At 38.1% G+C, this 72,089-nt stretch overlaps 1 long non-coding RNA gene across 1 annotated transcript; it reads left to right on the top strand.

Annotated features, from left to right (window-relative positions):
• The first annotated feature begins 20,458 nt into the window (after positions 1-20,458).
• Positions 20,459-67,687, top strand: LOC143695790 (uncharacterized). The gene is made up of 3 exons (XR_013185330.1): positions 20,459-20,540; positions 42,920-43,060; positions 67,646-67,687. It is a non-coding gene; the product is annotated as an uncharacterized LOC143695790 (long non-coding RNA).
• The last annotated feature ends 4,402 nt before the right edge of the window (positions 67,688-72,089 follow it).

The following is a 72,089-nucleotide window of genomic DNA, read 5'->3' as shown; positions in this document are numbered from 1 at the left end:
AGCTATTAGAAAGCAGGGAAGCCAGATTCATCTCAATTAGCTCTAAGTTTCGGAGAAAGATGGGTGTTTTTATAGAACTCAGATATAAGTGGCTTCATTATTCTTGAAGAACTTTTTTTCTCACCTGAAAAAGAAGGGATACAGTAGATACAGTCAGTGCCTTATTTCTTAGTTGTTATGTGCAGTTACTCCAAAGTCAAATATTCCACCCCTTTCCAATTTGCAAATATAAAATAAGAAAGTAGGTAATACTGGATATTTTTGTTTTGGTGTTTCCCATTATTTTTCTCAGAAGACTGCAGTCTTATTTTGTGATAGTATGTGAAGATATAAATTAGGTGCCTTCCAAGTAAAATCATATTCTATACAGTGAATCAGTAGCTGATTTGTTCAAAGGAAAAAAGTCCTGAGATGCAACACGAGAATAAAGGAGGTTCAGGTGTCTGACCCTGGCATTGTTTCAGGTAGGGAGAGGTGAGAACTTACCTTTCTAAGAGGTACTTCCTCCCTTGAGTTTTCCTCTATGACTTCCTTACTTTGCGACTTAATGTACCCATGATCCTTTTCTAGCACCTGCCCACCTCCCAGTTTTCTTCTTCAGCTGTAGATTTCCACAGTTTTGCTGTAGCAATAGACTTTTACCACTTAAGTGTGAGTAGCCTAAAAATTAAATGATTTATCTGAACATTTACAAACTCCATTTGATCTTGAATAAAATGGACTTGTGTCAGTAGAAAGCCAAATTAGGGTTTGTTTTTTTTGTGTTTTTTTTTTTTTTTTGTTTTTTTTTTTTTTTTGTTTTGTTTTTTTTTTATGAAGAACAAGCATGGTTTCTGTCTTGGTTTTTCTCTCTTCAAATAGTTTGATTAGTGCATTTTTAATATGGAAGTTTCTGAGAATGGCACAAACCAAACCATGAATAAAACCTGTAGGCTGACAGAATAACTTTCAAAATTAAATGTATTAATTTGTGGAGGAACATGTCCCTATCACATTGAAAGTGTCCTTGCTCACAGCCAAAAATATGTTCTGACATATTTTTCCAGTAAGAGTAAGAAAGTAATCCCCTTTTTAAATCAAACCAAGACTGGCACTTTGTTGAAAGCTGTTAAGTGATTTAAAATATAAATTCCCCTATCCAAAAAAATACCTTATCAGGGTTCAAATTCCAATGTTTATTCTACGTGTCATTATCCATTAATGTATTTCCTTCTAGAAGCAGAACAGTGAACCCCTGATGTCACATAAGGCAGAAATGTAGCCAGAAGTCATCTCAGAGCTTTAATGTGCTGTGTGAACACTGGAGAAGGTTTAGTGTCTTTTTTTAAAATCACCTAATCATTTTTTAGCCAAGTAATAGACAAGGTGTGGTTTATCTTATATATTTTATATGAGCAAATAAATCTAGAAATTGGCAGGGGGGAAAATAATCTGTCAGGTCCAATGTACTTCTAAAATATACCATTTAATTCTTATCTTTACTTGATTCCTCACTCTCATTGGTAGCAATGTGATTTTTGGGTAACCAATGCTAGAGCATCATTTTCAGTTTATCAGTGCACACAAGAGATGATACTAGATATATTCAATTCTGAAGTTGTTGAATTGAGTCAGTCTGGTGCTATAGTCAGGTACCTCTGTGTTTGTTCTTTATTAATCTCGTTTTCAGTTTGATACAGAGCTTTTTTGGTGTTTCACACATGTGTTGTCAGAGTAGCAGGTATTTCTTTTAAAGCTCCATTTATGTAAAGTGCAACTAATGTAGTTTTCTTCAGATAAAAACTTGGAGTCCTGTAAGTGTGATTCTCTGTCATCTCAGACCATGAAATCAGTGCATCTTTGTGTGTTAGTCTTTTAAGATTTTAAGTCTTGGATATTTCCCATGCTTTATGTTGATTGAAATTCTATTCACATAAATGTGGAACACCAGCAAATCTAAGTAGTGATGTACTAAACATTTGCATGGCAGATTATATTTGGTGACACCAGATCATTTTCAGAAAAATAAATACTAAAATCATCTATAGCTCCTCAGAAGTCCAGATATTTGCAAAACCCATTACACAGTGCTCAGTGATACTGTACTTGTTTCTTCATAGCAAGAACATTTGGTGCAATAGCATTTAATTTGTTCCCTTTCCTCTCCTCCTCTCCAAAACAAGGCTGCTCTCCTTGAGGATGGCAGGCCCTTGAGAGGTGACAAAAGTTCCCTGTTGTGACTGCAGCTCAGGAGGCCCTCAACAAAACAGCATTTTGGAAGTTACCTTCACAATGCAAACTGTTAATTCGTGAAAAGTCAGGCACAGGTTACAAAATCAAATCGCTCTATAGTCTTCCAGAAATTCCTCAGTATCTAAATCCTGAATATCTGTTGCTGAGATGAGAGTTGAACAACTTTTTTCAGATGCAAAAGCAGGGGCAACAAATGCCTCTCTCAAAGGCAAGGTTATTTGAGGAGGTTGTTGGGAAGGATGCACTCTGACCTCTAACAAACATTTTCCCATCAGAAGTTCTAATGTGTTCCCTGGGATGTTCAGAGCAGACAGAAGGAATATTATGCTGAATCAAATGGTTCACGTTATCCATCTACTCTAATATATTTACTCCAAGGCTATGCAGATAGCAAGGCCATTTCTATGGACCTTACAGGAATTTTTCTGATTTCTTTTTTATCAGGTGCCCATAACCAAGGATAAAATGTGATGATTCCAGAAGACAGTTTGAATTTGCAGCTTTTGGAAAGGAATCAAGTACTAGGAAACCTCCCTCATTTGTCCCTGCTCACTCCCATTTTAAAAAATTGGTTGTTTTTCCTTGGCTTTTTTTGTTTGCTTGGGTTGTTTTGCTGATGGCTTATGGCTTATTGTTGGTTTTAGTTTTTGGTGGTTTGTTGCTTCTTTTTGGTGGTGGTGGTGGTTCTTGTTTTTGTTGTTGTTTTGGGTTTTTTTGGTGAGTGTTATTTGGAGTTGCCAGTGGGGTTAATTCCTTGGCTGTTCTGTCAAATGCTAGCTTCTAGTACAGATATTTGTATATATATGAACAACTGTTTTTTAATAACCTGCCAAGAAGCTATAATCTTCCATTGCAATCCCTCGGGATTTAATTAGAATGGTTTTCCACAGCCTGACATGTTTATGGGGCATAGGTAAAGAGACAGTTCATAAAGCTGTCAATTTTCTGAGAAATTAAAGAAAAATTGGGCTGCTTAGTGCCTTGGCAATTCCATGCTGCTGATACTAGCATTGCAAACAATGAAATCAAAGGCAATGTAACAAGATACTGATGCATTAGAGATGGGGAGGGTTTAAAATTATATACAAAGGCATTTGTCAATTTGAATTTGAATGCATAAGAGGAGAAATATGGAAAACAAAATATGAACTCCAGTAGCTGCACAGGTTTAAACAGTGCAAAGTTGAACAATGGCATCTTCATTGCTTTAACAGTAGCTGTAACTTTCCTGGGGCAAGAAATGAAAACTGTGAACGGAAGTAAGTCTGGACTATGAAAACCCTTCCTACAGATTTCTGTGTTCTTTGCTGACTGGAGTCTCAGGATGCTTGTTCATATAACAAAAGGGTCTGAGCAGTTCTTAGGGGTACAGTTCACAGTATGTTCTCATAGCTGATGTAATCCAGGTCTCTTTGAGACTCTGTTATGCACTGGCCATTGAAAACAACCTAACTGCCAAATTCTGTCCTTTTTAGTAACTTTTCAATCAAACTATTAGGGTGTATCTGCATCCAGCCACCCTCTTTAATGTAAAATAGCAACTTTTCCCCCTTCTTCATGGTTCTCGTGTGAGATTGTTTGTTAAAAAGGAATTAGAGGTGCCATCTCTGCTTGTCCTGCGAGTTCCCTGTAACTTCACTATAGAGTTAAATTGGTATTAAGAGCAGTGAGCAATCAGAGTTTGGAATGCAGGGTGAGGTGTTGTTGAGGAAGCTCTGTAGTTGAGTTGGCATTTAAACAGAATTTAATTAGGATAGTTCATGTCTGTGTTTAGTATCAAGCATGAACTTCTATAAGACTCTTTAATATGACTGAATATAAGGTCAGATACCTGTTTCATCTTTGCTGTTCAATTGGAATAGCTTTGGCTAAGTTCTGGGACTTACATTTTAGGAATAAATATGGACAGGCTGTGGAGTGTTGAAAAGAAGGCTAACAGGTAGTGCACAAAATAAAAGGATCATGGTGTAGAACTCACCAAGTAAAACCTTTTTAAAATGGTATTTCTCTTGCTTTCCATAAAAAGAAATTTGCAGTGACAGAAAGCAGTTTTCTGATGTATCAAGGACACATCTACAGGTCCAGCAAAGTCATGACAGGAAACAGTTTGTTCATTTATCAACAAAAATGACTCACATTAGGAAGGACTTCTAGCTGTAACTAAGCTAATCCCTGGAATGACAGGTTATGCAGTCTTTGCCAGTGGAGACTTTCAAGGAGGTTGGACAAATTCTTGTTTGTATCTTCTACCTGCTGTAGTGCAAAACAGAGAACTGTTCAGTTCTGGTGTTTTGCATTGCACTTTCTGCGGATTGGTGCATGGGCAATGTCCCAAACAAATAAATTGTCACATCTTCAGTAAATCAAGAATCACTGCATAGCAGTTACTGCACTCTGCTACCACAGATGAAGCACTTGAAAACCCAGGTGTTGCAAAAGAGGTGTTTAAGGGCCAGTAAGGGAATGAAATTCATTTGTTTTCTCCAGATCTTGGACTTTGTTTGAAAGTGCTCAGGTATAAAGAGTGCAAAGCTCAATAGTAGTTCTCTTCAGGTCATATGGACTAGGCTCCATATTTCTCCTCAAAGTAAGCAGAAGAGTGTGACATTTCAGACTCATGGTGCCTTGGCCTACTGTTACCTTGTGTCCTCTCTCTTTATCTCTGTGCACATTTTCATCTGTTACACCACGGCAAGACAGGTGAGTGTCTTTCATGTCTGGAGTTTGTTCATACAATGCAATGCAGTGTGTAATGCAACGAGATCCTGCACTGCAGTCTCTGGGCACCATTTCAGTAGCAACCACCATCGATGATGTCAGCATTTACTGTGGATTCATGTTTAATTTTACTATGCTATTTCTCAAGCCATGTTGTTTCCTTTTAATTTTGTCCTACTCTGTGTCTCTATGGTTTTGCTCTCATTTACTTCTCTTCGTTAATATTCCTATTACTTTTTAAAATTTATTTTCCTTCCTGCCCATGTTTCTTCTCTGTCCAGCTTTTTAAGTTATAGTCATTACTCCTATAAAATATATTGTAGGAGCCAGCAGACACAGAGTTTGTGTGATGTGCCTCTTATAACCATAAAACACCTTAGGGAGAATACTTTCTCAGCCCAAAACATCATATTTTTCCTTCTTGCAAGATTATTTAACTTCCTGTCTTTTTCTCATTTCTTTTTAGATTCCTACCATACTTACTAGGCTGGTGGTTTTTTTTCAAGCAACTATAAAATAAAAGTCACTAAGCCATTGGATCTAGGGTCTTTTTTATATATATTTCTACAGGTACATGATAAAAAAGGGAAAATAAAAGTTTATGAGCAGAGACACTGAAAAAGAAAGGAATGGAAGTCAAGGAGAGTCTGTGCTATAGGTCAGCAAAGAACACAGAGATTGAGTGCAGATCAAAGAAAGTTAAAAATTATTTGACAGCATTTGATTTAGAACAGCCATGCTGAGAAGTCTCCTGTAATAATTTATCCTACCTTTCAGTTGTAGATTGCTGAGCTGTCTTGAAAGAATTCAGAGACTGTGGAATGCAGCCACTCTTTTCATTTATGATTTGAGAAGATGGGAAGCAATGTAATGTGTCAATGTGAGATCAAGATGTCACCTTCCATCAGGATGGCTCTCAATGATTTTCTGTAAAAGGCTGTGAACTGAATATTCATGAAAAAGAAGGAGTTTATCCTATGATTTATGAGGCTGGTTGAAGAAAGCTTAGAATAAAACATCAGCATGTAGAATTTTACCTCCTCCTGAGTTTATTTCATTTTGTAGAAACTCTCTCACATTATGAGTGCTTTTGCTGTGGTGGAGAGGTACAATAAAAATGGAGTGCAACAGGCTGTACTTAAGGTTAGTGTGATCCAGGACCTGCTGTGTTCTATGCCTTAGAGACTTGCTTCTCATCTCAAGTGTATGTTAGAACTCTGACATTCCATTGAGTACAACCCTGTTCCTCCTGGATTGGGCCCCATAATTCATTGCAGAGGCAAAGAATATAAATCATAAATGAATGCATAGAGGAAGACAAGCTAAAATGGCACTCATCAAGATTGAACTGTACTGTCTCAACTACAAAAATGTTTTAGGAAAATTTTACTGGGATCCTAAAAAATTCTAATGGGAACTTCTGCTTTTAGTTCTGGAGGGCTGCCTTGACATCTGTAGCATCTGCTGCAGTGCAATGACCCTACTCCTGCTGAATTCATGTGTCAGACCATATCCTCTAAACTCATGAGGCTGGTTTAAAACTGAGAAAAGTTCATTCAGTGTTCTAAGATTTGGGGCTTTCGGCCCCAAATTACACCCAACGGTACATGTTTATGAGGCAAAGCAATATCAAGGTGTGTCATCAAAAAGAGTAAAGCAGAGTACCCAAACATGCTGGAGCTGTTCCTACTCTCACCACACTTGGTGGTGGCCACCAGCCAAACAACAATAACTACACAGAGAGTGAACTTGGGGAGTGTATTTTTCTGCCAGTAAATGCCTAATAATAATAATAATAATAATAATAATAATAATAAATGCTCTGAATTGTTCTATGACAATTCCCCTTTGGTTTAGACAGCAGTCAAATTAGGGTTTCTGTTTTCACTGAATTATGTTCTACTGATTGGCAGTAGAACATAATTCAAATATAGAGGGTTTCTGCTGCTTATCACAGGAAATCATATAAAATATGCCATGACAGAACTTTAGCATTTTCTTCTTTTTCTATAATGTTCCTTTATAAGGAAAATTACCTCTAGGAATTTAATTCATGAGCACAAATTAGATGCCAATAATATATTTTAAGGGATGTAATTTAGTTTTTAGCTAGAACTCACAGAAGCTTCATCTAGAAAAAAAACCCCATGCATTTTAAACAAATAAGTAAACAAACACAATGATGCTGACTACTCATGCCTGACCAATATATTTCTTCTGGGAGAAGGAAGTCTGAGTTAGAAGTTTCCAGAAAAGGTTGATTAATGTCAACTTCTGGTCTTACATTTTTTTCAGTGTGGATAATGTTTAGCACAACTTCAAGCAGATAAATGAAGGTATGAAAGCAACTTTTGGGTACACACAGTATGCTGGCACTTCTAGTATATGGTAAAAGGAAAATAAATTATAGCAAGAACCATGGCATGATGTGTTTTCTGTAATTGTGCTGCTATTTAATGACTAGATGACCACTATCTGTATAAGAGACTCCTTGAACAGTGAGCTCAAATATACAGGTCTGCATCATCCACATCTATTTTTATTCAGCTGTATCTGATCCTCAGTCTCTGGTTTGTCTTTAAGCTTTCATATGACTTCATTAGCAAGTTTCTAATACTTATTCCATTCCATTTTAAGACTATATGTAATTTATTATTACCACATACCACTTCTAATTCTGTCTTGCTTTTTATTAGAGTTTTTTGTCTATTTACTGCCTACAACATCCTCTGTCTTACTTTTGGGTCTTTTTCCCTTGAAAGTGCCTGTCTGCATGGTTTCAATGAGCTCCCACTTTAAAGCTTTACTAAATTTTGTGAAATTTAAGCAATAAATATGTCGGAGCTGCTCACTCTTTTACTATGTGTATGATCCATTCTCACTTACTCTAACTGGATGCCTACTGCACAGGTGAGTTTAATTTCTTACTGCAACAAGAAATCTGGAATGATTGGGTAGCCTATGACCAGTCATGGTGGTTTTCACTAAGGCCAGCTGATAAATAACTTTATTTAAAGAACTTTCTCATGGCAACCAGCAATAAGGGTCTAAACTATATGGTTTTAATCATTCTTTGGAGGGAGTGGTAATCTTTAATAATGTCAGACCATGAAAACTGAGATTCCTGTCAGGAAAATGAAGAAACTAAAGCTTATTTTTTTAATCTAGGAGGTACAAATTTCAGTGGGACTGAACAAAATATGTTAGTTTAAGCAGAAATACAAGATTTTCAATAGGCTTGTATAAGCCTGTCTGAGCTATCCCCAATTTTGTTTCTTTGAATTAAGACTACTTTGATTAAAATGTTCATATTAAATTCAGCACCTCACTGAATTTTTTCTAGCTTTGTGGAAAAGTCTTTTAAGGCTTTTAATATAGGATGTTTCCACTATTTCTATTTGAAATCAGAGTACATGTAAAATGTGTATATTATTAGAGTAAATGCTGTAACACTGCAGCACTAGATCAAAGGATTCACCAGTTACAATGTAAATTTTACCATCTTCACTTTAAATGTCACTTCAAATGCAATATCCATCACTGATGCTTGTGGCTTTGTGTTTTCTAAATTGCTGTCTTGAAAGATCTACTTAACATCTAATTACCAACAGTTTGCATTAAGGTTTGTAACAAGGAAACAAGGCCTGTTAATGTGGGGTTCACTTCAGTTCACTGTCTTCTGTAGACCTGATGTAAGCTGATATTCCTTTGACACCTTTAGTTGTACAGTGAAGAATGTGGGTGCTTATTTCCTTTATTCAGAGATACATTCAAGCAGCACTTCAGGGAAGTTAAGTTCCTTATGGATATATGTAAATTGTGATTATTTTGGTATGGGTTCAGTCTATGCAGTAAAGACAGAGTTCTGTGTTTCAGTCCAGTTTTTCAAATACTGCATTTTGAAGTGTGACTTATGATCCCTGGTTTATGTATTTTTTCCCCCACAGATTCTGTGTCTATAGCACAGGCAGCTAGTGAAGTGGGAATTCCAGTTTCCCAGATAACCAAAAATCTTAGAATCATAGAATTACAAAATGTTTTGGATTGGAAAGGACCTTAAAGATCATCTAGTTACGATCCTCCCTGCCATGACCTTTTACTAGACCAGGGAGGAGCTCAGAGCCCTGTTCTCCTGCTTTGATGGGTCCTGAAATATTAGGATATGACTGTATTTGTATTTATATTTGTATTTAGACACCTGTCTCTAAATTCAGAAAGAAGTTATCCTCTTGAATGATGCAGATAATTAACTCCCTATAATCTGTATTACTTGTCCTTCTGGAATTGCTAGAACTGCAAGTGGATATCTGTGTTTTTTGCATTATCTGAGTTGAGCTCTACTCTGCGTTTTAGAGAGTATTTTCCTAATGGAAGGATTTTGAGTTACTGATTATTTGCTCATTATTTTTGGTTGCATTTTTGCAAGCCATGGTTGCCTTGACTTTACCAATTGGTGCTTCTCTGATTTTGCCTCCCCCAAAAATCTGATTGTGATCTAACTGAAGTGATCTGCAAGTGTGTTTTCTTATGTCAGACAATATGTGCAAAGTCCAGTAGGTATGAAATTCAGAGATCCGCTGTGGTCACTGTCACTGTGGTGTGCTGTCTTGCACAGAATGTTGGCCTGTTGGGCTGTTCCCATAAATCCCAATAAGAAGGAGAAATTGAAGGAGAAGTCGTAACCCCAGTGGCAATTACCTATGTACTCTGAGTGGGCCATAGGAAGCCAGCCCTGGTTGACACCCTCCCCTTCCTTTGACACCTCTTTTAACTGGGGACTTGACACTGTGACTTCACGCAGCATTGATGCTCACCTTTGCTGTGCACCTTCCAATTCCATCACCGTTTAAATAATTTTTGTCACAAAATCTTTCTAATGATGTCATTGCTTCCAGCAAGATACAAATTACCTTACCATTGTTTTGGCTCACACTGTCATTGTGGAACCAGTGGAATCTCAGGTTCTAGCCCTGTGTGTGCTTCTAAAGTTGTCTTTTGGTAGTTTTGGACCAATACATCTGTCAGTCTCAGATGCAAAATACAGGCATTTTCCCTGTGATTTTTTCCTCAGGGTTACCTGCACAATACATAGTTCACACATTCAGCACTTTTAGGGAAAAGCTGGTACTAAGAAAGGCCAGAAGTGGGAGAATTTCTGTTTTCCTAAAAACTGGATCATATTTCCTGTGCAGAAGATTGCTTAGTGAAAGCAGCCACCCAAGGCTCAGAAACTGAGATAATTTGGTGATTTTTAAATGTCCTGTCCAGCTGCATGCAGCAGGGAGGCACCATTTCACCTGCTGCACATACCTGTAGCTACCAGGGGCTCAAAGGAGAGAGGGCAATTTTATGCTTAGCACTTGGCTGTGGCTTAAATTCTGGTGGCATGTCAACAGCCACAGCAGGCCATGGGACTCTCAGATGAGGAAAGGATTTTAAGATCTAAAGCTGAAAGTTAGGTGTATTTGTGAAGGGGAATGCAATCAAAGGGTACATTTTTTTCAGTGCATCAGAGGAAGGGGCTCTAAACGCCCTCTCCCGAGGAATTCAGCTGCATATCAGTGAAGGTAAAGTGGATATAAGAAAAATGCCATGTGTATGGAGAGCATTAGGAAAGGTCATATATTTCGAGAAAGAATATTGTTTACAAGGAGTGTTAATAGGTTTCAAGGGAAATGTTAATTTTTTTTCCTGGCTGAAATAGCTACTGTAAGTTTTTAATGGTTAATCATTCATTCTTGAATTTTTATATTAAGCATTTCATATTACTTTATTGACTTAACTTTTATGCTCTTCTTCATTTTGACAGTAAAGAATGACCAGGCAATACTCTTTGAAAATTGGAGACCATTTGCAGCTGCTCTCTGCTGAGGAAAGTGAATAATAGGGTGCCCTCAAGGAATTTCAAAGGTATCACTCAACAGAAACTTTTGTGTCTGAAGAAAACTAGATCATTTTATCATGGTAGGCATACTGATATGTTTGCTTTAATAAAATGCCATATTTCTGCCTTTAATCTCTTGTCAACCAGCTATTAAAACCCCAAAGTGTATGCGTGCAGCACATGTAAACACTTGTAGTTTCGAGTTTGTCACACAACATGCAAACAAAGCCTGTAATTTTTGTTTAGTGAGCAATCTGTAATAAACTTACTGAGTAATGGCAATAAGGCTCTTTTTCTCACCCCTTTCTCAAGCCAACAAATCAATTTTGGTTTAATTCAATAATCCACGCAATTTTTAAAAAGCATTATCTAAATCCTGCGGAGTCCTCCGAAGTGGCCGGATGATGAAATAATGACAGCTGTTTTCCATGTAAATAGTGAGGAGCACCTGAAATAATAGCAGTGTTGGAAGATGATTACTTATGAGAACTGACATTATGTGCCTCGAGCCTCCGGAATTTTGCACCTGCACTGAACAGTTCCCCTTGTCTTTCAGCATGGCAATTCTGTGCTGTTAACTCACTCATCATTTCTTGCCTGTTAAGGCAAAGCTTGAATCGGTGCCCACAGTAATAGAAGCTTGCTTTGGGAGCAAAAGACGTTGTTTGTGACCCAGGTCTTGTGGTCCTTGCATCATGTTAATTCAGAAATTCCTCAACATTTTTGTGGATAAGGATACCTTAGCAAGTTTGGGAATCATTTCAAATCACAGTAGAAGACTAAAAGATAGTATTTTCTGAACAATAACCAATAAATATCTTGATAACAGTTATACTGTTTGTGAAATAGATTAAAAAAATTATTACATTAACAGATATCCATATCCTTTCTGTCAATCCTTGTGTACTCAAGTATTTCAGAAGGTGGTATACATGAAAGAAGCCTGTTTATTGATAAAACACTGACTCAAAAATGCAATTATAAAGATTGATAAAAAATGATGCGTTTCAGATTGTCAGCAGTCATGTATCACATCAGTGAACCACAAGTATTGGGAAGTGTTGGTGGTTGAGAGGGAAGAACAGAGCCTCACACGCTGTTGCTGCACGTGCTTGTGTCTGAGGGACAGACCCCAGCGCTTGTATGGGAACCAATTGGGAGTGAAGATTGCATTTCCCTGAGCTCACTGGAAAGGGAGCTATAGTTCCTCTAAGCCAGTAGCAACACTGTCAACTGCCTGTTTGTACCCATCCTTTTCCCCATTACATTATCTCTTGTCAGTGTTTCTTTCAATAGAATAGTGCTCAACTTTCTTATTTCTACTTCTGGGTAAGTTTTTCAGTACCACTGCTAAGTTTTGTGCCCTTTCTTTATCTCCTGTGTTTTATTTAAGATGGAGTTTATCATAATGAAGTTGGTGTTAGAAGTAAAGAAATGTAATAAATTTCAAAAGTTACTATTTCATTGTTGGTATTCCATAAATGGAACTTGTAGTAAGTTTTCATGTAGGCAGGTGGTCAAGAGAAATACACCTTCATACAGTTGTGCAAATTGCTTTCCTTTTATTGTTACAGTGTTCTAGGTTTTCCCTTAGTTTTCACTGCAGTAGCTACTTATACATGTGTGAAACTAAGAATTTTTTTTTCCTTTCAGAGAAAGTTAATATTCCTTTTCTGTGTTGAATTTCAAATACATGGTGTCCTGGGTTTTTTGTGTCGTTTTAAGTCTCCTATTAATCTTCTTTATTTTTGGCTAGCTCATATAATTTAGCACATTTTCCCACCTCTCTATCGCCTTATTTTATCCTGTCATGTATTTTCTTTTTTTAGTTTGTTTGACCCATGTTCTACTTCTTCCTAAACTGTAAACTGGTAACTAGTTTCTAAATCATAGGAAGATGTTCCTGTTATCTATTGTTTTCATTTAACTTTTTCTTTAGGTGTGATACTTCTCCAAACATTTTTCTATTTAATAAAAAAATGGTAATTTTTGACCCTGCTTGACCAATCCTGATGCTTTGAAAACTCATAGGCTTACATCATGGAATTTATGTTCAACTGCCTCTTTTATAGATCTTCCTGGGATTTTTTTGTCAGCCTGTTAACTGAGTTATTCTCATATTCAGGATTGCCACTAGCACTTTTTCATTCACATTTCATATTAAAAAAAATATTGATAAAATGATTAGTATAAGTTAACCATTGCCCAATAAGAACTAATAAATTATTAAACAGGTCGATGCTGTGTATAATCATAGCTTGGTACCTTGCTTATTTATACTATGCTAACTGCTAAGTATTTTTAATCTTTTCTAAGGTATTAGTATCCTCTACCACATTCTTGCTAGTTACTTGAACAATTGTAATTCACTTAAGAGCTTTTGCTTTGATTTAGAGCTGAGTGTGTGGACATCTTCAGACCAATCCTGAAGTTGGAATCTCTCTCTCAACATTTGGTTCCATGTTGGCAATCTCTGACTTATGATGTAAATGATTTTTTTCTCCCCATTGTTTCCTCTTGTGGCATAACCTTTGACAACACTTCCATATTGATAAATTGTGGGTCACCCACTCCTGTGACATGTCTGCAAGGGACCTGGCTCTTGTAGTCTGGTACATCTTTTTAGTCCCTGATTCCTGTGGTCTCAGCATTAAATATTTTTGCCTGAGTCTGATGGTGTCTGATGGGAATTGTATCAAGACTATGTCTGTAGGGTTTGCAGTGTTCTTCAGCTCCCCCAGGAAGTTATAGGATATTCTTTTCACTAGGATGTTTGCTGGAAAAGGCTTTTTTGTAGTAATAGAAGTCTCCTCCAGTGTCAAAACAAAGAAATGCTACTATTAAATGTTGGAACAGGGTGGGCTGTTTGATCAAGGTGCCCCCTTGCTTTCTTGTGTTGTCTTATGCTTAGTATTTGTGCTAGTTATTTATCTTAACCAGTACACCTGGTGGTGTTTCTGGGTCCTGAGACAAGATGTGTGTTTCAGACAATGCTCTGTATCTTTTCAAAGTCTAAAAACGATTCAGTGTGCAGTTCTTAGGTTTCTTTCACTGATATGCCATGGGTGTGAATAGATGGGATTACTGCTTAACGCTGAAAAGTGAAAAAGGGAAGCTGAGGTGTACAAGTATGAATTAATCAGGAAATTATTATTGTGTTGTAACACAAGTGTAGTCTGTTACAACCATTAAGTTTCTCTACTGAATTTATTGCTGACAAATTTCTTTGTGTAGTCTGGATTTACTACTTACAAAATATGATTGCAGGAAGAAGCTGTGCTTCTTTTCTGCATTTTGTAATGGGATTTTTTGTCAATTCATTTGAGTGTGACAGGAGGTCTGACAGACAACTGATGAACCATAGCAGTTCTTGGGAAAGAGTGCAGGATGCTGCCTTTAAAAACGGACTGTTAAACATGTGAACATAATTTTTCAACATTCTAAAAGCATGCATCAAATATGTCTTGAATTACATATTTTTTGCTGCATGGAGTCAGACTACAAACAGGCAGGCAGTAATTAGGATGGAGCTGCAAGAAAAATTCGTTTCATGGTTATTCTTAGGCTTAGACTTCTTTTTTCATTACTGGTAACAAAAAGTAGATTATTTAAAGCCTTCTTGTGTGCACGTATCTGGTTTAGAGTACAGTAGCTCAGCCAAGATCAGGCAAAATAGAAAATGGAAATGTGGCTTTGCAGGAAGTTCTGACCATGATAACACTGGGCATTTGTTAGCAGTAGTTTGAGTCTTGGTTTTCACTGCAGTCCTTGAGAGTATTCAGGGATGTGCAATATCCTCTCCCTCACATTTGTTTGTCTTGGGGATGTTAAGCTAAACAGGCATCATGCACACTTCCTGGGACATGTGAAAGGCCAGTCTCCTATTTCTGCAGAAGAGAACTCTTGTAATAAAGGAATACCTACAGTACTAGAGTTGTGTGGGAGTCTTTTTGTTTGAGTTCTTTTTTATCATAATCTTTGGCAAGGCAAATGTGGTTCTTTTATCAAGAGGTGCTCTTCCACTAAAAAAAACACAGTTTGTGTCCTTTGCTTGCTTTGGGTCACCTCAACAGGGCAGGCAAAATTTTATGCAAGTAAAAATGCACAAAGTGTTCTGTGCTAATCTGTATGGCACACTGGAAGAACAGGATCAGCTCCTCAGTCTGCCATCATCTTTTCATGCATATTTGGGAAAAATGCGTGTCTGCTTCCTCTACAATCTGTAAACACTTTAGGACATATCTTTATCTATGGGACAGAGTGCAATGAAGCCCAGATTTTAGCTTTGTCCTCTGGAAACTATTTTCAAAATGGCTTTGTGGCATCTCTCTAGACCCACATTTCAGTGCCAAGAATTAAAGATAAAAATGAATGTTGTGGTCTCATTTCAGTCCTGTTTCTATCCAGGCTCATCTAACACATGCCTGTATTTGGAAAGCAAGGACTTCTGTGGTCAGAATAGAGCTGGACTGTTTTTGGGAAGTATGTACAGAATTACAAAAGCTAAACCTGTTATTTTCCTCTTGCTCAAACTGAAAACATAAACACTAAAGACTCAAGCTACTTGTGAGGCACCATGGTCATGCTTTCTGATGGAGAATAAAAGATGTCCTTCAATCTGATTAGATAAGGTAGTCTTTGTTCCTCTTGATGAAATAGGAGTGGAATGCAGGAGTCCAGGAAGGGGCTGAAATCTTATGGTGTTAGAAGGTGCACAATCTCTAATTAAGTTGGGGTTTGTATATGTCAGGTGCCTGCAAACCTGGTGCTCATGGGGTAACAATGAAGCTGAGCTGTTTGGCAGCAAAAGCAGCAATCATGGCAAATCAACAATATACACCCCATAGCAAGATTTCCATTTTTCCCCAGATATAGGACGAAACAGTTCAGAGACCTCCTTCTGTAAATACCTTCCTGGTATTCCTGCAGGGCAGAGATTTAACATGCAGGGTGAAGTAGGGCAGAGAGACAGAGCTGTGTGTCATCGGTGCACTGAAACTCCTCTCTGTGCACACATGCAATTGTCCCAAGGAGCCCTCAGCACTGTGGTCTTCCTGTTCTGCTGAGAGCTGGTTTTTACAGGATCACCTTGAAGCTGCCATTGAAAAGTAGAGTAATTCTCTCTGCTATTGGTGGTTTGCATGTCAAGTAACCAAGAGTAAATTCTTGTGTAGGTGGAAGTATTCTTGACAAGAGTAAGGCTTTGGAAATCTCTAAAGGAAAAACCAAACCATGGGAGGTTTCTGTCTGATGTGAAGTGTTCTGAATGTTCTAATATGCTCAATGCTTTCAAAGATTCATGAAATCAACAGCCAGACAAAAAAATCCACTCTCAGAATGAAATTTCTAAGTATGGTAGATGCAAGATGGTTCTGATAGGATCTACCTCCAACTCATATTTCACTTGGGCTTTTTCTTTTTGTTTGCAGAGAATGGCAGGATGAGTTGACTGTTTTTTTGTTTCTGATGGCCCTGTTAATACTTTTCACTAACAAGGAAAGGGGAAGGGAATAATTCTCTGCAATAATATTGACTTCTTATCTTGGGTGATCTTGGGTAAGTCACTGGACTATTGTGTGCTCAGCTTCCTCAAGAAGAGAACAATACTATTTCTGTAGCTTGCACAGGTGTTATGACTGTTGCTGTGAATAAAGGATATTTTGTTTTTCATGGCTTGAACCAGCACAGAATGTTTTCATTTCTCTCTAAAAAAAAAAAGGAAGAATGTTTCTAATCAGTCAAAGTGCTTTGGCCAGCATATATTGAATTGTTCCATCAGGCTGTATAAATGTGATGTTTGAGGTTTTTGATTTTTTTCTTTGTTTGTTTTTAAATATTGAATTTTTTTAAGTCATAGGTGAATTTTTAAATGCAAACTGTCCTTCTGGGAAAACCAATTCTCTCTAGAAAATATTGAAGCAGAATGTTTTTTACATTTCAGACAGTGAAGTCCTTAGCATTTCTGAAATAGCTCTGTCAGAAAAAAACCTCCAGCTACTCTTTGACATATTCAATTACTTCCTGTTCCAACTCCCATATTTTTTTCAGCCAAACTATGTGTGAGTTTATTGTAACAGTAAAATTCTTTGAAAGATGAACTTGCAGACCAAGGTGCATAAAAGAAAACTGAAGTGACTTTAAAGAATTCTTGCAGCCTTTGGACTCCAGTCTGATTTACAGATATTTGTATTTGTGTGTCTTCTCTCCTGGGGCTTCCCAAGGAATTAAAAGAGTGACAAAATTTCTTCCATGTTAAATTCCAGTACTGAAATATTTTTCTAGAGTTCTGGCATTGGCGAATGTTATTATTCCAATGTTTATTTAGGGCACCTAAGAAGGCAACTGTTGAGCCCTTTTCTGTAATGTTTGACTGTGGCTTTGCAGAGACTGCCTGTTCTGTCCCTTAGTGAAGGTCACCACCTGGGCACAGCCCCATTCCCCAGCAGTGTCTGTGCCACCAGCTCTTCTAAATGCTTTGATTTGGAGTCACAGTTTGACTGTAGTCAGCTATTTAAACAAAAATTCCCATCTTCTTGATCAAAGCATGGGTGCTAATAACAGCTGGTAGTTTGCTTGATAAGAATTTCTTAGTGCTTGCATGATTTTCTGGATGCCTTGAAGACACCTTTTCCAAATTTCAAGCTCAAATTTTTATGTAGAAGTAAGCACGCTTACTTCATCAGGTCCTACAAAAGCCAAACACCAAAACCTCATTCAGAAATTCATGGCTTGTCTACCCTCTTTCTTCCTGTAAAGGGACTGAAGAAATATTTCTTTTATGTTAACTAGCTATCTGCTGAAACTTGTTATAACAAGACAGAAAGCAAACTTCCCTTTTTGGTCAGCAGTCCTGTGATTGCACATTTATTACCAAACTATAGTTTGTAAATAGGAAAAAAAATCCCAGACTGCTTAAAACATAATTATTAATGTAACAAAGCAAGGCAAGAACAGCATCCAAAGAATTCATGTTTGAAGTCACAGATAATCCTGTAATTGCTACTTCTTGGTAAAATTCTGAGTATGTGAGAGGGAGCCTTTATTTTCAAAATGGCACATTCACATCAAAGACATTTTCCTTGTCTTTCATACAGCTTTCCTTCAAGTAAAGAAACACCCACACAGAAAAGGAAAAAAAGTTGTGTTGTGCTCGCAAGTCCGTTCATTTCTGCTCAAAGTAAATGCTGGTTTTTGGCAGCCTACAGATGGAAATGTGTTTAACCCTATGAAGGTGAATTGCTGCCACAGTAAGAACTGGAAGTGGATGTCAGCACAAGGGAATTATTATCTGCTTTTTTGTGACTGGCTCTTTCCTGAAGGGTTTTGGACTAGCCATCGCCAAGCTTAGAGCAATGTTTGTTTCCTCAGTTGCTGATCTTCATAAAAGCATCATGCAAGGAAAATTTGCCTTTGTGGGGATGAAAACATATTGCAGGTTTCAGTATTAAAACTGGAATCCTGACTCCCACTTGCATGGAGGCTGCTAGCAGAGCTGTCTGGTCAGCTTTCCTGAGAGTAGTGACCTCACTATTTTGAGGTAGAAGATGTTAAGAATCTGCTGTTAGGATTTTTCTCCCACTGTGATTAGCTAGGACTTGAACATCACTTGTACCAAAATTAGTGTCTTAGAAATTAAGCACCCCCATTTTAATAGAAATCCATGTACCAACACTCACACATAATAATAGAGGATATATCTGGGGAAATATATTTGATTTATTTTTTATCCTCCTATAGTCCTATAGTCCTGTATACTGCAGGGTATGCAACTGCATTTTCATCTCCACAAAATTTTACAAAACATTTATAAGTGTTCGGTTTATCAGAATTTCCCTGGGACTTTTCTTGAAGTGATTGGCAGGAGATGGAGGAAATTTGGTGTGTCCTGAGTCATAATTGTGCCCACTTGTACCTTATGTTAACTCTTATATGGTGGGCTAACCCAGGTGCCCACCAGAGCTGCACTATCACTCTGCTCCTCAGCTGGACAGGGAGAGAAAATATATCAAAAGGCTCCTGGACTGAGATAAGGGCAGGGAGAGAGCACTCACCAATTAGCATCACAGGAAAAATAAACTTGATCTAGGAAAAATTAGTTTTATTTATTGCCAATCAAGGGGAAAATTAGTTTAATTTATTGCCAAACAAGTCAGAGTAGGATAATGAGAATTAAACACTAAATCTTAAAAACACCTTCCCCTACCCTTCCCTGCTTTCCAGGTTCAGCTTCACTCCAAAATTCTCTACCTCCTCCCCACAGTGGTGTAGGGGGATGTGGAACTGAGGCTATGATCAGTTCATCACACGTCTCTACCATTCCTTCCTCCACAGAGAGAGGGCTCCTCACATTCCTCCCTGGCTCTGGTATGGGGTCATTTCCATTGGACACAGTTCTCCATGAATTTCTGCAAGGTGAGCCCTTCTCACAGGCTGCAGTTCTTCATCTGCTGCCCCTTCTGTGGGATGCAATCCTTCATGAACAGCCTGATCCAGTGTGGGTCTCCACGAGGTCACAAGTCCTGCCAGCAAACTGCTCCAGGGTGGAGCAGCAGACCCACTCCCCTCTCCACAGGGCTGAGGATCCTGCCAGGAGCCTTCTCCAGCATGTGCTTCCCACAGGGTCACAGCCCCCTTTGTGCACATCCAACTGGTCCTCTATGGGCTGCAGGTGGATCTCTGCTCCACTGTGAATCTCTTGGGGCAGCAGCAGTGGAATCTCTGCTCTGGCACCTGGAGCACCTCCTCCCTCTCCTCCTTCACTGACCTTGGTGTCTGCAAGCCTGTTTCTCTCATATATTCTCACTCCTCTCTCCAGCTGCAGTTGCTGTTGTGTGATAACTTTTTCTTCTCAAGCATACTATCCCAAAATTGCTACCACTATTGCTCAGCCTTGGTCAGTGATGGGTCTGTCTTGGATCTGGCTGGCAATGGCTTTGTCAGACATGGGGGAAGCTCCTGGCAGCTTCTCTCAGAAACCACCCCTGGAGCTCTGCTGCTACCAAAACCTGGCCCCAAAAATCCAAAGCAACAAGTCATTGCTGTCTCTGCTAAAAAGCCTTTTCTGAATTCCTGACAAAGGTCCATCAGAACCATGCTAGTGACCTCTCTTCTTGCAGTTCATGTTGAATATAAATATTTTGTATACTGATATTTGTTTCTTCTACTGCCCACCTTCTTTTGTCTTGAAACGGTAAGATTGTTTCAGTGTGGATTACCTCTTGTTTGGTGTGTGTCTTCACATAACTGGCTTGGTGTCCCTACTACTAAAGTACAGGTGGCAGTAAATGACATGTTTTAATCCCAAAGGTAGTGCCCATTTAACTTTGAAAGGCATCTGGGTTTTTTGCCTGTGCTGAGCACAGATACTAGCATTTTGTGGCCTTGAAGGAGTTATTCTCCTGTTTTCCAACAGGTGCTAAAAACCACAGAGCTGTTATGGAGCATTGGGATATAGGTGAAGTGTTTGGTCAGTTGTTTCCCTGACTGGCTAAAACATGTTGCCAGACTATTATTTTCATTAATCATTTCTAGAGAAAAGGGAAAAATAAGTTCCCTATGGGCAGGTTTGGAGAAGCCCCTTCTGGTTCTCCTGCAGCACCATCAAGTGATTGGAAGCAAGAGCTGCTCAGACATGATGGAGACAATGAAGCTGAACCTCTCCTAGAAAAATCACAGGCCACAGGGAGCTGCAAAACCTTCAAGGACAGTAAGTAACTAAATAAACCCAGCTGATTTTGTATATCTGATCTGGGTATAAGGACACTATGTTAGGTTACTTAAAAGCAAGCAATATAACTGGCATAACTCATCCTGTTAAAATCAAGAGGCATTTTATCGTGGGTTTCTAATGGCAGTGGCACTTAGCCAGAGCTGGGGGCTACAGAACAGGATCCTACTAAGTAGTGTATCAGAAGACCAACATTTATTAGTAGTGCTTTTCTTGTGGTTATAAACCTTGTTGCCAACAACAAGGTTTGTTGCCTTGTTCCCAAACAAGGGGACAAGGAGTTCTTTGCACAGCATTTCTGCAACTCTTTCTTCCCAAGCTTTTCAGGCTGTCATGTGTGCCATCAGAGTGCACTGCTGGGTAGACAGCAAAAACCTCTTCCAAGGACAAATGTATGCTTGTGAAAAATTGAGTGTGACCCTGTGCTTCAAACACACAGTCCTGTTGTCATAGATATCATCATGAGGAAAATGCAGGGATTTAGAAAGGGAACAGAGGGAAATATTTATTTTGCTGTAAAAAGTGACCTTGGAAATGTGCATATCAATTAAGCAGCATCTGCCAAGAAGTTTTTCTACAAATAGAAAACTAAAGAGCTTGCATAAAAGTACTTTTGTCTTTCTGAAAGAAATGGCTGGATGCCCACATGAATACTGTATCTTCACCAAAAATGTGTATTTTTAAAAATCTCTTATCAGATATACTGGGATGAAATTAGTCTTGAGAAAAAATGCTATTGAGAGCCAAAGGAAATTGGAAATAAGAAACTCCACAGTTGCAAATGCCAGTTTAGTTCTTTTCACATGAGCCTGCTGAGAAAGAACAGAACTCTTGTGCCTCTTAAATGTTTTAGTAACTCTTCCAATATCCAGCTCTGAGAGGAACGGGGCTGTGGGCATTCACTGCATGTCAAGTGCAAGAGAGAAACAAAGGGTCTGAAGGATCAGAGCTCATTCTGGATAAACTAAGCCAGAGCTTAGGCAACCATAGCCCTGACTCTTGACAGAATGAGCTTATATGTTCTGAATAATTAGGTGTACTTACCTGCAGTGGTTTGGTTTTGCATGCTTTTTTGTTACACCTCTGTTAAGCTTTCTGATAGAAATAAATTTCAGAAATTTTGTTCTGGAGAGTTAAAAAAGGGGGGGAATGGGACAGATAGTCTTGAGACTGGTGGCTGACCCTGGGAAATGGAAAAGGGAGGGAGAGAGATTAAAGTGAATCGTGATGTTTCAGTTGGGTTACGTGATTTTTGGTCTATCCGTTTTAAGCAAAGCAAATGATTACTAAAGGCCAAACTGTATTGTAAATTACACAACCAGAAAGTCCTAGCTTTACATACATACCTTCTTTTTTTTACCTTTTTTTTCCCCTTCGAATGCATTGCTCTTAAATTGTTTCTCAGGAAAGGAGGAGGAAATAGGCTGCTTTTATTAAACATCTACTTGGGTTAACATTGTCTCAATTCTGACAAATGCTAACTACTTATCCTTGAACCTGTGATTGCTGAGCACAGGTTGATGGCTTGTGACCACAGCACACAATTTGATAGATTAAACTCTGTCAATCACCCCAGTAACTAGGCCAAAAAATTCCACCTTATTTTCACACTCATAGCTTTGCCTAATTTCTTTTTATGTGAAGGAGCAGTGAAAGCTGGAAGACATGTTAGATGGACTCTGTTGATTTTCCTAGTATTTCAGTTTTAGCCTCAATATCCTGGAAAAAACAACTCTATGTCAATAGTTTCAGTTTGTTCCTATTTTTAAAACTGAAATCATCTTTACCAAGCAGAATTAATCATAAGCTGCCTTCTGCTTGTAGTTGATAACTGTTCCTGTAACATTCTCCTAATATGTACCTGATCAGATTAAAGATCTGGCAAAAAATTAGTTCTGCATCTAAATGGTTTTTTGAATGCTTCCAGGGATGGTGATTCCACCACTTCCTTTGGCAATCTGTCCCAATGTCTGACAACCCTTCCAATGAAGAAATTTTTTCCTAATATTCAATCCAAACCCCTGCTGATTCAACTTCAGGCCATTTCCTCTCATCCTATCACTTGTAACTTGGGAGAAGACTCTGACTCTCACCTGGCTACACCCTCCTTTCAGGTTGTTGTAGAGATCAATAAGTTTCCCCCTGAGCCTCCTTTTCTCCAGGCTAAACATCCCCAGCTTCTTCAGCCACTCCTCATTTGACTTGTTCTCCAAACCCTTTACCAGCTTTATTGCTCTTCTCTGGATGTGCTCCAGCACTTCAGTGTCTTTGTCATAGAGAGGGGCCCAAAACTGAGCATAAGATTTGAAATGCAGCCTCACCCATGCCAAGTGCAGAAGGAAAATCCCTGCCCTGGTCCTTCTGGCCACACTGCTCCTGATGGTGGATGGCAGTTTGACTCTCTCCAAGCATACACTGTTAGAGCCATAGGTAATTCCCTGATTCCCTGGAATGAAAAATCCGTTTGCAAACTCTGGTCTCTTCTCACAGCCTGAAGGAGTCTTTGTTGGTGCAAGCAGTTCTTTGTTGGAGCTGGCAGCAATATGATGGCATTATAAACCAATGATCAGCAAAGAAAATTTTTATTTGCCTCATTTCCCAAGAGGAAAATCCACAGTTAAAGGCTAAAAACGTGTCAATACTTTATGATGCCTAAATCTGCATCATTTTACAAATAACTTATTGCAAAAGGAAAAATGTTTCTTTGCTGTAACAGAAAACTAGTGGAATGAGATTAAGTTTTCTTTGAAGATAACTGAGCCATGAAAGTTAGAGCATTTCCATGGCAATGGCTTACATACAGTGCAGGTACTGTTGTGCACCAAAAATTGGTGCTACCTGGCTTTGTCTGCCAAGTCCAGCAACTTCCTGGTTTGCAAGTTGCACTGTTGAAGTCTGCAAGTTGAAGTACCTAGTTTGCTTTCTACCTGCTTGCTTTTTCAAGTGGAGCTTCAGGTTTGCAAGCAAACAAAAAAACCCTTTTCTTTTTTGCTCCTTTTCTTTATGCTGGGCATTTTTCTGTCAAGGTGTCCTAGCTGGGTGATAAGAAAGGCAGTAGGAATACCATGCATTTAATTGCATTTAATCAGGCATGAGAGAGCATGCAGGAAGAGCTTTAGCTGACCTTTGTGTGTAGGACATAGTTAAATATGGATGTCACCTTCTCAAAAACAAAGGAAGCCAAGACAAAATACTTCTGGCCCTGAGTCCTGGTCATTAGCTCAAAACATGAGAGTTTGGCTGAGAAAACTAAGAGGGGCTTGTGGAGATTTTAGATGGATGTCAATGGCCTTTTTGAGGAGTGGAAAAAGATCTTTGTGACATTGACACTCATTCCTATCTCACAGGTCTTGTTATGATTAGGCAATTCATTTAACACAAATAAGCTGTGGAATGGTTTATGGAGTAAATTTGACTTGAGTTCCTAAATTCATTGGAAACCTGGTAGCATGAGTTACTTTTCTAACCTCACGTTGTAAATTTTCAGCAAATTTTGTTCAAGCAACTAATTTACTAATAAAACTAGAAAAATGCTTGATTCTGTAAACAGAATTCAGTTTTTGCCTGCAGAACTGCTTTTATTTCAAAATCCATGTTCTTTCAAGCCCCTCTTCCTCGCTCCTCATTTTAGAATTGTTTGGAAGTGTTTCCATGTGTGGTATGATAGCGTGTGTTTGCCAGAAAACTTGATAGCTAAATTCCTGGCAATTCTGTCTATTCGTCTTCCAAGACAGGATGATTTCTCACCACAGAATGCTGCTGTGTCTTCTCATGTTTTAGAAAATGACCCATATGATAGCATGAATATCTCCAGTCTAGCTCAACTGACTGGTGCAAGTCCTATTAAAAATTTGATTACACCAACATAGACTACCTGGTGAGCAGTGCATGTTTACCACTTTCCTGGGATATTTTTCTGCTGGTATTGTTGTACCACAATCCCTCTACAGATATTTAGGTACATTTCCATCATGGTGCTGCAGTCAAAACAGTAACCACAACTTAGTTCAGTGCTTAAATCTGTCTCTATCTCCTGTCTTCCTGTTTCTGTTTCGATGTGCTTTAATATGTGAGGTTAAAATAAAAATCTTTCTGGAATAGATGGCAAATAATTGGCTTCAGCTTTTCTCCTCTTCCCTTTCCCCATTCAACCCACCTGGGCCTATGTTTATTGAACTCCATACATTGTCAAGACAGTATTTGTAAATGGAATTTAACTGTAGGTGAGCAGTACAAATGTAATAATATTACACAACTCTTGTTTAATTTTGAAAGCTCCATCCTCTGCAACAGCGCTTATAATGGACGGTTCAAGCTGAATTATCCATTATTGCTCCCAAAGTTTACAATTAAACTATCGATCAAAGCTGGCAGAAAATTCTCAAGCAGTCTGGGTGTGTACCAGGCTTGTTTTAGATGCAGGCTGAGGGAGAGAAAGCCAGAAGCAGCCTTCAGCTAATCCTCTTAGTGCTAACTGTCCTGGATGCAGCAGTGATTATGTATCGTGCTTATACAGTTTTAATAGTGCAGGTCCTATGCAATTTGCGACCTCTATTTCTGCCTGGAAAGATTGGAGCTTAACAGGTTTGGATCCACAGGGAACCAGCTTCGGCTTTTAGGCTTCTTCAGACACTGCAGAATGCATCTTTTCTGGGGAATTCCACAATAAAATGACTGTTATTTATCATTACAAACCTCTTTATCATTTAGTCAATAAAAGGCCTCTCTCTCTCACTTTTTTTTTTCCATGGTGTGCTCAGAGTCAGAAATCTGTATTAGTCTCCCCTGGCCTGAAGGCAAGAGATGTCAAATGCTAAATCATGATCTGCCCTGGCTTTCTGGCTAAATTGTGTATGAAGGCCTGAGGCAAAAAGGTGCACATGCTCATTATTTGAAACAGAATGATTTTTTCCCCTTTCTTTCCTTTTTTTTAAAAAACATATTGAGACATATATGGTAACACACATACAGTAAGCTTCTGAAAAGTATCAAACCTGAAACAAACGAGCCAGAGCTAAATATCTCAAATATATATGCTTGCAGATTGGGAAATAGGAAAGGGGTTGTCAGGAAAAATCAGATGATCTTCCCCTTTTGAACTTTTTGTTAGTGGTGAAGAAAAAAGTGTTAGGAGTTGACAGCAAGGTGACAGATGTGGTATATAATGCATCTGGTGAATTCACCCTTCTTTTTTTGGAGGGGGGAGAAGAAGTTTGAAATGAATCTTAGTTTGATATTGGTCAGGAAACCCTTATGGAAACATATTTTAAAGCCTATGATTGTTTTGCAAACTGTTTTGTGTGTTTTTTCATCTACTTATTTGTTTGCAGTTTGTGATAGATTATCTTCCTTACAGGGCATTTTTACTACCCCAGGTTGACAAAGAGACTTTTGTGAAGAGCTTTTAGGACAGTCATCCCTTGGGCAAATTTTTGTGTGAACATATTTGCATATATTTGCCAAAGTCCTTCAATTCTGTAAGTAGTCTCTGAGGGATTTATATGCATACCAAAATGTAGTTGGAAAACTTATTTAAAGGGTCATGCTTATCTGTGAAGCAAATTTAAATTTGTTATTTATTTATTTATTTATTTTGACACTAGGGAAATGTTCAAAATTGTTGTTTTCCAGTATTTGTTCAGCAGAAGGTGACAAGGAGCTTCTATAAAAGCATATAAAATTTCACTATTTCCACACTGTGGACTGGAGTTTCAAAAGCTGCAATGAAATCTGGGGAGCTCCTCTGGAGAATCTAAACAATGTATGTATTATTTTTAGTGCTCAATATTTTCTGTGTTCAACAAAACATTCTACATAGTTATGCTGACCACCTGCTCTCAGTGTGAGCATGAAAGTAACCACAACTTGGAGAAGAAAAAAGGCTCATGTGTAACAGGGATATTCTGTTCAGCCAGCAAAATTTTTGACATTGCAATTTCAATTTACATTCTAAAAGACAGTTTATTCAAGTGCTTCATTGCTAGTCACAAATTATGGGAAAGAGCTGAGGCCGCTTGAATTCAGATATTCTATTTCTGAAGGGTTCAGGGAAATTATGTGATTGGATCAAAGTTTTCAGGGAAGACTCCTCAATGGGATGACATGTCACTAGCTGACACCTCCACCTAAAAAGCAAACTCTGTGAGCTCAATGTCTTTTGAGCCATTCAATTTCCAGTTCTCAGTAGAGGGCTTTAGTTTTAGATATATCTTAAATGCAAATTGGTTTGGTTTAAAATGTCACTGATTTATTAGAACTGTTCTAATATGCAATTTTTTAGTTATCACTGAAATGGTCTGCATTGTCAGTGTGATTTTTCCCAATTTAAAATAATGCATTTTGAGAGCCCTTATATCCTGGTCTTTGTAGTCAGATAAAAAATGAGGCTGCTCTGTACACATCACTGGTTCTGTATTTCTTCCAGAGAAAATGATGTCCTCTTGAAATTACTTGAGCTCTTCCCCAGCTGTCACAAATATGAGAGTGAAATTAAGAAGAGGACTAACATAGTCCCTGCTAGTTTGTAAAGTTCAATTAAAACCATCTTTAGGAATTTAACATGCAGAAATCATGCCTGATATTGATCAGAACATAAGCAAGTGAAATTAGTTGATGTTTTCATGTTTGTCATATTAAAAACAAAACCAAAAACAACAGACCAATATAAAACAGACATTCCACACATGAACTTTTCAGCAATTTCACTTTTTCCTTCAGGTTATGGTAGAGCTTACTAGAAAAGAAAAGTCCTTATTAAGCACAACACTTCAAAAACAATAAGGGTCTCATGTAAGTTTTAACAGAATCTGCTTGCTTCTTCTATTTAAGCATGAAACAGTTCTGTGTTCCTTCCTTCTGCATGTAATCTTCCACGTTTTGCAAAATTTGCCTTCTCTGCTGCCTTTTTGTTTCCAAGATATCATATCCTTCTTTTCTACATACATCCCAAGTTCTTCAGTAGAATTCTTCTGGAACATCATGGAAATGCAGAATTTAAGAATTATATTTGTCTCCTAAATTTTATTGCAGAATTCTCGTGGTTGTCCACTTTGCTTGATTTTTTTTACTTCTATTTTTTTTCTGTTATTTTTCTTTAAAACTGAATCCAGTGGGACCATATATAAGTGCAACATGTCCTAATTTCTTTTGCACTGTGGTTGTCTCCCAAAATAACTCCACTGAAAGCATAACAGTTTTACCAAAATAAAGTGGTGAATTAGACCCATAAGTTCTTTATTCATTACACAGGAGCAGAAAATACTTGGGACTGACAGACTTTTAATTGTTGCCTCCTTTCAACTTAATCACCATGCCTAACTTTCTTTAAAAGCATTTTAAAATTTACTAACAGAGGAAAAAAATAGTAGTGCACTTCCAAGATGAGACCTTATATTGACACCCTTTGTCATACTGTGGGATTTTATGCCTAGTTAGAAATCATAAAAATTAGATTTGCAATGTAAAACCTAAACAGCACAGACTGTATCTGTAAGAAGTGAGAATCACAATTATATAGTCTGAACTCCCTATGTGATTCTGAAGTCATATATTTCATTAGAAAGTACAATTATAACTGTTTTCTCCTTTTATTTTCCTTCACCTTGACAATGTGCAGGAAGCTAATCTCACTGTCTGTGTCCTCCAAACTGACAATGCTTTCAAGAAAAGGCATACTTCAATGAATGAAACTGTTTACATACTTTTAATGATGTGTTTGTTTTAATTTAGTTGTAAGTTCATCCTTCTCTAGGATCCATCTGAATCCTATCCTCCAGCTATATTCAGGCTTCCTGTTTTAAGGTCATTCCTTATACAGAAAATTGTCATTATATTGGATATAAATACAAGGAGGGATTTTAAAATGTTCCTGACCTTAGTATAGGTTTTCTTATTTACAAAGTCAGCTTCTGTGTACTTCCCATGTGGGATCTCTGGATAAAATTTTTGTTAATATCCTTCTACAACTCAGAGCAATAGCTGGAGTAAAACACAATATGTCAACTTATTTTCTCATGGATTTTCTTTGTTCATCTGAAAAATAGATTTATTCTAGCTTCTTAATTTATAGTTCCATAGCATGTGCATGTTAAAGTCCCATATATGAAATGAATAAAGAAACTTCACCCTGTCTTTTATCTCAGCAAAACTCCATCAGTTGCAAATAGAAGCAGCATTTCTGTGGGAACATTTTGAGATTTAATTTTTTTAACCATAGTCTCTGCAGCATTTGATACCACCCTGTCAGTTCCATGACTGGGATACTCAGGACTTGAATCAGTCAAGTGCTAAATGTCCATCACTGTTGTCCTGTCAGACATGGCTGTGTTTGCATGGCTGATCACACTCCAGACCCTCTGTATTCTTGATTTGTGGGAGCATGCTGGAATCTAGTTGTAAGCAGAGCTTTAGAGCAGTGTGAGCTTGGGAAATGGGACGGACCTGGGTGCTCAGCACAATGCAACACGTTGCACAGATGACAGCCTGAGAACTGTGTTCATCACCTGGCAAAATGTCAGTGATCAGTCTGGGGTTGCTTATGCTCTAACTGTTATTTAAGGCCACTTGCTCTGGTGGAGTTCTGCTTGCCTCCACTTGTGCCATCTACTCTAAAACAGGAATCAAGATAACAAAGCCTTAGCTTGTTGTAAGGACAGCAGAAGGCTTGGAGGGTGGGAATCTGGCTTGGTTTTTCTTGTGAAGGGCTGTTGAAACTTCTTTGTCTCAGCCTGAGAAGAGGAGAGGCCTGACGGGTGGAAGAAGGGAGAAGGAAAAGATGGTAAGCTGGTTTGGTACCAGGACAGGAGGCAGCAGGAAGGCATTTTTTAAAAGCATCTGTGGCACTTTTTTTTTTGGTAGTGTGGGTGCAGTTTGTCCTTTAAACTCTTCATGTTCCATCTTTTATTTTCATAATCCTAAATTATATGTTGTCTGAGACTACTAAATTATATGTTGACTGAGACTGTCTCTTTCCTTTATTTCTAAGGCACATAGCAAGCGTGGCCATTCTCTCTGTTGTAGCCTGCCAGGTACTGCTGGAGGATTACAAAGAGTGAGCAGCAAAAAGAAGAATGGACAGTTATTGACACTGTGTTTATAGGGCCACTGGCAGACTTGCATCCTGCCACCTGGGTGCTTGAATTGGATTTTAAAATCAAACATTATTTTCTGTAAGGAAGCATTTATTTTCAGAGTCCTTGGCACACAGTGGCCTGAATACTGCAGTCATAATTCTGGCAAAACTCCCAACAGACATCTAAGTTACTTTTTCCTTGATTCAGGTCTGCAGGACTCTGCTTTTCAGTACAAACATGTCATATGTCTGTGGTCTAATTCCCAGAAGTTCTGAGCAGACCCATTGTATGTTGCCAACAAAGGGAATGGAGAGAGACAGCTTGAAATGTAGTTAATGAAATTATTCATGTTGCTTTTATAATTACATTTATAACTGCATCATCATAATGTGATGTGTTGATTAGTATCCGGAGCAGTTAATATAATTAAACTGAGCATAGGGAATTCGCAAAGTTAGAGAAACACCATGGTGCTCTTTCTGGCACAGTTCTGTTCACAGCTGTTTGATGGATTGAGAGGTGACCACAGTGTGAGAACTGATGGAGAGGCAGTGGCTCCCTTCCTTTGCATGCCTCTTGTGTCTGTAAAGGGAGTTTGCCACTCCAGCATCGGTGTGGTGGGTGTTTGGGACTGGCATTACCTGGGTGCCTGATCTTGCAGCCAGAAACCCCAACATCTGCTCTTTTCCATACATGTCTGCAAAGTTTGCCATGAGCTGCTGCCAGAGATTTGCATTCAGCAGCACACTGCATCTGCAATGCACTGTAATACTTGGTCTATCAAAGTTTTACACGTGAGCAAAAATCCCACATCACTCAAAAAGGGAAACCAGTGCATTGTCTCTGGTCTAGACTTCAGCTGTTTGACCATGAGCAAATGCATTAAGTTTCCTTTTGTCAAATGCCAAGTTACAGTTGAGTTGGGAAATTTTAGCAGGGCTATATAGCATGTGTAAAGGACTTTGAATGTGGAGCTTAAATAGTTACGGTCATTATAGAGTATTGACAAGTATTGGGTGTGAACAATATTTATGTTCAATGAAGTTCCATGACAAAGACAAGAATCACATGAGTCTCTGCTAGTCCAGCCAAAAAACCAGTTTCTGCTAGGGAAAAGAAGTGGAAATATATCTTTAGGCTGGAGATTAAAAGAGGAGATCTGGTTTTGGAGATTTTCTTGTTTGTATATTCTAAGACCATTGACTCAGTAACTTATCCACTTATGGGTAGTACCAGATGATTCAGAGCCATAAAATCCAATGGCATGTTGTTTAGCAAAGGACAACAAGGAAAAAGACACAATCTAAAGGCTTAGTTTTACTTTCTAATGCTTTCCGTCTTGCCATATTATTTACAATCTCTTTTCAGATGTATTGTAAGGTAGTTGCAGTGTACAAAACGTTTTTATGGTTCTGGAGAGAGTTCAAGGAAATGGGGCAAACTAATCAAGCATCTAATCTGCATTTTATGTGAGTGCTTGAAAATACTTCACAAATATAATAACTGTCTTGTAATAATCCTCATAGATTTTGATAAAAAAATATGTTTGAAGGCACTTTGTATATGCATGTTAGCTGTTTCCTGGCTGTATTCTGAACCACATTAAGATTGCAGTGTCAAAGTCTTGACACCTCCATGATTTAGCTTCAAGTTTTTGAACTCATGGCTGTTTCAATTTTCTGATGTTCATGGTAAATTTGCATTCTTTTTCTGGAATATTCCTTCATATTCTCATTCGGAAAATGTCTGCTATGTAATATTTATAACACAAGCAGAGACAGTTGTGCTAGTCTGCCAGCTTTATTGCACTGACTTGACCCTCTCATTGCTAGATGTCAGTATAAAAGTATACTTACTATTACACTTTATTGCATCAACAAAGACAAAGATAATAAATTAATATTTTGACTGAGTTGTCTCTACATTTATGGGAAGATCTACTCTACAGTCTGTATACTTCACTTCAAAAATGCATCTGTATTAATCTGTGGTAATGGCACAGAATAAAATTTATTCTACAATTTTGAGAAACTATGGTTTAATTAAATTGATCTACTGAGTGCTTGAAGGTAGCATGTATGAAATTTATATATAGAGTACACTGTAAGATTCAGTTGTTATCATTAAAAGAATATTATTGCATAAGATAAATGTGATCCACTTATGTCTTTGATTTCTTCTAGTATCATTTTTCTTTCAAAAATGAAATCTGTTATTTTGAGGGAATCTTTCCTACTGTTTAGCAGATTAATGATCGTTCATGACATTATCGGTTCTGCATGCAGTATATAACTTTTGTATGGATTCCTGTACTAATATTGTACATCACTGGTGACTGACAGTAACAACTCATCCACCTAAATTTGCAGCCTGATTCCAGATATCACACCTGACAGCATTCTAATTTCTAAGTGCTCATTTTTCATCTAAATTACTTTTTCTCCATACAAATCTTTGCAAAAGACTATGAACAACACAATCCCTGCCACTTACAGGATATCATCTTCTCATATTTTAACCTTTTTTTTTTCCTGGGCTACTTGCAACATTGGCAGTTTTTCACATTTAGCTGGGATGCTTTCAAAGAGGATGGTATACACCATATCAAAAATATGTTTTTGTTTGGATGTTCTTTTGGGTGGGTTAGGATGGGGATTTTTGGGGTTTTTTTAGTGGGTGGTGGTGAAACTGGATCAGAAGTTTCTTGAAAAGTTTTAAAATAAAGTTTTAAAAAAGTTTTAAAATAAAGTTATGATAAAAGTTTTTTAGGTGATTTTCCTATAGACTTTAAGAAAAATAAATTGTGTTTAGTACTATAAAAAGCACATAGTGCTCTGGTAGGCAAGAAAAGGTTGTGAGGAAATTAAATATTTTTGAACTTTTATGAGAGATCTCCAGAGTGAAAGCAAATCTTGCATAGTTTGCTTCCTCTGTCTGTAGAAGTTACTTCCAATGTGTCAAATGTGAGATCTGTAGTGGCCCTGCTCACTGAAGTGAATGGAAAGTTTAGTTCAAAGCCTCCCTGGACAATTTTCAGACTTTCCTGGTTTTGCTGAGTTCAAAGACAGCAAGTACCATGTAGGGCCGTGGTCCAACAGGGTGGGCTGTGCCTGTCTTCTCAGTTATACTGGCAAATAACACTAATTTGAAATGTTCATATGGAAATTCCAAGTAGCTAATTATTACAAATAATTTTAAAAAATCAGGAGGCTGAATCAAATTGGCTTTTGAATTACTGTTTTTTCAAATTGGAATAATAAAAAACATTTTAAGTATGGGACTTTTATGGAGTGTCATGGTAACTATGAGTATGTTTCTTCTTTGTGGTTTTATCTCCAGATATCCAGATTTCTTCCAGTCTTATCGATTTTTGCTGCTAACATCCACTCATCAGCCACTTCATTAACATGTTTAATCTCTGCTTGTTTTAAAAATCCCTTTATTTTATGTGTTAATTTGTGTATTTTTTCCTGTGTCTTCTGAATTTATTTTCCTCCTCTTGTCCTAAACTGGTCCCTTTTTTTCTGTGCAGTTGTCTTCCATCTTAATTCTGCTTTGTTACAGTATTCCAGCTTCAGTATTCAGTTCAGCTTTCTTTTTTTTTTCCCTCTGTCATTGCTCTGCATCTGTAAAAGTTGGCAGGTATTCCAGGGTTCATTGCTAGAAAATTCTTAGTTATCTTTCTCTAATTTAAGTCATAAGATCAGTCAGCTTTTACTGCTTATGCCTTGTTTTCCTGTGTGGCTGTTGCTCATATGTGTCTCTAACTGAGTTTTTTCTTATGTCTTGCCTGCAAATCTTCAGGGATTATTTTCTTTTCCTGATTCTATTCTATTTAGATAGACAGTGTACTATATAGTAGCAAATAAGAAAGAAAAAGGGGGAAAAGAAAAGGTATTTATATTCTTCTCCTGTTATCAGAGGTAAATGGAACCAAATCTTAAATCTTAAGGCTTTTGCTGTCCAGCCTGCAGTGTCTTGCATACTTTTTATACATTTCTACGTTTTCTTCATGCCTAGGAAGGGATTAAATATGTAGTTTCTGCAATTTTCCCACTGTCCCATGTAGCTGAGAGCTATATTGCTAAGCTTTCTTCATGGCTGCTATTTCAGAATTTAAATTTGGATACTGTAACTGTAGCAGTATTTTGTGGCTTTGCCATTAGCTTCTCGTTTTTATAGATGGGAATCCTAAATGCTATGTGTGATGCAAAAAGGTATGATTTGCCATTATGGTTCCTCTCTTAAATCCATTTAGCTTCTAAGTCTTTGTGAACAGCTTCATGGAGGTAAAGATTGGGATTATGAGTCATAAAAATGCCATTTTATTTTCTGTATATATATTGTGGGCAAGGAAGAACCAAAGTAATGTTTATAAAAGAACACCCTGGGAAAAGTTATATTGATTTTATCTAGCCTACCCATGCTTTTTCATTTTTAATCTTAGTACTTTCTCTGCAAGACATGAATTTTTCCTCTTTTAGTGTTTTCAGTAGCTTAAATTTACTCACCTTTGGTCACATCAATGATGGTTGCCACAACTGCTCTCTTAGGTTCCTGGAGCTCCATGAAGATACTCACTGTCACACTTATGAAGGAGAAGAATAGAAAAATCAATTTTACTTAGATGGCAATTGGAAAAAATACATTTCTGTTCTGCATTCTACTTTCAGGATGTTTTATTCAGCCTGCTTTTCTAGAGGTAGTGCTGTTTGAGTTTTTTGATTCTCTTTAAAGTCCAATTCATGCTTGCAATATTACCATTAAGGGTTTTTTTTTTTCCTTTTAATACTTTATGAAAAAAGAACTAGAATCAATGTTGGGTATGTGCCGTGACAGTGAACATTTTCTGAGGTGTGGATGTATTTATTTAAAAGGTTACTTAGAAATTTCATTTAAACTTCTACAGGACTAAGCTGTACACTCGATCATGAGGATTCTGGATTTCCATGGCTTCAGGTTTTAAGATTGTTTAAGACTGAAATGTGAAATGGAGTAAATCCATTCCCAATACGCAAGAGCTATATCTTGCTTTCCTCTCCTGGTGGGTTCACAGAACAATTATATTCAGGAAAAGTAAAATACAATAGTGCAAAGGTGGATGAAGCACATGAAGTTAGTCCATCAGTTTCTCCAGTGAGAGGCTTAGTCACTGACAAAAGTCAGGCTTCAGGAGGACTTCTTCAGCTGAGATAAGAAACTCTTCCTTTTCCCCCTTATAACCTACTTCCCTTACCTATGTGCAATGTGTGAGTGAGAGAAATAAGAAGGGAGAAGAAAGATTTTTCTAAATGTCAGCTACCAGGAAAGGAAACGAAACATGAGTATCTATATGTTTTTGGGAAAAGGAATTTTACTGTATATAATGTGTATATATATATTTATATAACTATATTAAAAAGTTAGATGCTAGCAATAATTGATGAGCACATCTTAGACTGTGATTTTTCAACATCAGATCAGTCATGACTGAAACTATCCTTCTGCTTTTTCTGAAAATATAAAAAACCTGGAAAATGGAAAAGATTATGCAGTTATAATACATTGCATTCAAAGATATTTTGATTTCTGACCACAATTTCTCTAAATTCTTTTTTTGCCTAGTGTTCAAGGGTGCATGATTATCTAAGGAAAGCATAAGCATCATCTAAGCTGTTGATTTGAGTATTAAACACATTTTTTGTGCTAAGATGTGGATGGGTGTTTTTCAATTATTTTTCTTACGCAAAGGAGTTGCTACTCTTCAGCACTGGGATTCTTCTTGTAGCAACTCTCCACTTTCAAATTTTGGCTAGTGGGTCCTCCAAAAATATGTGTACATAATGATGTGCATGAGTAAAAAGGCCAGGGCATTATGGTTTTAGCTGAATGTGCTGTATAAAACAACTTTACCCTAGCAGTCATACATGGTCTGATCCACCAGAATATTACATTTAGAATATTTATTTATGGGGTTGAAGCTCAAATCTCTAATTAGTAGAAAGAGATTTTTGCAGAAAATATTTTTTGTAACTTAAATATAGGCTCTCAAGCTCTTTTTGGCGTTACAAGATTCCAGCCAAACAGTGTTGTGTGGCATTACCCTGGAACATTAAACAAAAGCTGGAGCTAACTAGCACAGCTCCTCAATCTATAGTTGATGTTGTTTTGCTGTTTATACAGATCACCAGGTCTCTGGATAATGAGGATGATGGACAGATGATAGCTTGATTATCCTGCTGCTGAGCTTTTGCCGGGAACTGATGAATCCTTCACGCTTTTTACTATCTCAGGCCAATGGTACTGGGGAGGATGAGAAAAAATCATAAAGATGACATGTTTGCTGTCCTGTTCCCTGATGGGGCTCCAATGTATTACCTGGATCTAATTATCTCATCTCCAGTTGACAGAGAGGCTTCCATGGCATGCTTTCCATCACTGGGAGCCTCCGCCAAGCTTCCAGTGGGCTGTCTAATAGCTTGATATATTTTTGGACCTCCTGCTCATTGGATGAACAAGCTGAAGTAAATCATGTGTTGACCTCAAAGCATTTATAAACTGTAGAACATTATATTCTCATCAGAGCCATAGGGGCAGTAAACTATAGTTTCTCTGCTGTGAAACATGGTTTTGGTTATGCACTGTGTTACTAGGGTTGTACTTAAACAATAATATATCATTTGTGGCACATGTCGCCTTCTTTATTGAAAGGCAAAACAAAGAGTTGAGGACAAAAATCATTACTACTTTAGCAATTTTTCACAAAATGCTTTTGTTTTGTACTTGACACACAGATGGGACATTGTACTGCAGTGTAAATGATGTACAGCAGCATGACAAATTTCATTTCCTTTATAAAATGAGAATAAGAATAGTGGATGAATTTGGGGAAATGGTGTTAACTTTTTTTTTGTTAGTGTTAAAAAATAAATTAAATAGGGGAATAAATTAAAAAAAATAATAAAAAAAAGAGAGATCGATTTCCAAGGGAAAATTCCTCTTGGAAACTATTTGAGCCCTTTAATTGTCTTGGCAGATATTGATCAAAGAGCTTAAATGAAAATATTGAAAACAATAAACTCACTTGTTTTGAATCACTGTGATAGTGATAATCCATGAGCAAGGAAGAAATTCACACAAGGTGTTAATGCTATGCCACAGCTGGACTAAGCAAACAACAGAAGATCAGTTCTGAGGAAAGTAAACTGTATTCTCAGTACTGCTTTCAATCATGGATTCTTTGGTGCTTCAACCATGTTAAAGAAATATAAATGCTGCTTCTCAATCTTCTTGCTTCAATTTAAGTCTGCATCACCAGGGTGTATTACTGTGTGATACATCACACTGTGAAAGGGGTCTAGTTCTGGTGAAGAGTTTTGAATTTGTTTTTGTTCACATGGCATAGCTTTGCCTTTTCCTTTTATGGTGGATTTCAAGGAAACATGACCAAAGTCTTTACTATGTTTCCAACTAGCAAATTTTACTTAACATTTCCTTGTTATTAATCTTCAATAAGAAAACAAGAATTGAATGGCTGTAACATGAGAATGTTCCAACCCATGCACAAGCACCAGGATCCTGTATTGTGAAGTGTTGTGCACACATGAAATGGAGAACAAATTAATGAGAAAATTTCCACTCCTTTCCCAAAACTTTGTGTGAAAGTGTTTTATCTCAGTCCTGTTTCAGGCACAGTTGGAAACCAGTCCCATGGTTCTGAAATACAACACAATTATTTTTCTCTGTTTCAGCAGGAGCTAAGTTTTGCCATTTTCACAATAGCCAAAGCTAAGGAAATTTTTAGCTATTTGGCTTTGTGACTGCCAAAATCCTCAGTCTGGACTGCCATATCTAGATTGTAAACAATTAAAAGTTGGAGGTTTTTCACATCTACTAGTCTGGGGATGGTGTCTTAGAAAGATAATGTCTGTCTGCTAAGTATGGGTCTGAACACGAGCTGTCCTTTGAAGTCCTCTTTCCTTTCTGCTACCAAAGCTTAGAAATATTAAAAATTTCTTTGAAGCAGGTGAGGAAAAGATATCTGTAGTAGATAAGTGAAAAAAAAAAAAGACTAGGAAATTTTTCTATGAGCAATGAGCTTATGAAATCTGTAGTTAGGTCCTGTGTGGACTCTCTCATAGTGAATAGTGAGGTTTGCTAATGATGCCATCTTTATCTTAGTCAAGGCACCTTTTTTTGTCTTTTTCCTGACAGATTTGTTTTGGAATTAACATGCAGTATTCAAAGTCTTAGAGACTCAGACACACACACACAAAGGAAGAATTATATATGTGTGATTTCCCCACTCTAAAAGAATGTATTTTGTTTGTACAACTAGAACCAGAGACTGCAGAGATTTACTTTATCTTTTCCCCAATATTACTGTGTTAGAAACTATGGACACAAAGCTGGAATAAAATCATGGTGACTGTCTGCTTTCCCTGTAAATTCCCATCACAAGTCCACTATGATGCCATTTATTTTGTCTACAATTTTAGGTATGAGCTGTAATGATTTGCACTATTTTTCTGGTTAAGAGTATTTTGTGGTTAAGAGTATTTCTTTCTTTTATCCCCTCCTGTCTGTCTCTACTTATGTCATAAGAACTTCAGCCCTATCCTCAGCTGGTCTAAGTTGACACAGGTTTGCCTACATTTGCATTAACAATGCTGCAGTTATTTACATAAACTAAGGATATGGTCATGTGTATGGGATCAGCATGAGTCTATGAAAACAGAGCCAACTTGCCAGGAAGTATCCAGGACAGAGGACTTGTCTTGAAGTAAATAATTGGCCCTGATAATAGAATTGTTTTTCTCCAAATGGTCTCCTTTAGAGAGTATGTTTAATAAAGTTGCTGGATTTATTTTTACCAAGGTTTATTGAGGTATTTTGCCAGCATGTGGTCGGCAGGTTCTCCCAGGGCAGCAAGGTATGTATCATCCCTGCAGCCTGACCTTGGCCTGTTTTTGGTCCCTCAAAGCCTAGGGAAAAGTGGGATATATGAAAGAGGAACACAACAGTCATCACACACCTGGAATTTAGTCATAGTCTAGGCAGACCATATTCACAACCCTAGTCATAACTGGATCTGATATTTTAATAGCCCTTGTCTAGGATATACACTTAGAAATCCTTCCTTACATACTGGGCAATGCTACCTTGAATATAGAAGATTGGTTCAGTTGGATTGTAGGAAACATGATTTTTCAGCATTTGTCCAGCTGAACACTGCTTAATATATCCTTTGTCAAAAGCAGCTTCCTGGGTGTCTTATGTGTGTATCCACAGCACCTTCTTCTCTGGCAAGATGGAAGATGTCTGCCAAAAAGAAATCTCAGAAAGATGAACTTACCTCTCGCTGTTGTTGGCAGAAGCTGTGAAAAGACATCCTGAAAATCTAGAGAGACTTTTGGGTTAATTGTTCTCTATTGTGCTAACTTTCTGTGGGTATAGCCTTTTGGCCAACTTATGTGAACATCTAAACTAAATGGGGGATCAGTCTTTTCATTAACTTCAGAATTTCTCGCCAGAACTGCGATTTTCTCTTGTTAATGTGCTGTGTGATTTTGGGTTTTTTTGGTGGTATTCATCCTTTTCTGATGAGAACTTCAGTAATGGAAATCTGAGACAAAGAAAAATTATATTTTTTTTTACTGTATAGTTGACAGTGGTTGGAGTGGCTCTAATCACCTACATTAGCTGCTAAAATGCCTATTGAGGGTTTCATTTAGAAAGGGAATTCTGACAATAGTGCTGAGAAGGTGAGATCCCAAGGAGCCCAAAGGATAGTGAAGAAGTTAGTAGTAATTATATTTTGGACTTGGAGAAAGAGAAGGCATCAGGTAAAAGAATCTATTTCACATAAGCCATATTGCTTTCTGTAGAGAGATGGAACACACTGAGACCAAGCCCTGTGATAACCATAAACTGCCAGCTGTGGCCAAATCCCTTTGAATTACAACTTGCCATGGCTTGTTGCATGGTGATGCTTGGATAATAATTTAAAGAGAACAAGACTTAATTTGTTTTCTTTTTGACATACAGCTGCAAGTCTAGGACAGGCTCGACTGCATAGGACATGGTAATAATATTCAACCATGCTCTAGACATGACGACAGAGCAGTGAACTTCAAGCTGGCCTAGCTTCAAAATGAGCAGTGTGTCAAGAGTGAGGTACATCTTTGCTTTCAATGACAGGAAAATGTGTCTGGGAATTTCATACTCTGGGCCTCTGTGCCATGCCCTACCCCTCTTCCCCACTGATCAATCACCTCAGGTCAGCCATCTGCTACATCTTGACCTGGTGGGTAAAGATGAAAATCAGGTATGAGCTGCTATCATTCTGCAATGAAAAGATGGAGATAACTTGAAAATCAGGTGAACTGAGATTTAGATTTTAAAGGTCAAAGGATTATGAATGTCTTTTCATTCCATGTGCAGTATTGCAAATACTCTTGATTAGAGAGGCAAATAATATGTAAAGCTGGGGCTGTGCTCCCTGCTTTCCTATAAAAGCAATAGGTACATTTACAAATTCAGTAATTTAACCTCTGGATTACTTCATCTGTGTTTTTTCATTGCTCTATGAGTGCTGATCTTGTTAAAGATAAAGATGTTGCTAAGGAAAGAATCCTTTGTCACTACTTGCTGTTCACAGTACAAATATGATGCAGAGGGAAAAGCATATCAGGTTGCACTGTAGAAAGGTTGGGAGGAGTGCCACTCCTTTGCAGGTGGGAGAATCAGATCATGGACATCTTAAAACCAGTAGCAATTTTACTAAGTTATGTTCTAGGATTGGGGCTGAAGTGACGTGTTCCTCTAGTTCCTGTGAAGCCTGTAACAATGAACAGCCTGCACAACACTAATCTATTATGGGAGCTTATTTCAAAAATTAAAGCATAATGAAACATACCCTTACATTTTCCACCTGCACCTCAGGTAAAATTAATTTTATTTTAAGTCAAAGTGAACAGATGTGTTTCACAATGTCATGAAAATCATTATGCAATAACTTTTTTTTAACTGCTATTAAGTTTTCTCACATGTGTGAGCTTTTTTCCCTCTGCTCCTTGACTTCCATTTGCAATGTCTCTTTAGGCTACCAGCATTTGGAACAATTTATGTCTTATGTAGATATAAAAGGCAGACTGTTATACACCATAGGTACAACTGTATCTAGAAATGCCTGCTGAGGCGATGACTGGTGAGAATTAGGGTTCATTTAAGTTAAAGACAGCCAGCCTCTGCCCTATGGAGCTGGAATTGATGAATCCAGAAGGGAAGGAAGGTGATAAGAAGAAGGAAGCAGTAGCAGGAGAGTGTCAGTTTGTGCCATGGAGTGAAGCAGTTGCTCCAGTCCAGCCACATGGATGCATGGGACTGAACAGCCATGTGTGCCTGCGCCTCATATCTCAGCCCTCAGGGTAGACAGCAGGAGGATTCTGGTCAATCTTAACTGCCTAGTCACAGTCCATCAAGTTAGCTGTAAAAACTTCTGTTTCAATTAAATATAAGCTCATTGTATTTTCACACAACAGTTAGTAAAATAAAACTCATTAGGAATATAGCATTTAGACTCGAGCAAGTGATATTTTTTTGAATATCACAGTGAAAACCACATTTCCTTTAGTCAGCATCTGCTGTGTGTTAGGCTGCCTATAAAATGTGGTACATGGTTGACAACAGGGAAAGATGAAAACAAACAGGAAAACTACAAAAGACATGGTATTAACATCAAAGTGCATTAATCCCTCCCTTTCCTTGGCATATGAAAAATTATTTTTTCCTTGACCCTAAACAATTTAACTTTCTTTCCACCAATTTCAATTTTGGACAACAAGGGTGAACAAGTAATGGAAACTAAGTAGGGGATTTCATGTAAAGTGAAAAATGAAATGAGGCAAAAACAGGAGAAGATAACACACCAGTATGAATAAATTAATTTTTTTTTTAATTAAATCAGCTCCAATATTTTGGAATTGATTATACAAAAAAAAAGTTTACAGAGACAGAAGTACTGACATTTCCATGTAGTTTATGCTTGTGCAAATATTAGTGTTTCTGTAGTAACTTAAGGATTTCATGCGAAGAAATGTATGAGAAAGCTGTGAGAGCACAGTGTGAAAAAAAGGAAATAATAGGCCCTGTGTGGGGTTTTTTCCTATCTAAATATGTAACTATTTTTTATTATTCAGTAAATATTAAATATAGAGATGAAACTTGTGTAGATGACTGATTTCAACAATGGACTAAATGCAAATGACCGTGAGTCTATTATATTTAGTCAGTAAGCTGCTAAATACCTGGGGTGAATGAAGGGAGGTGACTTTCTTAATCATTAAGCTAGTCCTTGAATATGGAGGACAATCACATCATCTCTAATCCCATTCATAAACACATCATGGTCCAAAGTTAAAATCATTGTGATTTTGTTCCCCTCTATTACCATTAGGAAATATTTCACTGCTCTGATGGTTAGAAATCCTCCTGTAATTTCCAGCATAATTGTGGCTGGTTTATACCTATTTGTTTTTGTCAGCGCTGTCCTTCAATGTGAATAGCTTTCTTCCTCCCTGCTGCTTACCCCCTGATACATTTATAGACAGCAATCACAGCACCTCTTAGCCTTTGTTCTGCTCTGTTAAACATGCAGCGCACTGTTGGGCTCCTCTAATAAAATAGGTGTTCCTTTCCTTCAATTGTTTCTGTTCAGTACCTACTCTTTAAACTAATCGATCTTAAACGTGTTTGACCCCAATGGGGCTTCATGGTCTGTCTGAGTCCCCATGCACAAATCCTTAAACAGGGGCCATTGATTTTTTTTTTCTGCTTCTGGAATGACTGAACCTGATGCAGCACTGGGATAATACCCACAGTTTTCAAGGACCCAGTGCTGACCAGTGGTCATCCTGGTTGCTGCAACTGTTTCTTTCTACTCCTTCATGTCCTCCACCTGATGATCCCATAGTTTATGGGAAGAATCATCATCAGTATTTCTTGAAGGAGGGCAAGCTTGTAAGTTCAACATTGAAGTAACAGGCCCAGCCTGGTGCCCAGGTTCCTCTCTTAGGATGGGGTGACTTGACTCTGGAGATTCCCTTCTGTGTTGGCTGAGCAGCCAGACTTTGAGATCTCTGCCAGTAAGGTGGGGCTGCCATTTGAGATGGTATCACATTTATAATCATCACCAGTACCAGAGAGGCTTCTTCTGTCTCTTGTGTGGCTGCCTCTTCTGTGACAAGCCCTGTCTCTGGACTGTATATCAGCAGGTTCATTGACACTTTCCTAACTGCTTATTTCTAGAGCTGTTCCACCTGCTGAAAGTTCTGCATGAAATACAGATGTACAATTTCAACCCTAAAGCCTATGGAGTTGAAAAAGAGTCCCAAGTGATAAAAGAAGCACTGAGAAACAATGGACTTTACTAAAAAGAGCTTTCTATTGGTAAGTCTTTATTTTGTCGATGCCTCTGCTAAGGTTTTAACAAGAAAATCCTGCAAAAATCTCACACATACCACAGGTAAAAATCCTTTTTGAAAATAAGAATTAGGAACTACTGCATTTTATTTTATTTTTCCTATTTTAAATCCAAATGGACTATATCAGACTTTTTGGACTATGCCTATAGGAACAGCAGAGGCCACAGGATGTGGAAAACCAGTCTACTATGTTTAGTACATTTTTTTGAAATGTTTATTAGGGTTTTTTGTAAAGTAAATGTTGTCTATTAAAACTAAGGTATTCAAATTGTATAATGTAAAGTAAGAGACTAGAATAAAAAGTTTCAAGCAGGCTGTAGGAGAAAAAACCCTCTTAATTTATCATTGCTTTATTCTATTGTATTTATTACAAACTGTTTAAATTATAATTAATTATTGCTGTAATTAAATATTGTACATATTTTCAGGGGATAAAAATCAGGTAGAAGAGGATGTTTCTTAATTTTTGCATGACCATTTGTGGCAGTGTTCGCCAGAGGACTGTGCCTGTGTTAGGACCCTGCTTCTTCCCACTACATTTCCTGTCTGGGTAGTAATGCTACTTTGATGAGACATTTTATTTTATTTACTATAAGGAACACAGGAAAGTGTTTGGGAGCTCCTAAGAGCAGTCTCCAAAGTGGTTGCAAATGCTGTGCAAATGCTCACCTGCATAGTTCACACCTCCCTGTGAGTATGAGGAGTAGGAATGCTCCCAGGCCTGCCCATAACTCTTGTTCTGATATGCCTGGTGGCATGTGAGGACTCGTCCCCTTGTCACATCTCAGGCCCTGCCCTACCTGCATGTTCTCTGTACAAACAGCAAATCTGACCTGAAAGAGGGCATTGCTTTGAGTGGAGCTTGGGTCAGATGCCCTCCAGAAGTCCCTCATTGACCAAATTATATAAATCTATATAACTGATTATTGCTGGATTTCTTTTACCTTTCTCTGAAGCACCTTGGTGCTGTTTACTAAGGCAGAATATTGGACTAAATGGGTTTGAAATATCATCCATCCTGGCAAGTCTTGTATTTCCATGTGCAAACAGGATTTATTAGAAACTCAATACATATCGAATGTAGGTCTTCAGGGATCTCTTATTTACTTTGGGCAGGTAAATATTGAATTCTTGTGAATGGTATTTGACTCCATTTTGGAACATAAAGCAGAGGAGGTTAATAGAACAAAGAGAAGAAATCAACACCAGCAGTAAATGGTAACACACATTACTGAATATCCCCTTTGGACATTTCATGTTTTGCATAGCTGTACAGAGCAAACTTCATAGTATCACAGGCCTCAGAGAGGTAGCAGGACTGGGAGGGTGCTCTTGTAGTCTTGTCAGACTTGTTTGTGAGTTCCTTTCCCATGACAGTTATTTCAGCTATGTTTCTTGTCTTTTTGGAAAAAGTCAGCTAATATGGACTTTTTTTTTTTTTTAATCAGTTACAGGCCAGATGAAATCCTGGTGGTTGCAACTTTTCATGGCCAATGTAGAATGTCACTGGGAAGCTGAGGCACTTTGCAGGGTTTCCCACATCCACTCCAACATAAGGAGCAGGGAGGAATGGGAATGTAAGAGGTCTTAAGGGTTGCAGGTGCCCCACACCATGGCTGGAGCCAAGGGACCCAAGGATTTAACCTGGTGCTGCAGTGAGTTGTCTTTTTCACCCACTGGAGATACATTAATGACACTCTCATGGGAATATCAGTGACTCTGTGTGGGAATGGCTGGCTGAAGCAGCATCCATAAGATAGCTGTTCTCAAAATGCTATCATTTCTTGATGGTAGTTTTTCTTTCCCTTTGGGGATTTCCCAAAGGGAAAAGAAGGTTGAAGTTTCACTCCCCCTTGCACAAGTTTTAAGTGTCCTAGTGTCCCATGTGATATAAATATCTTTTTGAGATTGCTTATTACTGTTGGTAATATCATTAAAGGACTAAAACAGCTTCCTGCAAATATTTTTCAATTAATTCTTCCATTTTATTTCAATATAATGCATGCTTCAGTTGCTGAAGATTTCAAGTTTTTGTTGCATCTAAAGTAGAGAAAATGGAAATATTTGGACTCAGTGAGAAGTGTTCTTTCTACAAGTCTGTGAATCAGTAGAAATTGGTATAGGAAGAATTTCAACTCACACTGTTCTTTCAGACCTAGAGATTTGCAAACAAGTCCATACAAATATTACCATCCCATGCAATAAGTAAGATTATTTAAGGCAGGAACTATTGCTGACAAGATAAATAATGCTCTAAATGAAACTGTACATATCAGTTGACCTGCAGGATTTTTTATCTACCTTTTTTTTTTCCTAGTGAACACTACTACATTTAAAAATGTCCACAGGAAAGAAATGTTTGTTTTTACTGATTAAAATGTGCAGGCTGTCTTTTTAGCCTCCCTGCCAGTGTCATTCTTTGCTCTCTCATCACAACACAAAGAGACTCTGTTATTTACCCTGGGAAACAGGTGACTGAACTTATAAAAATCACTACAGGACAAGATGTATTGAGGCCTGGCACAGAATGACAAATTCTGGCGGGGTTTGCCAAGAAGAGACATATTGATTTTTAAATGATTAATAAGGAGAATATAATTGTATTTCATTAAGATGGATGGGATTTCATTTAGTCTGTCTTCTCCTTTTCCACTTCAGATGCGAAAGGAAATCAAGTCATCATCAGTGGCACCTTGTGTTAGCCTGCCATGGAAACGAGGTCATTGATTGAGTAAAAGAAGTTTCTGAGAGGCTAGCCTGGTCTTTAATGGAGTTACTCACATAGATAATGTGGCAAAGATAACAACACTTCGTTTCTCTCATTATTTTGAGAACAACCAAGACGATATTGATAACATCTCTGTTATGGATTCTGATGCTTTTCAAGTTGCATATTGTCTCAAGTAAATAGATTTGGATGCACAAATACCCAGGAATTATAATTTTTTTCTTTTGAATTCATTTGAAGACATTCTACTGTCTAAGACTGTGAAATTTATAGGCTGAAAAAGGGAGGCAATCAAAATCCTATAATCTGTATGTCTTGTAATTCTTATCAAGACAATCGTGCTCTTAATCATAAGTATGCAATTAACTTTTCAGTAGATTTTAATGTATTTTAGGACTGTGTTAAAATCAAACTTTTTCTTCCACTGCCACCTGAAATTGAGGGGTTTGTGAATTTTTTAAGCATTAGCTTAACAAATAGAAGGGAATTTCCTCTTCTATTGTCCAGTACATGTGCCCAGGATGCTAACTCATGTTACTTCTGACTGGCTGGTGGTTTTACTTTTCCAGAAATTTTTATTCTAGTTGTTGATATTATCCAGCTGCTCACATGGCAGTGTCCAAACTGCCTCTGAGGATGGTGTGTTAAGTAAAGTGGTTTTCATTGCATGGGCAGTTTCTGTGTCTGAGCATATCAGTCGTTTTTGGATCATCAATTACATTGATTACATTGCAGTTTTCATCAGAAGCTCCAGATAAAATATTGAAAATAGTTCAGTGATGGGTGAGACTGAATCAGAGGTATTAGGTATTAATTAATGAAAGATGAAAGAGTGTAGCAGTTAAGGAATTAAGAGGGGATGGAAGGAAGAACACATAAAGGTGATAATCATGTTCATACAAAGAATGCCTGCTCTTTTTAAATTACAAATATATTATAGTGCAACACAAAAATTACATATTATTTTCGATGCAGTTGAAGACATGAAAGACGTCAGTCTACTACTGCAGTTAGAGGAAGCTGGATTTATGGTTCAACAACATGAAAGTAGGTGAAGATGGAGGGGTGAAAACATGTATGATTAATTAAAAACTGATAAACCAAAAAGCTAATTTTGTATTGAACAGGTGGAGAACAGATTTTCATGTATCATAGATGAATTAATTATAGTGAAGTCAGAGTGACTACTCATGCATTCAGACACTGTAAACTGTAGTTTAAAACTACAGTTGACAATATACAGCATGTTATCAAGCCCATTTTCCAGGGAAGAATGCTGAGACAATGAAGTGGAGTGGATTATATTCTGAGGCAGGTTATGAAGGATCCATGAGTTTGTTCCTTGAGCTAGATATTAATTTACTGTAAGAATTTAAACAAAATGCTTAGAAGTCATGCTAAGGTGATGTTGGTATTTAGTTACATGTTTCTTGTGAGAATTAAACAAGGTTTTCCGTGCAGTTTCCTGTAAGAGTCAGTTACTCCCTGTAATGTGGAGGCACAAAAATATGTATGTATACATAGCTGATAATGGAGCTGGAGGGACACTTCTTTTTTGTATAAGCTAGAATTCTTGCTTCAATGGAGGCTGAGGAGACCAATTCTTGGGATATGCAAATAAGGGGAAAAAGTAGGAATGTGGGGTGGAAAAGGCAGACCACAAGTGCTTTCTATATCTACATTGATATTGGTTTCAAAACAATGTAGGAAAACTGTTTTAATGGAGTTCTTTGCTACCGTTGGGAGAGATTCCATAGTCATCTTGTTCTACCACTTCAAATATTTACTGTCTGTGAAGCCACAGTTTTAAAGCTTGGCAAAATTACCTTACCCATCTGAGCTTGTGTAGATTCCTCCAGAATGCTTGGTGGGGCTGTGCAGCCCAGGCCTATGCAACTGAAACTGTCTTGGATATGTGCAGCTGTAAAATGACCTCTATTGCATTTTGGAGCACAGTCTCAGCCTCCCAACCCTGTAGTGCTACCAAAGTACCCAGGAAATCACTTTGCTGATACACAATGCACTATGATTCTCTGATAGGAATTTGCTAACTGATATCCTGCTGGATAAGAGGAGATACATATACATTTTTAGAGTAGTACAGAATATCCTAATTCACTAAGGCATGACTTATCCTGACAGGTTCCTAATGAAACACCAAAAAAGGAACAAATCATGGTAAGCAGGAAAAGGAAGGAGAATGTGGTTTTGATCCTGGAGATGGACTGTGGTGACTACAGCAGAAATTTTCTAACAAGAATGTCCTCCAAAAGTAAAATGTGGGTTAAAAACCCCTTAAATTTGGGGTTATATTTGAAAGGGTCTCATTTAAAGCAGAAATACTACTATCAAAGTGGTGTCTATGATATGCTGAGGTTTGTATCTGGTTACTGTATCAATCAGGAAAAGTCCTGGAATCTGTGACTTCTGTCTTTGGGATTAATAGCTATGATGAGGCAGTAAGGGTAATTTCTCATTTCTCATTGCATAAATTTGTTGTAGATTTGAAAGACTTAAAATTCAAAGAAAGGATGGAATAATTTTGAAGACTGAAACCTTTCAGTGGTATGAGAAAAAACATGTAAGTTTGGCTTTGCTAAGGACATGTTCTCTGGTTTTGTCTCAGTTTTTTGGGATGTTCAGCATTTCATCTTTGACGATATTAATCTTTTTCTCAGAAAGATCTTATACTGTTCTATCTTAAATGTATGGACCCTCTCTGTATAAAAATTGTTTGACTGTGTTTTGAATCCAGAGCAGTGTTAATCATCACTTAATCTTTTTTCTTATTTGGTTAAATTATTTTGTTTTAGCTTTTCTTCCTTTTCCTTTCTTCTTATGAAGTCTATAAATATGCATTCAGGTCTTCTCTGTTTTGTTTTGAAAGGCTTTGGAAATGTCTGAGATGATTTCTCATCGGCTCTAACATCAAAACCAAAGGGATGAAGAAATTAGATATTTAACAAAGTCTTCATTTGTTCTGTAAAGTTAATTAGTCACTCTTGACCGTCAGATTAGATTAAAATTAAATATGGGTCAATTAACACTTGTTACTTTTGTTAGCTTCATTTCTGACCAGTCACGCTGAAATTATCACTGAAAGCCACAAGTTTATTTAAGTGGAAATTAGGATGCAGGATTAGCTTTCTTATTTTTACTAAAATACTACTGGTTTTTTGTTTTGTTTTGTTTGGTTTTCTTCAGAGCTTAAATCTGTTAATCTTTTTTTATTTTGGTCCAGTGATATATTTAAATATGAGGCAGAAATTTAGTGTCAGAGAAGACTCACACCTTTTTATTATGTATGAATAGATTGTTTCCCAAGCACTTCTTAACTTTAATGGTTAATAAACTCCCCTGACCAAACTTCATTGTTTACACGAATCACATACATTAGCTCTTAAGACTGTACTCCAACAATTTTCAAGTTTTGGAACTAAATCTTGCTCTTGATCCTTTACCCTGAATCAACCTTGTGCTGCATCTTAACAGAAGAAGATTGTATCCCTGATTTTTGCTTGTAATCAACAAGTTAGAGCCTTACCTTCTTTCTGGGTGTCCACTAGATCTGCTCACTTACTAGACAGTGCCTTTACACCAAGCAAACTTCTCAGGACTGCAGTTTTCCTCCCTCATATTTCTGACAAGCTAAAAGTCAGGGCAAGGTGTCCTTTCACTTTATCAGGAAAACAGTGCGCAAAATCAAACATTTGCCAATTTGATTACCACTTTCTCTGTTTTTACCTTCTGAGCTTGTGGGATGTTGCCATTATTGCCCTGGTTATTATGGATCCCCACTAATTAAAACATGCTTTTGACTTGTTAATATAATTTAAAACCAAACAAACTGAAGACAAAGCAAACAAACCCACTGTTTCAGGTTAGAAATTATTTTCAATGTTGGTATTATCTTTTTTTCTTTGAATGTTGCTCTGCTTTCCCCACCATTTTTTCCATTCCTTCCTTTCAGTCCATAATTTATTTTTATTGGTTACAGTAAGACTGCAGGCTTTTCTGCAGCTGAGCACAGCTGCTAATGTTTTGCTATTGATTCCACATGTTAGCTCAAAAGTGTATAATAATCTGTTTTAATCGCTGCCTTTGGCTTTTCCTCTTCCCACTCTGAGAAGTGCCCTCTGCCTCTGGCCTGGCATGGCCATAACCAGAAACTGATCCTAATTACATCAAACCGCTCTCTGCCAAAATGCCCAAATATCCGTAACGTGTTTGAATAACAACTGTTGGGAGACATAACTCCATCCGGCTCCCTGGAAAATGCTTCAAATTATCAACTGTAGATGTGCTGACAGAAAGAAAATCTTGTGGGCATGGTAGGAGGCTAAGCTACCTCTGGCCCAAAAGGGAATACCTCGGCAGTACAAATGTAATGCTATTTAAGTCCCCCCCTGCTTCAAATCCCTGCAGCTCTGAGGAAGCTCCAAATTATAACAGGGCTCCTAAGGGAACGGCACATAATCAGCCCTACTGAAAACATGTTGAATAGCGCTAAATAAATCCCAGGTCTAATTATGTTACTGAGGCTGCACGGGGACTGCGCATCTGGAAGTGCCCCCATCAAGTCCAGTGGTAGCTGCACAGTGAGGCACAGCCAGCTCCTCCAGTGTCTGTGCTAGCTCAGCAGCCATCTCCAGGAAGGAGCTGTGGGAGTCCCCTCACAGTGCAGGAGTAGCCCACATTAAATCACTGCTTATTTAACCTGTCAAACTCCTCTTCTTCGGTCTAGGGGCGGCTGCTGGGGCTGGTGTGAGGAGCAGAGCTGTGGCATTGGCTGGGAATGGCTCACCTGCTTTCTGCTCTTTGCTCCCCAAAACAAAGCCAGTCCTCTGCCAAGCACTCGGTACACAGAAATAATAGAATCAACTTGGGGTTTTGTCTGCAAATAAAGAGGGGGGTGTTTTGTTGGTGCAAGCAAGAGCTTTGCCACTGGTTTCTCTGGGGCTGTGTTTCAACTGCATTGGATCATGCACCAGTAAGCACTGGGAGAATTTGCTTAAAAGGCTCAGCACCTTGCACAGTCTTTTCTGTAGGAAATGAAACGGTTCTTCTTAACCTCAGGAAGTGTGATTCCTTATCCTAATAGGAGTGGCACCTTTCTCAGAAGCCCTTGCAGCTACTGTCATGACTTTAAGTTGCAAACACATACTACCTGGAGTAGACCTTGCTGTTGGTAGCTGACTCAGACTACATGGCAGGTGTGAAAATAAAGCCTCTTGTTTAGGATCCTGGATTTTCTTATGCTACTCTGTTTTTCATCAGTGATTCTGAAGAAAAATATCAGTGTACATGTATCAACAAGAGGTAGAAAAAGCTATTTACAACTATTTGCATTACTCTCTCTATATTTTTCTTATGTTCTGCTTCTGTTAGTTGGCTGTCAGAAAAGAAGATGACATACTAATTACTTTTGTAATTGTTATACCAGTATAGTGCTGGTAGTCAATATTACTGTGGTCTGCAGTCAGATTTCTGCATTGCTACATATTATTATGCATCAGTGATTCTTGATGATATATGAAGTGAATATTACTAGGCTTTCCAACTTCCTAAAGAGGCCTGGAAGCACCCTGAGAATCTGAGTGCTAATTATAGAGACCACAGAGACAAATTCTTTCCTCTTTGCTGCAGGAAACACTAGAAACCAGGAAATTTTGGATGGTCAATAGTAGCTCTGTTTAGTGTTTAGAAGAACTTGTAGAGAATATTTTGTATTGCTAAAATATATGGGGGAAAAAAAGACATTTAAATTTCTCTGTTCTATGGGATACATATAGCTATTCTTTGATAAAATACTCCTTTAATGTTGTGCATATGAAATCAGGTCTTTCTTTGAAGTCAGAAGGAAAAAGTAAGGAATTAAATTTCCTGTTCTTTGATTCTCCCCAAATTTAGATCATTTATCTTAGAACTTTATTAAAAAGAGGAATTTATTTTCTCAGGTTTTCCCTCTCCACGTGCATGTTTTTTCTTGTGGCTCATTGCATATAAATATATTCCTTTTTCTTTTCTCCAATCTGCAATTCTACTCCCAGTATTAAGAGTAATTTAATTTTTGTTTCAAAATATTTTGTTTCAGACCTTTGTTGCAGGACTTGATAGGCAAATTTCTATTAAAAAATAACTCAGATGCCTTCCCTACTTCTCTTGAAGTGACCACAGATTGACAAAAGCTGCTAGATTTGCATTCTGTACTCTCAAAAAAATGTTGCACTGCAGAAAATGCAGATTTTCTTTCATCTATGGAGGGCTGGTACCACATAATGTTTTTCTCTCCGTGCAGCAGTTTTTGGGCACAAATGGAAAAGTCAAGCTAGACCTTTTGAGTCTCACCTCTCTTGAACTTCACTCTAGTCCAGTGATACCTGCAGCACCTCCTGCCACCAATATTTTCTGCAGTGCTGTTTGAACTGTGTGCCTGACTAAACAAAAAAACTGCTGAGTTCCCAGAAATGAAATTTCCAAGTGGAAGTCTCTGAGGCCTTCAGGCTTTCTCCCATGGCTGCTTTTACTGATGAAAGCTCTGGTGATGACTGTGGCACAGTGGTGCACTGAGACCCCCAAGAAATTCACAGTTGCTCTGGAATAGTCACTGCTTAAATACCCAGTGAGAAGGAGTAGCAGGGGTAACATCCAAATCTTTCACCAGGGGCAGTCACAGTACAAGCAGGTGTTGCAATGCTCTTAAGCCTTTCAAACAAGGGGTGAGAAGTGTTTGGGAGCTGTAAGTGCTGGCCTTTCCTGCTCCTTGCTGATGCCCTGTGTCACAGCCAAACACAACCAAGGGAAAACCACAGAATTGCATTGGCAGGTTGGCCCCTCAGCAACCCTGACTGAGACACTGGAACTGCTCTCCTCCTTCAGCTCAGTGCTGCATGGGCTCTTTGTCTCCCCAGGCTTCTACAGAGCTGGTGTGTTGGCATGATGTACTGTCTCTCTCCTGACATTTAAAAAGAGTAAGGGGATGCTGACAAGGGGATGGAGCTACTTCTGCCCAAGGAACCCTGAGGTAAACCAAGGCACTTCAGCCCAGCATGGAGAGGGGAGAAATGTGGGTGAATCCAGATCTGCCTAACCTGTGGAAGAGTTAGGAGGTATCAGATGAAGCCAGAGTAGCCATTTCAGAAAAAAAAAAAAAATCAGTGTTCACAAAGGACACCGCAATGCACTGAAACTACCTGCTACAGGGTGATTGGAATCAAATGGTAGCACAGGTTCAATAACTGGATAACTTTATGGATAAAAAAGTATGGTGGTTATGGCAGACACATTTGTTGAATTAAACATCTCCCAGTTAAAAGGTGGTAAAGCATTTTGGAAAAGTACCTTTATATACAGCTTTTCCTGTTACTTGGTCCTTTCATCCCCTTTTGGCATTGTCAGACACAGGACACTGGGCTAAACAGACCCATGGCCTGATCCAGTCTGCTTGCTCTCAGGTGTTGCTATGCTTTCCTACAAATATGTCACATCACAGAAGGTCCACAGGGTACCTGTGGAGTTGCTTAGAGGAGAAACCAACATTGTTTATTTTCAAAACTGATCTGCTTACAGTGTGGCTTGTGCCATAAAGTAGTTTCTTTCCCAGACTAACAACTTCTCATCATTTGCAATGCTCTTGCCAGGACCCAGGCTTTCAGGAAGGGCCTCATGCTGCTATCCACTTTGTTAAACAGAAGTTGATTTTATATTTAGTGGTGCATGGAGTGTACAGATGAAACAAATCACTCCTATAGACTCAGCAAGATGAATAGGTCCTGTTGAAAACTAGCAAGGAAGGCTGAATGCAAGATTAATATGTAGTCCCAAGTTATGCTTCCCACAACTTTTATTGATTATTTGGTAAGTAAAAAAATCACACAATCCCTTATATAATTTAAACTAAAATTCTTGTGTAATCATTCTTAGAAGAAAATATTTGTCTGTGAGGAGAGCTTTTTTGACTGGTTCCTCTTTGAGGGGTAAGAGGTTTAAAAGCATCCTGACATCATTTTAGTATTGTTTGTCAACAAATTCTCAAAATAAGCACAGAATTCACAATTAGAAGAATTGGTCTGCTAGAGGCTTCTCCATCCTGGAAGGTTGTCCCAGGCAATAGGAAAGGGCATGTCATCTATTGGTTTCTCCCACTTCTAACTTTGATTTGTAACTATGAGCTGGTGACTCTTACTGTGAGACAGTAAACATCCCAGTTCTGAGAATGTGATGGAGAACTGGCATCAAGAAGTGTTCCAAAGTTCAGGGGCTGGACAAGGTATAGACTGCAAGCATGTACTGTGTTGTGTGAAGCTTTGATGTTTGAATGCTGTCCTGTGTTTTTTCCTCAGCTGCTTTGTAAATTACCTTGTTGAAGAGATGTACTTTCTGGGTTAGGGAAGATTCTTTCTCTTAGAAATCTTGTAGTAGCATGTAAATTGTCAAATGCACACAGAACAGAGAATTGCAATGTCTTCTCTTCTTTCCCAGTCAATAAGTAGTGCAATTATCATTCATTTGCTGTCTTAATTATATTTTTTTAAATTAATATGAGTGCTTTCAAAATCATCAATGCCTGGCTGCAGAGGGGAAATTCTGACCAAAATATGAATCTATAGCACGTCATCTAGAGGATGTGAAAAATTATATCCTGTAAGGTCCAATGCTTTGTATTGATCTTACAGAAGAGACAAATCTCATGGGTCAAAGTTGAAGTGATATGGACAAGAAAAATCAATAATAATTTTAAAAATAGACATTTTTTTCCTTTTCTTTTACTAATTCATGAAAAAAAGAACACCATAAGACTTGCACATTATTGATGTTTTACAGATTAATACTTTTTTTTTTTTAAATAATTATGTTTTGGAAAATATTTTGTGCCAGCATCTTGTTGGCAAAAAAGTATTTTCAAAGCTGAAATCAAATATTCCTACCCTAATAGATCTGGCTTCTGTTGTGGCATGGCTAGTACAAGGGTTTTTGGTACCTTGAACACATAAAAAATTACAGCTTTCCTTCTTTCTTCAGTAACAGTCAGAATTGCCTGTGACAGGATAAAAGGACCTCTGACATTCTGTGATGAATCTCACTGGCTGATTTCCAACTCTGATATTCCTGTCTCCCCAGGCCTTTTCCCATGTCCTCTGAAGGCAAAACCAGAAGGTAACAGGTACCTGTGCTCCAGCTAACTAATTTTCAGTCTGGTGTAAAAATGCAGTCCCATCTGCACTGCCATGGTAAGTAAAATTAGCTGAACAAACTGCCCAAATATTCCCTTTTCTACTGCTGCTCCTGAGACTGTAAGCACTAGTGGGCCAGGTAGGCTGTTGGAGATGCTAGCCCTTTAAGCAGTAGCCTCCAGAGCTTCTCTGAAATTATGTCTGCGCAAAATTATTTTTGTGCCACACTCCTCTCTATATTTACTGACTGCTTGTGCTAACTCATATTTGACAAATCTTAGTCTTTTTAGATGCAGAAAGATCTAAATTTTTCTTTGTTTTGTGCAAATAAAAGCAGATCCTCTGGGCTGTAATTTTCTGAAAGCTTTCTGTCACTGAACAAAGGTAGCAGATTTAGAGTAAAGCTGATTGCTTGTGAAACCTTGCAGTCACTGAGGCCCTTGATCAGGGCTCTGGCCACAGGGGATGGGAGAGGAGGCATACTGTCCTATCTGCCCTTAAACAGAGTCAAAATCTAGGAGAAATCTCCTTGGTTGAAAGTATTCCAGAGCTTCACTAACTCCTGGAGGCTGGTTTGGATTTGATCTAGCATTATTTCAGGTTTCAACAGGAAAATTTCATGCAGCTTTACCCTCTTACCCACTCTTTGCCAGCACACAGAAATTTACCTGAAAGCTGCTTAGCTTTATTCTTTCTCTCTTAGGAAAATCAAGCTATTGTGGAATTTTTCCATGTACAAATACTCCACCTCTACCAATAAAGATGTCCCTCTGTAGTGTTTTCCATGATACCCACTCATCAGTGTCCACCTTCTTGAATGTCTATGTGCTGCTTTGATCACATTAGTGTTTTTGTTGAAGATTAAAATGGAGGTTAGTGTTCTGCAGCATATGCCAGAAACAAATTTCCCTTGGCTGGCACCCTGGTGACAGCTTATCCATTTAAAAAATAAAATAAAGTTAGAAACCAGATTTGAATTATTTTGTGGAAGGGTTCAGAAAAATGCTTCATATCCATGTTCCTTCTTTCAGTAAATACTCCCAGTATTTTGCTCCTTCCTACGTCTTGTGTTGTGGCTTCTTTGTTGAAGAGAATGAAAATCCACCTTAAATAATAACAACATTTAACAGCAGTTTAGTTAAAATCCTCAAAATACTGTACTGAATAGACCACTGTGGAAGGTGTCAGTCATCAGGAGTGTTTTGGCTCCTCCTAAGAGACTATTGAAAAAAGTGTGCCTCGTACCTTTGCACTGGAAAACTCAACAACTAGAGACCGTGTGCGTGGGGGCTGGGAACAGGGTAGGAGAATCTCACACACCTAATCATAGTCTTTAATATTGCATAATGCATATTAACCATTAAAAAACCAATTGTTTAATTTCTAGACTCTTCTAATTGAACATTAGTCACACATTCTCCCTTGCCCTTGACTTGCTGTGTTAAAAATCATGACCCTAAAAGTGCTTATTTGAATATTCCATAATTAAGGAGACACTTGGTCCAGGAGTGTCCTTTCAGCAGCAGACATCCCTTTAAGTGAAGGGTTACACCAGTGTAGCCAGTGGCAGAATCCAGCTAAGAGTATATAGAATCATAGAATTCTTCAGTTTGGAAAAGAAATTTGAGTCCAACCAATAGCCCAGCACTACCAAGTCCACCACTGGACTGTGTTCCTGAGTGCCACATCTACTAATTTTTTTAACACTTCCAGGAATGATGATTACACCACTTCCCTGAGAAGCCTGTTCCAATAACTGACAACCCTTTCAGTGAAGAAATTTTTCCTAAAATCCAATATAAATCCCTCCTCCCCCTCCACCCCCAGTTCAACTTGAGGCCATTTCCTCTTGTTCTATCACTTGTAACTTGGGAGAAGAGACCAACCTGACAACACCCTCCTTTCAGGCAGTTTTAGAGAAGAATAAGGTCCCTCTTGAGCCTCCTTTTTTCCAGGCTAAACATCCCCAGCTCCCTCAGCTGCTCCTCATAGGACTTGTGCTCCAGACCCTTCGCCAGCTTTGTTCCCTTCTCTGGACATGATCCTCAATGCATGTCTTGCTGTGAGGGGCTCAGAACTGAACAGAGGATTCGAGGTGTGGCCTCACCAGTGCCAAGTACAGGGGTAAAATCCCTGCCCTGGTCCTGCTGGCCACACTGCTGCTCATACAGGCCAGGATGTCCCTGGCCATTGCCCTGGGCACCCGCTGGCTCATGCCCATCCACTGTCAACCTGCACCCCAGGTCTTTTTCTGCTGGGCATTTGCCAGCTGCTCTTCCCCAAGCCTGTAGCATTTAAAAAGTGCAGTGGGAGGTGGATGGAAGGAGTGTAACGGAGCAGATTGAAATGGAGAAAGAAAAACAATAGGTACAAATTTCTACCAGTTTCCTCAGGCATCCATAGCAGCTGCTTAATGATACATGTATCATTATATCTTGGAGTAGTTGGAGGGCAGAAGCAGACTTGATTACACTACAGACAATTGTTTCACAATAATTCTGGACCATTTTTCATTAGCTGTCTCCCCTCACAGCGAAACAAGGGATAATTTTTTTCCTAAAAAATCTTATACCTCTAGAAGGTTGTCCAACAGTTAAAGATTTTTAATAATTCATCATGCGAAACATCTTGGACTAAATACTAAATTTCCCAGCAATAACAACAAAAGATGAATGAAAGGAGCTGAGGTTAACTTGCTCTGATAGAAACAAAAGGGTAAATAAAAAGAACGATGCTATCACTTTTCCATGATTTATCAGTACACTTTTATTACGCCCTCTGCTTTGACAAGTTTTGTCACTCAGTCTGTTGAGCCAAACCAGTTCATTCCAAGGAAGCTGATTAAGTAACTGATTAAAACAAAGAAGCAGATTTGTCTGCCTATAATCATTTACCATGACACAGGCATTAGGTGGCAGCCCATATTTGTGAGTGCAGCTGCTGACATTACCTTTCACAAAAGCTAAGGGCTTTTGGTTTTGATCACCTGTCCTAGACCAGCAAGCCCCAAGGTGATATGATGTAGTAATGTGACCGACAACTTTTATGCCAATTACTTTGTTCTCTTCCTTTTGAAACACCTTTAAAAATAAATGTTTCATTCATAGTAACATTTATGTGTGGTACTCTTGACTTCATTAGATGGACTGAATGTATCCAGCTAGGAGCAAGGAGCAATTTGTAGGAAGAGAAGCCTTGGTAATTCTTTTAGGTCTGCTTCCCAAGACACATACTCTGATTGCTCCACCTTGGCTTTCCATGGGTAAAGCAGGTGATGGTGGCAGTATGCATAATTTTCAATTTGCTCCTAAAACTTGTTTTGGGAGCCCGAGGATGCAGCTGGATCCCTAGGATTTACCAAAGCATATTGAAGAAGTGAAACTAAAGGAACTGAGAGTGAGAGACTCAAAACAACATCTGTGGTTTTCAGTATGAGATAAGGGGTCTATCAGGCTATCTAGCCACCTGCCATGGAGTGTGATTAGCCACAACAGGCTCTTCCAGTGAGATATTTTGAGTATGGCTGTGATTGGTTTAGTACTAGCTGCCTGCCTTTTTAAAATGCCTCAACTCTGGAAGTCAAAGCAAGAGGCCATTGCTGTTCAGGATCTCAGTGATCCTGGACATAGGCAACCTGTCCAGGAATTCTATTTCCAAAATCTGGTCTTGTGAGCAAAATGATGTGAAGCAGCTACTGCAAATGGCAAAAATTATAAATTTTGATTCTCTGTCTGCAAGAAGAAAATACATTTTTCTTTCCTCAAAGCATCACAAATTTTCAAATTACAGGAAAAAATCTTCTCGTCTTTAGATACTGAGTCCTCAAAATACTTAAACGAGAATATATGTACAAAATGTATTCACATTCCCTACTTCATCTTGGTAATCAACAAAATGAAAACTACTTCTGAATATAAAGCCACTGGAATTTGGAAGCGCTTCTTAAAACTGTTGGCTTAGCAACTGATTCTGAGATCAAATGTGTTCTGAAATGGTGGATCCTGCACTGGTCACTGCTTTGCAACCCAGACACTTCTCTAATCTTACTCAATTCATCATTGCCTTGTTTGAAGATTGCAATTTTGGTAGGTTTTCAGAGGAAAAGAGGATAGCAGCTAACTACAGAACACAGCAAACTGTAAAACATCCTGCTATGTTCACTTTTACATTGCCCTAGCAATTGATGCGGTTTCTTCTCTTGCCCTGTGAGGTACAGCTTTAGTAAAGCGTTGCCAGATTCAAGTCAGGAGGCCTCTGCTGGCACTGCAGAATGACAATTCTTATCTGTTTTCTATAGCCTGACATTTTCAGTAAGGCCTGGAAGGTTTGGTTAATAGGGTTTGTCAAAAGGGAGCTACAATATAAAATGTTGAAATATGGAAGGAGAGCATAGCAGAGAACCCGTGTCACGTTAAATGTTACCAAAGCAATTTTTAGGAGACTAATTATTCACAATAGGTAACTAAACTGTAAATCTCTATTACAAGTGGGGAATTGAATGTGAGTTTCCTTGGAAAGCAGTTCTGAAGTCTGCTCCTTTAATAGCTAATGCATAAGGGAAAGGGTAGATATGCCAGAGGCTCTGGAAGATGAGAGGTCAAAGGATGAATGGACAATAACTCCTGGATTCATTCCCTCTGCAAGTCCTAAAAAGACATATTTGCATTATAAAATGCCTGATAGACTTTTTTTTAATTGTCTGATATTGAAAGAATTCTGATGTAATAATTCTTCATGACTATTGATAACTAGAAAAGGATAAAGGGACAGACATCTAAAGAGGAGCTTCTATATATGCTTAGGCATTGCTAAGCTATATTTTCAAAGAACAGTGATAATCAGGTACTTCCTAAAATTTCATGTCCTGCCTTTTGGGTGCAAAGTCCCTTCTAGGATGGCAATTGCACTTGCTAATGTCCCTGTGAAATGCTGTGCCCTATTACCTGAAATAGCACATAGTGGGTAATCTGTGTCCTGAGGCAGTATTTGTTCTTGTCCTTTCTCTTATGAGGCCTTTTGTGAGAGGAGTGGAAAGGTAGTGGACAGTGCCTGTGACAAGAGGCTTTCTGACATATTCTTCTGTGGTGGTTCATGCAACATTTCTGATTTCTCTTCTCTAGATGCTACGCAGCCTTACGGATCCCTTTGGATGTTTTTATTTATTACTAAGTAGTTTTTAATAAGTAGACAGTGCATTGTGACTGAAACTGCAGGTCTTACTATAGTTTCCCGTATTACCTCTGCTCTGCCTCTTTATTATTGTTTCTGCAATAAATTACATTTGCCCTGTAAATATATGGAGACTTGCCAACACAAGACAACTGCTGTGCAACTGAAAGTGTATTCTTGAGTAATAGAGATGTAACTATACTACAGGTTGTGTGAACTCCACTTTCTGATTTAAAGGGTATCATACAGCTCATTAGTAAAGCATACTTAAAGAAGCTCTTGCTTCTTTATGGAAAAGTTAAAAAGCAAAACTGCTCAGGAAGATAATTTCCTTCTTGGTGTCTATCTACAGCTGTAACAGTTAAGAAATGAAGTAAGGTTGTCTCTGGCAAAGCATATGCTCATAAGTGGGGCTCCAAATCTTGGAGGAGTTGGGTATTAATGAGGAATGTTGATGTCTCAAGTAATTGCATTAGACATGATTTAAATGTAGACAGGATAAAGGAGAGATGGATTTCTTTTTTCTTCTGCTTACAAACAAATTTGTAATTTTTTTAAGATCTTACCATATTGCAGAAAGTTTGCAAATTCCATTATTCCTTGCCATAAACATGAAAATGTTCTTTTTGCTTTTTTCTATTGATAGCCAGCAGTGATCTGTATGACTGGTAAAAAACAAACCCAGAACTTTTGACTAGGCAGTGACCATGGTGACACTCTGTATTATGATGGTGGAAGGTCCTGCTACCTACAAATGCATTTGTCTAGTTGATGAATTCTGTGGACTTCAAGCAATAGACCAATTCCTGTTGCCTGGCCGTGGGTTTAATCTGTGCTTCAGGACTTCATAGGTTTGGAGTATTTTCAAGTACTGTGCTCTGACAGGCAGGATGATTCTCTCTGTTCTACTGCTATTTTGGACATAACTGCAGCAGGCTGGTTATAGCTAATGTGCAGTAACTCTGTGCGGAGAAGCCTTTTTCCCTGTCTTAGAAAGCACAGAGTGATGAACTGCATGCATCAGACAGTCACTGCAGATCCACACAAAGTGGATATTTCTGGAGCTGACTTGTTTATTATGCACCTCTTGTTATGACTTGTGAATCTTAACATATCAAATTTATTTGCTTCACTGTACATCTAAACTAGGACTATTCATGTCTACAGAGTCATGAACAGAAATACAATAGCTCTTGTCCAGGGGAGTCTGTCTTGTATCTGTATTTAGAGAGCAGCAAGTGGATTGTTACATCAAGGAATGAACTATCAAGGAGCTGCAGATAGGAAGTGTGGACTGCTTTACTAGTGAAGTAACTCTGTGCGCAGAAATGTTCCTAGTTATTAAGCTGTTTGCACTCTCATACTGTAGATGATTGTCAGATTTATTCTAGGAAATCTCTGATCTGGTGAGCCTTTAGATCAGCCTCATAACTTCAATATCTTTTTTTAGTAAGGTTGCTTATTTTTTACCTGCAGCAAAACTACTATTAGTATCTGTCATATATTAACAGTAATTATGCATAAGTGTGTGTTTAATTCTTTCTGTGCACTTAATTTTCATTTATTAGAGTGGCATAATTTTATGTGTATTAATTCTAATTTAAAAGATTGGCAGTCAAATTGTACAGGACAGTATAGCAATAAGGAGTACAACAAAATAAGTACAAAAGCAGAAACAAAATTTCTTGAATTTGAGTAAGATGTGATTTGCTATGCAATGGAGCAGTTCCATCAGAGTTGCAGGACAAGGGAGTGCTTCATAGGTAGTCTGCAATAGGTGGTTGCTACAGCAATAAAATATGAAGAGAGGCGTGTAATAGAGAAAAGATAAGCTTAGAGTCTGATAAATGGAGAGTGAAACAGGGGATTAAAGGTCTGACCTTCTCATGATAGTCTCCAGTGTTTTCGTCTGAGTAAAGTGTAGAGATTCTCTTCCATCCTGGTTTAGCTCGGGTCTCTGAAATTTCCAGAGATGTTGGGACTTCACAGAATATGTGGAGTTGGAAGGGACGCACAAGGATCATCATGTCCAACTCCAGGCCCTGCACAGAATACCCTAAGATTCACACCATGTCCCATAGAGAGCTGTCTATACATTTCCTGAACTCTGCTAGGCTGGTGCTGTGACCACCTCCTTGGGGAGCCTATTCCAGTGCCCAAACACCCTCTGGGCGCAGAACCTTTTCCGGATACCCAGCCTAAACCTCCCCTGACACAACCTGGGCTGTTCCCTTGGGTCCTGTCACTGGGCACTATGGAGAAGAGATCAGTGTCTGCCCTTCTGCTTCCCCCCTTCTGTCAGTGCAGGGGCCAGAGGCACAAAAGGGCATATTTGCAGAGCCTTCAGTTGTAAGAAGTGCCTTTCCAAGTGCCTTTCCAGCAGAGGACACAGAGAAGAGGTGAGGATCTCATTGCTGAGTGCTTGGGAAATCTATCTGATGCTCTTACACAGCCATTGATACCTTGATCATACCTTGATCTGTGTTAGTTCTCAGACCTGTGTTGCACCATTTGGGAGTCAAATTCAATTTCACTATTAAAGGATTCATACATATTATTATACAGTGAGGAACTGGTAATTGATGGGGAGGATGAAAATGGGGATTCCTGGCTAATCCTTTTTCTAATATTTTAAGGCTTTGAGGCCGGACAAAAGGGGTCTTTTACACTGGATTTTAGCCTATAAATGTGAATGCAGTAAGAATTCTGGACATACTATGGGCTATGTTATCTGAAAAAAAAATTAAAAAATAAATTATAAATATGAAGATTTCTAGGAATTTATGGATGTAAGGGCTATTTCTTTTGCTTTATTTTTTAGAGCTTTGAATTTATAACTGAGTTTAAGCAGCTCTCTTGCACAAGTGATTTTCAAGTGAATACTCTTTTGTTTGAGAGCTTTGGACCAGCTCAATTCTTGAACGTTAATATAAAATATTAATATGGTTTCTTTTTTTCCTCACTTGACTTGATTCTATAAGAACTGCTGCAGTTTGATTATCATGTAACTCTTACTAAGTGTTCAAGAAACATCTTGGTGCATCTTCTTTGTAAGAAAGCGTATTTTCTGGAAGATTCTTTCAAAAGCAAAGATGCCTGGTGGTGCAACTTTTTTTATTTGTTTGTTTTATTTGTGGCAATTTTACATTGACTAATGCTTGCATAAGCTCCATCTGTACCATCTTTTTTTTTGGTGAGGAGCCCTGTCAAGCACCAGGTCCCAGCAGTGATAAGGTGTTAAATAGGCTGTGGATGAAAAAAACCCAAAATGTTTCCAGTGATTTTCCTTGCTTTCATTCTAGACACTCATTCAAAAGTTTCTTAGTAATTTGCTCAGCAGTCTAAATGTATGCAAGGATAGGAAAATTAAATTTTCTCAGAGCTCTTTGGATTAAAAGTGACTTCCTTCCCTGTAAAAAATGTCACAGAACAGTGAAATAAAATTTCTGAAAAAACTGTCACTAGTCATAGAGTTGTGGTGGAGTCAGCTCACTCCAGAAATATCACAGAACATGCATGGGGGAGGTGGAGCCACTGGGGTGCTGCTGAATACTTTCTGGTATAAAGTACCAACATTAATATGAGATTTTCCTAAACAGGTGCTTCCTCTTCTTCCTCCAGAAGAGGTTGTAAACCACACTTCTGTCTTTTGAGACCAGCACCTACTAACATGTTTTGGATATGTCCTTTTATTATAGGGAGTTATTAAAATGTAGGATTATAAATTGCTTTGCTAGACATTACTATCTATATTAAATGATTTCTATATACTTTAGAGAGAAAATTTAGGCACAATTGCCACTGCTATCTCTGGTGCAAACCATCAGCTACAGCAAATAACTGTTTTACTACAGAATTATGTATTTCAGTGGATGGTTAAAGTTCATTCATTGTAGCATGATATAAACATACAGAATGACTGAAATGGAGGGAAGAGTGTTCTGGGTTACATGGTTTCTCTTTCTTTATTTAGGCTCATACTATATTTTTTAGTATATTTAGTTGCAGAAACAGTAACCTAGTTTTTAAAATAAACTTTGCCTGGGACTAGAAGCAAAGGGCAGAAGATTTTTACAAGCCATTTACATTTCTTTTCCAAAAATGACTCAGTAGTTTGCATTCTCTAGGAAGAAATTGCTTTTTCCCCTAAATAAGCCATCACATTCAAAGTTGATTTGTTCCAAGGAAAGGAGCTGAAATTAGTTACTGACATGCAATAACTCATTTCTTATTTTACCAACAGTAATTAAATTGCCTGGAACTGTTGTCATTTAACAGCTTATTAATTGACTAATGTGCATTACTTGCATGCAGGCTATAGGTAAAATCCAAGGATTAGGAAAGGAAGAAAGAGAAAAATAACCTCACTGCTTTTTGTGGCCATCATAGATGAATGATTAATTTATTTCTTAACATAGTGTCATTTTTGCAAACATTAATAGGTTAGATTTTAAAGATACAATTTTGTCAGCAATAGTCCTAAAGAAGGAAATGGTAGTCAACTAGTAATTCTTTGGAGAGGAGAAAAATGAATAATTGGTTCTGCTTTCTTTTAGCCATATGAAGGTTGTATAACATTTTCTTCCTTATAAACCAATGATTTCTGCTTGGATCAGTATTTACATTATAAAATTCCTTCCTCTAATCCTATGATTGGCCAAATATTCTGAAATTTTCCTTCTTTTGTTCCACCAACATGCAAAGAAACTTTGTCATATGCATCAGGGAGTCTCAGCCTAATAGAACTACACACAAAAGTGGTTTTAGGCAAGTTCAGCAGCTTTGATTGTGTCCAGTCAAATATGATACATTCCAGAGCTGCATTAGTGGCCTATGTGGGGGAAAAAAATCAATGAGGTCAACATCTAGGTCCCAGCTGAGAATAATCCATTTCATAAAAATAAACTGAAAAGTTCTCAGTCATCCCAGTAAACTCTAATTTATAGTGTTGGGGGCTCCTAACAGGGTCTATGACTGTGTGAATAGACAGGGAAACATGGGTCAAGTTTTTAAAGGAAGAAATGTGAGATGGGCTTTTCTGAATTACCCAACCATCAAGAGACTTATAACAATAGTGTCATTCTAGGAAACTGGAAATAATCAATTAGAAGATGTGGGGAGGGAAGTGAATTAGTTATGTGACCTGCCTAAATGAGAGAGCAGCATGGAAATTCAGTCCAATGAGGTAGCAGTTGAGACACTGATGAAAAAAACCAAATAATATGGAAGTCATTGTATAGGGCTACTCAGAGGATGAAGGCAAATGGAATAGCTCCAGGACACAAAGCTGAAGAGACCATCCATATTGCTCAGTTTATAAACCATTGCTGGGAGTTGTTTGTCCAAATGCAGGAATCAATAGTGCCCGTATCTCCATCTGCTTGGCTTTGCAGGTCTGTGATAAAAATCAGGCAATTCTTAGTACTGCTTTTCCTCTTTCAAGGCACAGCAGGTGAACTGTAAGCACTCTGCAAGTGCTTCCTTTTCTGCATTGAACAGGAAGGGAGTCTGTACCAGCAGATGGGATGTAGGGACTTCCACTGTGGATCTGTGAAGTGGGAGAAGATTAATCCCATGTGGAAGTACTTGCCTGATATCTGGGGACTTGGCCACATGCTTGGTTCTTAATTGTCACTGAACCTGCACCAGGCCCAAAATATGGTGGTGGTTTTAGGGTCACCATCATTCCTGTTGTTCAAAAGCAGGCCAGGGGTAAAGTGAAGGCTTTGCATTTTTGTGATCATGGTGCAGAGAGAAGGAAAAAACACTGAGCGTGCAGTCAGACTCCCTGGAATTCACTAGGCTGTCTTTCAAAGCGCAACTTCATGTAAGTCCATAACGTGCTTGTTTTTATTTCAATAAAACAGTAATTTTGACAATAACTAAGTATGTCTGGCAGAATAGATGGGAAGGCTATGAAACTATTAATAACATTTGGACACCTCCTGCACTGTTTTAATGCATCACAAGTTAGCACAGTATTGATTCAGTATCAAAGTTCTGAGAAACAAGCCTCTTACCAATATCTAGGATCCGATGTTGTAATTGAACTAGAAAATGTTAGATTTCCAGCATTACTGCTGAGAATTCTTCCCAATAAATGTGTGTTTTCCACTGGGGCTGAAATCACTGCAAGTGTTAGTTTTAATTTTTTTCCTTTTTGTATTTTTTCTCATCATACAGGTTCCCTTTCTCCCCCCTGTGTGTAAAATAAACATAATGGGGCCAACTCTTGCATTTTACTACCTTGACTTGTGGGAACATCCTTTCACATACTTGGGCTAGGTAATTAAATCTTTTGTGGAAGAATTAAACTTTGTAGAAAGGAAAATGGGTGGTATTAGAAAATACTATGTAGGGAAAGAGACCCCGTAGGAATCATGGGCAGAAGAAACCTTGTCAGTGTGTGAGGAAAGAGGAGGAAAGAAAAAGAGAGGCATTGTTATGACACTGAAGCACAAGGAAGAATCAAGACTTATTACTTAAATGAGAAATGAAATAGTTTGAAGGAGGGAAGCCTGAAGAATGGATGTGTGTGTAATGGCTGTAATGAGTGGGTGCTGGTATATCAAAAACAGATTGTACACTGGTTTCCATTTATGTGCCTCCTTATTTCAGCATGTCCCCCAGATTTGCATATTGCTTTTATTCAGTATCTTACATCTACCTCCAGAGTTTGTCAGTAAAACTGAACAAATGCAGAATACACCTTTTTTATTTCCAAAGCTCATTTTGATTTTTCTTCTTAGGTCTAGGATCACATTAGTCTGGTTTCTTTCAGGATCATAAAAGTAAGACAAAATGTTGATTTAATTTTTTTTTTTTTTTGTTTAGTATCCTTGTCTTTGTTAGATGGCAGTGGTTGTTAATTCATGCAGTGCACCTGCATCTACAGAAGAGTGTCATTATTTCTTTCCTGGTAAGTGGCCTCAAGTACAACATCCTGCAAGGTAAAAAGCCTACTTTTGTTGGACAGCAGAAGACAGAGCTATGTAGAAGGGGTAAGAGGAAGGAAATAGAGCGTTAGGAATGTCACTGCCACTGCAGTAACACCTCTTGTCAAGTTACATCAGTTAATTTATCCAAAGTATCTCAAAACTCCATTTTTTCTTCTAGTCTGTGAACTACCAATGCTGGCATGGTATAGAGGCATTTCCCTCCCTGGTGGCTTTTCAAAGTGCCTGGATTTTCCTTTTCAGAAGTTATGCTGCTTTTGTTGAGAGTATGTTTTGTGTGAAAAGATATGCTGAGTGCAGAAAATCTTATTTCTGGTAGGAAGCCAACAGTTCTTCTTCTTATCCCTATGTGTTCATGACATAGTTAATGCCAAGTGGCTGAAAAGCCACAGCTATAAATAACTGGCTGGTTACATGTATTTTGTTCTTTGATTGTTTTTCCATAGCTAATTATGTATAACAAAAATAACATGTCAAGTGTGGATGACCTAGAAGTTATTTATCCTTTTTCTTATTCATCCTAGATGGCTTCTAACCAAGAATAAAATATACCAGCAAACCACAAGTGGCAAAATCTGAACCTGTAAGTACCTATGATCTACTTTAGATACATGTTTAGCATTTAAAATGGAAGTGACACTGGCTTCACATCATTGTACACATCAAAATTTCAAAATCTGAAGAATTTTTGAACCTCCTATGATTTCTAAACAAGTATGGTTCAAAAAACATTCAATCTTTCTGACTGATTGGGCTATAGAAAAAAAAGAATGTCAGTGGTCAGTGGTAAAATTTTGTTCTGTACCAAATGTATCAAAAAGATACAGAAATTATGAATTGTCTGGATCAAAAGTAGTTCCCAAGGCCATCTGGCATATCATCAGGCTCTGTGGTTCTCCATAATGCTGTAGAGTTAATCTACTGTCTCATTAGAGTAGCTGACAAATCTCATTGAAAAGTACTGCAAATCTGTATATCTCTCAGCTGTAGGAGCACAAGGGCAAGTAGAGACAAATATTTCAAGAAGTTACCTTAGTAAGGATGCCAACCTCCTGACAAAAATACTAAAATAAGATTTATGTTTTGGTGGTTATGGTTAATGTCACAGAAATTTATGCTAAAACTAACTTCTCATACTGGTGTATGCACTTTTGGACTACCACACCAGTCAGCTTGAGCATTCCATTCCACATTGAAACAGGTTTTAGATAAATGGAGAAACATAACTTGAAATTTTCTAGTCACAGATCTGAATGCCTTGCTCTTTCAACTGCAGAAAAGCTATTCTAAAATACTTTTGAAATTTTCCATTAAATTTGGGCATATAAAAGTAATTACTTGACTCTGCCTTTACTTGCTTCTCATTTCTCATCTATTTACGAGACAGAATGTCATTCCAGTTGCAATGTCCTGGTAGAAGTACCTGTGCATGAGAATTTGTACTTGTAGCTGCTGATCCTGTGGTGACATAGTTCTATGTGTCCATAACATCATTATTATCCTAGACACTGCCAGACATTTGTCTGCATGTGCCATTGTTGCTGGGACAGGGGTCTTGTCATTTCAGGAATGGTCTGATGTGTTGTTGTTCCAATTCAAAATGAGGGGCTGTATATTATTTAGTGCACAAGTTTTAGTTGCTAGTGTGTGAAACTCACATGTTCACAAACCAACAAAGGGAAGAAAAGAGAGCACATAACATGGGATTCAGAAATAATTCATGATGATTTAGTTTAATTTGAGTTACTATAACCCTAAAGCTCCATTAAAACCTAAAATGAATGCTATTTCCTCATGAGAGCAGAAAACAATCTGCTAACTTTTGCCAAGATGAGAGCTATTATGGTGTACAGCATGAATGCCTATAAATTACAAGGTTTATATTTGCTGTTTTTCCTAATGTTAACTTTGACTGGCACGTCAAATTAAAAGCAAGAGGGAAAGAAAAGGAAAAACTTGGATCAGATTAAGAAACATGTAAAGAAGTGTAATTTCTAGCTACAAAACACAAGACCTTCACACTTCAAACAACCCAAACAGGTTTTCTTTTAATGATTAGGTTTCACTTTTTTCCCCTTTTTACTAAGGATGCATAGAGAACTACAGTAGTATTTGGAAACAATTCAGTAAGCTGGGTATCTCCCTTTTTCACAATTCTAGTAACACTGGGGATGTTTCAGGTTTCCTACTGTTATTGTTTGGTGCAAGGAATACAGGAAAATTAAAAGTAGGTTGAAAATTACTGATTGAGACGAATGTACAACATTAAAGAAAATTTTAAATCTCAGGACATGGCACTGAAACTGTCCTGAACACTCTTTTAATGGCACTTGCAGCCTTGCAGGTAAACAAATAGGAAGTTGCTTTCCATTAAGGAAGACAGATGCTGCAGAGAGTCTGCATCTCCCCAGAGCAGCTGCTCTATCTATGATCCAAATAGGTCATTTAAGCCCTGATCCCAGAATGAGAGCTATTGGGTCAAAATGTGCCTATCCAGGGACTAAGTCATGACCTGATAAAAGTAAAAAACTGGGATTTTTATATATACTTAAAGCATGTTTTCAGAACATGAATATTTCAGAAGAATATTTTTCCTGCCTCACTCTTTATATTTGATACAAAGAGCTTCAACTTTTGCTCATTTTAACTCAGCTGATTTTTGCTCCCATAGTTCAGTTCTTTTTTCATTCAGATAGTTTAATTTACCCACTCTTTTATACACAGAGCTACTGTGTTTATGGATAGCAAAATGTTTTTCTATATGTCAAATGAGCTTTTAAAAAGTATTATACTCTGCAGGCATGCAGGGGATGATGTTTAAACATAGCTTTCTCTTGCCTAGGCTTCCAGACGATTGAATTTTGTATCTCCTATGCGGTCAAAAAATTGATTATGGACCATTTTGGATAGGGTTTGGAACATAACTCTATCGCTATCTATTGATGTGCATTACCAGAAGCATCATAAAGCAACTGGATCCAGGATGTCTTTTTAAGGAGATTATTGGATAGGGAATGGCCTAAAATTTCTAGCTTCCTGTTGAATATTTTGAGGAGGAAAGGATATTGCAGCACAAGTCTTCTGGAATATTGGAATATTACATTTCCCCTCTTACAGAAGCTAAGCCACTCACCAACATGCAGTAGTCTTGGGATCTTTTGGTGGTTGCTGTGACCCTGAGAAATGTTAAAAGTCTCTTTTCCCAGCCCGAGCATTTGAAGAATGAGTTGGAGCTCTTCAGTTCTCAGTCTCAAGGTTGTTTATTGTATCTTATCTATAACAAATTTTCTCCTGCCCTGCCGAGGTCCATCCAGCAGGACAGTTCCAGGCACTCTGCCTGCCCCCGGGGCAGTGTTATGTCTTTATACTAAAAACTACATTTACAATTACTTTCCAATACCTATCACCTATGTTAGACAGTGAGCTTCTACTCTAAACCAATCTAAAAGTGCCACCATCACAGCAGAAGATGGAGGCCAAGAAGAAGGAAAAAGGCTGGACATGCCCAGATCCCTCCATCTAGCTTCCTGAACCCCCATTCTAGAAACCCCAAAATCTACTTTTCCACCCCGTGATAATTCACTATTATTCTACCTAAACTGCTGATCTTCATATAAGGTTAGTAATTTGCTCCATGGGTCATAATCAAAACCACAGGTGTTTTGGGCTCTGTGCCATTGCTTCTGAGCCCCCTGGCAGGGGTCTTGGCCATCCTAGACAGCCAGAGGGATGTCCTGGGTTCCCACACAGTAGGAAAAGCAACAACTGCCCAAGAAGCAAGGGGCAGTCAGGGACGGATGGCAGGGACAGGCTGAAGGATCACCTCCCTGTGCTGGCAGGGAGCTGGGACAGCTGATGTATGTGGTAAGGAGGATGGAGAGAATGCCCATCCCACTGCTCTGCATTGCCCCATCCCACATGCCTTCTCTGCCACTGAGACTTGCACCAAAGCTTTTGGCTTCAGTGGCCAACCCACAGTTAATGGCATCTCAGATGCCAGCAGGAGTGAAAATATGCTTTCTCCACACAATGAGCTTTTTAAGATGTCTCAGTGTTGTTCAGTAGTGGAATTAAGAAAAGGCTAGATCAAAGTGGTAATTTTCCCTGTTTTCCTTCTCTTGCATTGTCTCTTGTATTTTAACCCTTTTCTTACTGAAGAAAATGTGAATTTATAGTTCTTACATCTTTGGTCTTTCCCATTTCATACTTAAAAGAATCAACTTCTAATGTTCCCTGCGAGTCTAAAACATTTCCCAAGTCTGTTAATTTCCTTACTGTATTATTTACAATTACAAAATCATCAGTCTCAATTCTATCACTGTTTTTGGCTTTCTCACTTTTTTTTTTCCATTGTAGTTTCAAGTTCACTCTTTTATTGCTGAAAAATCCTAGTATTTTTATTCCTGTTCTAAATCTCACTGCTTCCAAATCCCTAGGGTTCCAAGCCAATATGTTTGGTAATGACTTCATATAAAGGAAAAGGAAACAAAGCCAATTTGTGTTTTCCATTGTTGTGATAAATGCACATCTGAACTTTCAGCTGGTCTTGGCTTCTAAAAATGAAGTAACCAACTTTGCTGGGTGACGCTATCGTCTGAAGAACAAACATAGTTTTCTTTATTTATTTTTTTGTGCTCAGGTGACTTATCCTCCACTAGTCAATTTGAAAGCAAAAGTAAGAGATGCAGCCATAAAATTGAAACAGAGGATTACTATAATCATGAAATTAGAATAAGGTCCAGGCATTTGAACATAAGATTAATGTCATCTTATAGTAGGCACTGCATAAAATCCCACAAAGAAAAGCTATGCCACTAAAGAGAGCACAGAGGTACAGATGACTAAAAAGCCTTTGAAAATAACCATCACAAATTCAGGTTTTGAGGAAATCAACATTTTCTCTGGAAGACACCAAATATTATCAGGGTTTTCTGTCAAGGGATATTTTGTTCACATGCACTGTGGGGT

This window comes from Agelaius phoeniceus, chromosome 1 (assembly GCF_051311805.1).
Source record: "Agelaius phoeniceus isolate bAgePho1 chromosome 1, bAgePho1.hap1, whole genome shotgun sequence".
Taxonomy (NCBI): Eukaryota; Metazoa; Chordata; class Aves; order Passeriformes; family Icteridae; genus Agelaius; species Agelaius phoeniceus.
The sequence above is the reverse complement of the archived record's forward strand: the minus strand, read 5'-3'. Positions and strand labels throughout refer to the sequence as shown.